Source organism: Ostrea edulis, chromosome 5, assembly GCF_947568905.1.
Source record: "Ostrea edulis chromosome 5, xbOstEdul1.1, whole genome shotgun sequence".
NCBI lineage: Eukaryota > Metazoa > Mollusca > Bivalvia > Ostreida > Ostreidae > Ostrea > Ostrea edulis.
In genome coordinates this window covers 21666324-21727271 of record NC_079168.1, presented here as the reverse complement: position 1 = coordinate 21727271, position 60948 = coordinate 21666324, and the positions used below count along the sequence as shown (strand labels likewise).

The 60948-nt window shown below is 35.8% G+C and overlaps 1 protein-coding gene across 1 annotated transcript; it reads right to left on the bottom strand.

The window, feature by feature from the left end:
- Nucleotides 1–1194: 1194 nt before the first annotated feature.
- On the bottom strand, nucleotides 1195–34880 carry LOC125652163 (neuroglobin-like). The gene is made up of 3 exons (XM_048881160.2): nucleotides 33958–34880; nucleotides 24014–24239; nucleotides 1195–1584 (listed from the first exon to the last, which is right to left on the bottom strand). Exons 1-3 carry the CDS (start codon nucleotides 34200–34202, stop codon nucleotides 1453–1455), a joined length of 603 nt encoding a protein of 200 aa, XP_048737117.1. The 5' UTR covers nucleotides 34203–34880; the 3' UTR covers nucleotides 1195–1452.
- Between the last annotated feature and the right edge of the window lie 26068 nt (nucleotides 34881–60948).

Here is a 60948-nt window from a genome sequence, read left to right as displayed (position 1 = left end):
AGTCTGTAGTCACATGGTAGTCACATGATCTTCACTTGTTTTGGTTATAGCTCTTTACATGTAATATATTCTCTACGAGCACCATAACCAGGTCTGCAAATGACCTCCTATCCAATGGAAAATACAACTTGTCAGGTAAGTGATGTGTCTCATGGTCCTCTGGTGGCAAGTATGCGTTAAGTGCAGGAATCCACTAATCTCACATTCAGCATGATCACTTAGAATGAATTCTTTTCAAACCAGAGATTTGCACTTATATATGCAACAAAGATGCGCGCATGTAGGACTATAGCCAATGAGGGAATGGAGTTGTCTCCTGATTTTTTGCAATGTTAATATTCCGTTAGTTCTACATGCAAAGTCAGTTATTTTCACCTGCAAAGTAAGATATATGCATGTACATGTATATTGCCTGATTGCGCCCCTTTTTATAGCAGTATTAAATGGTAAGAATGTAAACTTGAACTGATGAATTGAATCAATGTAATGTGTAGAACGATCCCCCCTACACACACTAGGACAAATGAACATCTTTAGGAATTTTGTTTTGCTTGTTAAGAATGTTAGACAATTATAGGGTCAATTGCTCGTCTCTGCCCCCAATTTGAAAACGAGTGCTACAATGTACGTGTCTGAGATGCTGTTGTTTTGTAATATGACGTAAAAATATTTTTTACTGACAACGTAGCAAGTATTGAAGTCAATTCTTACAAAACTTTAATTCAGCAAGGATATTGATTATTTCATTCTCATGCAACATCATTTCCCTGTCCAATGTGATGAAACACTGTGTTCTTAATGTGTTAGTTTTAAAATAGTAATTTGCTGTGTTAAACAAAGAATATTACACTTTTTAATCCATGTATTGTTAAAGTTGTTTGCAGTTTAAAAGCATATACCATTGTCACCAGTTTTGGCTAAAGTCCTTTAAATGATCTAAATGAGTATCTTAGACTTATACATACATGTATGAAGAGATAAAAATAAACTCTATACAGATTAGAAGCTCGCATATATTGGAGAAGTAGATGTCTAGTGATGTTCTGTGTAAGTTGACGCAATTGCAGGCAAAGACAGAACAGGAATTTTGAGTGTAGAGCCTCAAAGACGAAGTTGCTTGGTTTAGATCTAAAGTTTCTCACAGTGGAGGGATAGAGTTAATATGTAGATATTTAAATAAAAAAAACCACCTTCTAAACACATGTATATCTCGTTTATTATTCAGTATAAGAATATTCTTTAGAAAGGTGTACGTTTTTAACAAGTCAGAAACGACATTCATAGACATTTGGATGCAATTTGATTTACATGTATCCGTGACAAAACACGCGTTTTCATAATTCTGTTGGGTTACTTTCATTTGTCAGTAAAATTAAAACATCCCAGACGTCACAGTAACCCATTCTTTACTATTTAGATAGAGGCACTGTTATGTTATGTAGATCCTGGTGATTAAAACTGCATGGCATTCTTCATGACATGTGCAATCATTTTGAACAAATCAGACCAAGCCTCTTCCAACTCGGTGGTCCATTGGTCTTGCAGAGCAGGCTGCATCGCCCAAATAAACTGAGGACCAATCAACTACAAGAAAGAGAAAATGTGCAGGTTAAAAGCATGATACATTCCCAAAATCATAATGATTTTATTATTCAATTGTTTTTAAACCTCTTCATTCCGGCCCAAACAATTTGTTTCGACGACAATGACAACATGTGTGCTTAGCTGGAACTGATGTCATGGTCAACGGGTAATTTAGAAATTATGAAGTTGGTTGTACGTTTGGAGTGTGATAAGTGAATTGCCACAAAGTTAAACTTCCGACATGCACATAGGGCACCAATTAATAGTAATGTTTCGTTATCGTTGACACGATACATTGGCATTTAAGGTCTTATCTCTGACAACCTGCGACTTTCACTTACAGACAGTGAATAGTTAACGAGTGAAGTCTGTCGCAGTATGAGATGAATCCTAACCTGCCTCACAAGAAGTAATGATCGTGGTACTGCAATCGCCGTCAAATAATTGTATGGGTATATCATGATAGAAAGTGTCCCACTGGATAAGTATGGTATTTAATATATTTATTACTATGAAGCCCAGGAGCAAAATGTACGAGCAAATCAATAACTAAATCAAACAGAAAATCTGATACCCAAAGAAAGGCTTTGTCACAAGGAATACACATGTGAAATATGAAAGCCCTATCGCAATCGATTCAAAAGTTATGGCTAAGATTTAAGTCTTGACGAACAGACAGACAGGCCAAACATGATACGTGAGTGTGAACAGACAACAGACATATCTGTATACAATCTACATCCGAGTGAGTCGAATACATTTATCAGTTATGAGTTACTCAGCACATCTTATAATATGGTCGTAGATCCAACACGTAAAGTTTTCTGAACCAAGGCAAGAATCCAACAGAATACTTTATCTATAGCACATAATCAAGGGATGTGTGCTCTTAAATATTCCAGAAATGCGACAAAAAAATAGATTTGTTTATGCAGAGACGAGATATGTTTCAAATGATAGATTAATCCATATCATATGGCGATAATGAACAGAAAACATCGTTAATATCCGTAGAAAATGTGATAAGAAATGTCAAGTTTTTCACAATCCGTAAACATATTTGAGAAACCCTTCGTTTTACATGCAGCAACTCAAATAACTTTACTTTTGCTTTTACTGAAAGGGCATGTTTTGGTGGTTGTTTTGATTGTGTTGGTATTTTCTAACAGCTTAGAGTTAGCAGATGTACAAAGTCGCCAACGATCTCCATCTCACCGTGTTAACTTTTAAACAACAATATGTGGAACTCCATATTGGATATAAAGCATTGAATTTGATTTTTAGTTGCAACTGCACCAAATATCGACATTTTTGTTGGGGATTATCATTAAAAATTGGTAAATGCTGTCATGTACTGCATGAGGCCCTTGGGCCTTTACAGTCACCTGAGTAACATACAACAACTTTTCAATGGAAAACTCAATCACACAAAGTTTTTAAACCTCGGCTTTCCAGATTCAGTTTTTTCTTCAATATTGATGTACTGTATATTTATATATGATTGGTGCCCCTGAAGCCCTAGTAACTAGTGCAGGGGTAAAGCATTTTACAATTTTGGTAGAAGTATTCATGTTATTCATAAACTTACATATAGTGTTTTGCCACAGTGTACCAGGAAATAGAGGATAGTTTTACTAGATAACAGCATTGTCATTCTTTCACCTATTTACCTCTGTCGTAAAGCCTGAAGCCTTGATGCAGAGTTAGGGAATTTCACAATTTGGTAGAGGCCTACATGTTCTTCATAATCATGTATGAAGTATTTATTCACCAAACACAGAAGTAAAAAAAAAAATTACTTTAAAGATTAAAAGTATTTTCACTATATACCCCACCCTTAAGTAGAAACCCTTGCTCCAGGGGTAGGCGATTTCCAATATTTGATAGACAGCGACATACTTTTAAAACCATAAATACAGCATATCTTCACAAATACAGAAAGTAGTAAAAGTATTTGAATAAATGCAATTGGGCACCACCTTGGAGCCTAAACACCTGGCCCAGGGGTCGTGAATTTCATAACCTGGTAGGGAGCTCCTTGGTTTTCATAACCATTCGTATAACATTTTTCCTTCAAGTTTTGTTTGTAGGGATAAAGAAGATTTCTGTTAAAACACGAAGGACGACAACGAACAACTACCAATCGAAGTATGTCAGCGTAATGACCTAAACATTCACTTTTGATTAGTGCATGTTTTTATCAATCAAAAGCATGATACTAACCGAAGTGAGTGTAATAGTTTATTATATGACATTATGCTTACTTCTCCTAGGCACCTGATCCCACCTCTGGTATATCCAGGGGCTCGTGTTTGTCCAATTCTCTATTTAGTATTCCTTAAAGGAGTTATGAGATTGATCACTGTTTGTTATCTTTACCTTTCATTATTAGAATTCAAACAAGGTTTTCCTAGAAGCTCTAACTTCATTAAGTAAAGGTTCAGGCACCTTGGGGATAGTGCATATTGTAACTATCTCTTGATATCACAATGCCAAGAGGAATATTACGTTAATGCCGTTACGATTTTAATGTTGTCATTACATGTACAATGCCGTTACGATTTTAATGTTGTCATTACATGTACAATGCCGTTACGATTTTATAGGATCATGTGATGGCAAAAATATATATAAATGGGTACATGGAATGGATTTGTAACCGTTTGTCCTGTAGTATTATAATAAATGTTTTCACTTATGATGAAACCAGATAGGACAATAAAATATAACGATTAAACAGAATTCTTTGTAAAACAAATCTTTAATGGTGTAGATGAAGACTTTTCTTCACAGAGATTGCTTGGGCATTCTATATTGCCTTTAGAATCACACAAACTTAATTTCCTGTCGACATGGCTAAAGTGCTATCTGTTGGGAATTTTTCCTCCGTGGTGTGTTCACCAGATAAGCCCAGAGGAACGTCGTGGTATTTCTCGTCAATGGATTTCTCGTTTGAATGAACAATTACCAGTACATACAGTCAAATTTCCTTTAACAGGCATAAGGACCAAGAGGTCACCTTCTTTGTCATTGCCAACAGGGTCTGCTGTGTAAGGACTGGAGTAATCCTTGATATTTTTATTGAATTATAATGCTTAGCTTTAGGTTTTTAGATAATTTCATTAATGCATTTTCTAATTTCCCGCTCACTGTACAATAGCTATTGATCTTTTTATCACCATTATCGCTGCTCATTTAATCCAGAAAATAGATTCATTAACCGAGGAATCTCCACATGTAATTTCCTATTCGGCGTGAAATTTGGGCATCTTTAAGGAGGAACTCAATCGGAAGTGAAAGATAACCTCGTTTTGTCTGACTGTTTATGTACATGTATGATGTAGAGAGCATATATATTGGACACATTGGTACATGTGTAATGAGCATGGGGATATCTACTAAAATAGTGAAGTTCATGGCTGCAGGCTCCTTGGTGTGCATCAGTAGCATTGATTATTATTTTTTTTTTAGAATTAAAAATGTTTTTCATCTAGCATATCATCTGGGTGTAAATCTATGATGTGCTTGGAAATCTATACTAAAAGAGTAAAACCCATGGGTGAAAAAGTCAGACCCTCTGGATGGGCTATATTTATCACGTGATGAAAATTCAGTGTTACATATTATGAATGTACTGTAGTATCATAATAATCTTTATTCCTCAACATCTACTTGCCCTGATGCAAACAAAAGCAGCGCATGGTGAAAGTTCTTGTTAAATATATGCCTGTTCACCCTCTATCCTCCAATCCTACGTTTTGTCTTGGCCATATCATACATTAGAAGATTATACATGACACAAAATTTGTTCATGACCTGACATTGTTAAGACTTCGTCTGAAGAAGTTTGAATCAGATTTTAGCAAAACCATTCAGCCGTCACCCGCGTTAACCCGATCCCCCGTCTGAACCAGACCCAGGGGCTATGAAATCCAAAACTTGTCGGCAACTCTATACGTTTAGTGTACATAATCATTTTAATCCCCCCTTCCCTTCCAAAATTGACGCTGACTTCCAGTCCCAGGGTATTAAAATCTATTATAGTTGTTGGCAGCCTTTTTTTTTCTAACTGTATATTAAGTTTTATTTCAACATTAGAAGAAGTATAAAAGATTTTATAACGTAAATTATAGATATTCAACAGCAAGTTTAGCTTGGCATGCTTTTATACTTGGCACGTGTACTTGAGTTGAGTAACACGTGAATGATTATTGTTCTCAGAACAAAGTCTGTTACCTCGAGATATACATATAGTTCCACTTGATTACATTTGTGTACGGGGAATTTGTAATTTGCTTTCACTTCAATGCTTTTATATGAAGATTGACTAGGTTATCGAAGGAAGATATACACATTTTTATACAAAATATAAGAAAAAGTGTTAAAAAGTTGAAATTTGAAATGATGTAATAGCGGAGAGTGAGATGGATTAGAACCATGACAGAATCTCGTCATACAGTGTCAGCGGTTTAGCTTTCTTAACTAAAATAATTTCAAGAACTGATGGTATGAATAAAATCAGCTTGTCAAAAGACCCCAAGTTTCTTAAATTTTGTGTAAATTTCGACCCCAAATCAGGGATGTCCCGTAAAATCATATTGTATACTGTTCTTAAGATTGCAATTCAACCTACAAAAATAGCATAGTTGTATTTAGGGACAAGGTAGTGTTTAGGTCAACTTTGAAGAGCATTGCAAATTATAAAGTTTAGGTTTGTAAATTTACAAAAGTCAAACATAAAGTTGATGTGACAATAGATACCATTTTGTATTAGTTTTCGTGATATGTCACACATTTGATTGTATTTTCACCGTATGCCTTTAAAACTGCTGTATCACACCGAAAACAGTTATATTACACAGGAAACAGTTATAATGTCCTCCACAAATTGCTACATCATCCCTTGCACGCATTAATTCTGCAAATGAAAGGCAAAGACAACGAATAGTGATCAATCTCATAACTCCTATAAGCAATACAAAATAAAGAGCCTAGGAGGAGTAAGCATCCCCTGTTGACCGGTCACACCCGCTGTGAGCCCTATATCTTGATCAGGTAAACGGAGTTATCCGTAGTCAAAATCAGTGTGCCAAGAACGGCCTAACAATAGGCATGAAACACTTCAGACAGCATTTGACCCATTGATATCAATTGGCTCGGGTTCGAAATTCAAAACGCCGGTTGCTACATGTACGTAATGTTATTTATATCCACAACTATTTGAAAACTTGATCTATCTGACTTTGACGCAGCTTGTTTTTGCATCTTCCTATCCGATGAACTTCTATACAATAGACAACATGAAATTAGAGTGAGGTTTCTTCTTGAATAAATGACTTGAAAACAAAGTAAAGGCTGGGATAAAATTATGCAAGAACATGTAACATGACAAATTTTGCGTTACATAATTGAGCCGTGCGAAATTCAAACTCTTTGATTTCGAGGATTTGGATAATTTAATCGAGGAGAAAATTTTCAGCAAATACTGCGGGATTAATTGACTCAAGTATGGCCGTTTTAAAACAAAATCTGGCGAAACTGGACGTTTATACGTGTACTCGAACCCAAAGGCGAAACTGCAAGTGTAGAAACTAAAACATTGAATACCGTCAAGATTATTTATGTTAGATTTTTCATTGTGTCAGTGTCAAATCTTGTGAAGAACTTATCACATTGTTTGTAAATCAAATCATTCCTATAAGGGTTACATTCGGTTCTATTGCCATGTCTTGGATTTAAAAACTTTTCAAGATCGTTTTATAATATTTCTTTTTACATAACTCCTGAATGAATTCCATGCTCTTTTTACTTAATCCAGTGTAGCATTGTTTAGTGTGTATGTCTTCGCTGAACACATATTCAGTGCGCTCGGAAAAAAATCAACAAGGTGTACATACACACAAGTATAGCTTTAGGCAACCACACGCTACATGTATGTACCTATATTATATTCATTTATTTTAGGTTAAAATAATACAATTGAATCCAAATGTTAACACAGCGGTAAAATTGAATGAATATGGGTTGCTCTACAGGCAACCACATGCTACATGTATGTACCTATATTATATTCATTTAATTTAGATTAAAACAATACAATTGAATCCAAATGCTAACACAACGGTAAAATTGAATGAATATGGGTTGCTCTACAGTTCTTTTACAATTACACCAATCATCCTTCTAATTGTAGCATCCACCGCATTGAAACTTTCGGAAAAAGTCAACTAAACTTTTAAAATAAAAATCATAGTGCACATGTGTTTAATAAAACTTGAAACATATGGCGACATAAGATGGATTATTATGAGTTCATGATATAGCTTTCTTGTTCATGACGTCGCACAAAGTAACGTCAAAATGGCACAACGTTATCGTAAACTATACTGTATTTACATATGCATTATACGTAAGTAAAGCTTTTAACGAAAATATGATAACCATTTTATGGAAGCATATACCATATGAAAGAATTTTGTGGAATATCATTTAATTTGGACGCGGGGCCAAATTTGGCCCCAAACGTACCGTGTCCTTTCAGCCGGTCTGAATTCTAAATATCAAGAACAGCAGCGTTAACATACATTATCATTATTATTAAAACTATCTTTTTCACTATGGTCAAATTTTGCATTACATTAATTACACTTGCGTGTTAAAAAAATGTATGTGTCTTAATAAATTCCCCTCTTTGGTTTTGTTCTTTAAAACTGTTATAAAATTATATTATATGACATTTTTAAAGAACATGACTTCTCGGGCATGTCATCGGGTGACATAACACCCCAGGGCTTTCCTGTCACCTTGGGGCAGATATTCTAGTATGTTGCCCTCGAAGCCATGTAATACCAGTATATAAAGTATATGTATAATGATTTTTTTCCGGAAAATTGTTCTCCCCTATAGGTTTTTTTTTCTTATGTTACCCTGAATTGATCCTTTGAAAAGGATTAGTTAGGTAGTCACTCCGGTGACCTAAACAGTTGCCTCTTCGTCCAGTCGACGATGTATCGCGTGTGTTGATTACGAAGTTTAGCTTCTTCTCTGTCTACAAACTCTACATAAACAAAAGGAGAATGGTTAACCAAAATAAACTATACATAAGTATCAATTTATGGTTTAAGACAAACTGTTTTGATTATTATGAAACTATGGGGTGTTTTTAATGACTTTTAGTGTTTGTTAAGTGCCTGGGAGGTCTTAGAATATATGATAAATATTTGTGAAAACTTTCCTCTCAGCTGCTATGGTTTGTTATTTAATAGTTATACGTGCACTGTTGCTGGGGTAAAGTATATAAGTTTATATTTTCAATGTATGATATTCTGCTTTAACCTTGTCTACATGTACCAGTTTTTCCTTAATCATCATTCATTATTTGATGGCTTTCAACCACTGCCCCTTCCTTATCAATTCCACACATAGAGATAAAAACTAGCTGCGGAAATGACTATACAGTACAATAATTATCACGTGTCGCGATTTTCTCTTAAAAGTGAAAATTTCGTGGCATTTTAATCACCTGGGATGTTATTATGATTTGGTACAATCATGTACTTGCATGTAACAGAAGTTGATAATTACCAGTATCACTTCGATATGTGGAGATAATCATGATGTAAATGCTGAATACCTTACTGACTGTATAAACAGGAAGGAGAATCTGAAAATATCTTCAAAGAAAATGCCTATCAAACAGTTGATTGAATTATCCCCCTTTGCGGGGTTAGCCTAAGGTCAATTGGTGAAAAGTATTTACCCTACAAAATGTAAGCAGGTTGGTTGTATATTGTTTAACGTACCGCTCGAGAAATTTTTACTCATATGGAGACGTCACCATTGCCGGTGAAGGGCTGCAAAATTTAGGCCTATGCTCGTCGCTTATATGGCCTTTGAGCAGAGAGGGATCATTATCGTGCCACACCTGCTGCGACACAGGACCTCGTTTTTTGCGGTCTCATCCAAAGGACCTTCCCATTTAGTCGCCTCTTACGACAAGCAAGGGGTAAGTACTAAGGACTAAAATGTAATAGATTACAACTGAATTACCAGTCGCGGTAGCTGAGTAGTAGAGCGTTACCTTCGTAACCGTAACCTGGAGGTCGTAAGTTCGAGTCTCACTCGTGCCACTCAAACCTATATAGGTCCTTAAAAACAAGAGTCCCGTGTCATGATAGACGTTGGTGCGTTAAACAACCCTCACTGCTACGGCACTGAGCGCTTAGCATAGGTCTGAATTTGTGGTGACGTCACAGTATGAGTGAAAATTCTCAACGGGACGCAAAACAACCAAACAATCAAACTTCAGCCAGAGTTCGTTTGCTCACAAACCAATCTCTTCCAGTTAGGCATTATGGGATAGCGAATTCTTATACCGCGTATACTGTGTGACGTCACTGTAGAATGACGAAAAAACATAACGTCAAACGTAAACAACTTTCAAAACAAGAACGTAAACATCAAGTTCACTACTTTACACAATAATTTGAACAGAGTCTCCCTAATTTTTAATGATCTTTTGATCATTTTATGTTTAAAATAAAATCCACAATTTTATATTAATGCTATTAATATCAATATCTTCAAACTTTTAACTGCGAACTACTTCTTTAGTGTTATTTGCCTGCGTGATAATCGCGGACTCACAATATACAGATCTGTATATTGTGCTGCGTCACATAGGAGAGGTCTATTCGTACATGTAGGTGACGTAATGAGGCCTCGACGGGGAGTTTGCGTCAAACGTAAACAGTTCAAAACAAGAACGTAAACATTAAACACTATATATTTGAACAGAGTATCCCTACCTTTTGATGATCTTTTGATAATTTTATGTTTAAAATAAAATCCATACTTTTATAATAATGCTCTTAATGTCAATATTTTCAAGCTTTTAACTACAAACTACTTCTTTATTGTTATTTGCCCGCGTGATAATCGCGGACTCACAATATACACATCTGTATATTGTGCTGCGTCACATAGGAGAGGTCTATTCGTAGGTGACGTAATGAGGCCTCGACGGGGAGTTTGCCAAACAATAACAACCGTGAATTAAAGCGAATTATTAAGTTTTCAAACATGTTTATGAGTTGACCCATCCTGGGGGATTCTTGTAGTTAATTGCAATTGATGAAAGAATAGCAATGTCGCAGTTACAGATAAGAAAATTACAAAGGCCAACACAGCGAAATAAGTTTTTCCATCACAAGATGGCGGACAAGGGGCGTACTTTGCGGCGAATAGTTGATAGTGTATTGTCTACAGGGAATACGACGCATTTAAAATGCATGTTGCATACTTGCATATGGCTTTAGCATTGCTGCGAAATTTGGGAAGCATCCAGAGATCGGGGTGAGAGATGAGACTGTAATTGCCTGGGTGTGCTGCTTCTATAAAGGAAATTATCGCATCCGGAATCCATGCAAACAATGAAAACCCTGACCTTGCAGAAATAATGTGTTCGGCCATTTTCCTCGCTTTCAGCAATAATTAAAAAAGAAACTGTTATATTCAAGGTTAGGAAACACGTTCTTTTTTGTATTAATGATAATAAAACGCCGCTCAACGCGTAGTAACACTGTGGAATAATTAAACATCAAGAAGAGTCCTACTGCTGACATCGTTTACTGCAATGTCTCCAGGAACACGGAAAAGACGTACCATGTCGGTTTCAATATCAATGAAATAGTTTCAAAGGAGCAAATTGTCTAAACATTGATATTTATATTTCAAAGTTCGCTGATGATATGGTTCTGATGTCTGAAAGCACCAATTATTTATAGACTATGTGAAATACTTTATCTAATAACACGAACGAAGGGGTTTATTTTATAATTTACTTTAATATACATGATCAAAGGCATAAAAGGCTCAGGTGAGAATATGATCTCTGGGAGGAAAACGTTACCGCTACATTGCCCAAAATTACATTTCTCATCTCGATTTTAGATGTTATACTTTGTACATGTACATATACATGCATAAGGAGCTGGCTAACGGTAGTTTTAATGTACCCTATTTAGATGTTGAGCGTGTGGCAGTAATTTTGAAAATATAGTGAGAATTCAATGAAACTGGCCTATGATGTTAATATTTTCATATTGTTATTTCATAACTTAAAGAGGTTCGCGCCTGAGATTTGGAGTAATGTCAATTTTTGGGGGGAATGTATTTTTGATTTCTACATTGAAGGAGAATTAGTAAATTAAAAAGAAAATCTGGGGTCGCAATGCTTATTATTGAGCTACAGTGTTCTAAACATGACCTTTTTGCGCTTAATATGCATTCAATTAAATTTGTTTTATCTGTTGGTGTAAACACAACATAAGCAACACAAATCAATCACTATATAGAATAGATACATAATAATGTCTTCTAACAATACAGATTAAAAAAGAATAATACTAGTAATGGAAATAAATAATGACCTTTTTGCACTTGAGATACGAAAAATTCACGATATCAAATTTTAGAGTTTAGAGGGACATACATGTATTAGGAGTAATGTCAATTTCTAAAATTTCACATGATTTCTAAGGTCTTGTCTTAAAATTTAAAACGGAACTAAAAAAAAAAGTGGGGGTTGGAGATCAAATTTTTGAATTATTGGCGAAAATACTGAATTTTTATACAAAATTTCTAGTAAATAAAGGACCAGAGCCACAAACCCCATATTATGGCCCTTAAAATTTATAAAAATGAAAGTAAGTGTTGAATAGGAGTATTGGTGTTATAAATATGTATCAGAATCCGGGGCTTAAAAAACATGTTAGATTTTAAAAATAGGAGCACAACTAAAGCTGTATACATACTAGAACCGGATATGGCAGGGTTCGAAATTAACTTTTTCAAGCACTAGTCCAAACGGACTAGTCACTATTGATGTTCACTAGTCCTCAAAGCATTTCACTAGTCCGTCCAGTATATCATAAGATGATCTTCATTTTAATTAAACCAAACACATCACAGTTGCAAACAATTCAATTTCTGACACCTACAGAAGAAAAAGAGACCACCATATTTTATTTCGCATTCAAAATCTTCAGAAGCATACAATATTAACCTCAAAGTTAATCCTTTTATAAACGTCCATAAGTGCGTTCGAGATCGACGTTCCTGTTGTTTTGGTGCTCAGATCTTAGAGTCACAGGAGTTCGAAATTTTATCAGTAAAGTCAATAAAATTCACTCGATTGACCAAGTCATGAGCTATAGTGTTATGAACTACTGTGTTAGAGTTGCGAATGACGAGAACATATGCGACCAAACGTGCATGTTCTCAGACCACACAACTTGCAATTCTTGTACTTAGAACACGTTCTCGTGATGTGTACTCGGTGTTCGGAATCGGCAGGAATTTGACAATTTGTGCACGTTCGAAGAACGGCGGTCTCGAACGCACTCCATGTGTTTGGAAGATCAGACTGTCGTAGTCATGCAAACACTTGACCATGCAGGTAATCAGCCATAAGTTCAAACATCTAAGAGACTCAGACAAATATTGCTAGAAATATTTTCACTAGTCCGTACGGACTAGTGCTATAGAGAGTTCACTAGTCCGACACGTTTTTTACTAGTCTCGGACTTACGGACATGAGTTAATTTCGAACCCTGTATGGTACCGTATTTCTGTCATTTTCCACCAAAAACTGGTTATTTTGTAAAGGTTTTGTCATACTGGTTTCATCTCGCCCAAAATATTTAAAGTATTTTTATAATATACACCTTTTCAATTGACCATAAATGCAAAAATATTTTAGGGCGAGCTATGAGCACTATTTTTATTTTTTAAAAAAACGATATTCCGGATTGCTGAAAAATATTACGGTTATAATGCGCTAGTGGTGGTAAACTTGAATTTTACAGAAAATATGGCTGGTTTAAGTATCTTATGGAGAAGGAAACTACGTTTTTTATTTCGTGTCATGTATATGTACATAGGTCATTTTAGTTCGGTGTTTATTTTTAAAGCAAGGGAAATTCCCTCACCTAATAATAGTTTTCGGTTGCAGCTTGTTTTGCCCTTTTACTATAGATGTTCATTTTCAATACCTAGTTGTTTTCATCTTTTAAAGTCGTTCACAATACATCTTCATTGCATCGTTGCTTAAAAACTGTGTACAATTTTGGTAGTTTTACATTATTATCATAAACATTATCATTGAACGAAACGACAGTTACCGAAACTGTTAGGCCTAGTGACTGAAATGAACATGGCGCGGCGTCTTCTTTCACTTTGGGATATCGGAAAATATTCAGGCTTCACGCAAGTATTCTTGTATGGTACTGATATCATATCGAATAATTTTTGCTCTATTTATTTTACAAAAGTGTTACTACGCAGCTTTAGACTGTCAACATTCGAAATAACTGTTTTATTTAACCTAACTTTACGTACATTGGGAGCAAGTCCTTCTTTGATTTACAGTACATCCAAGTTTCGGGCTGAATATTAGCATGACCTGGTCAGGCAAAAAGGAATTCAAAATAACAGATTTAAACTACAACATGACTTACCATAGCATGCAGCATTGCCGCCAGTTAAATCCGACAGTAAATCATGTAAGCAATTCATAGATAGCGATCCACATGTTATCGATGAGACATGACGTCATCTGTTGTAAGATATTCATGACGCATTTTATGCTTCGATAGGCGGATCAAGTAACCCCCATATGAAAATACTCGATATACTGGTTTTGTTTTGTTTTGATTTCACATATGATATCGTTGTACACGTCATGAGTTTTTTTATTTTCTATTTTTATGTAACTTTACTTGAAAACAAAGACTGTGCGTTTTGTTTTTTGTTTGTTTGGGGGGGGGGGGGGGGGGGTAAGACAGTACAGTATTTATAAATTGTGCATGTTTGATTCCGTTGATTTTCAATTTCATGGCCTAGTTCGAAGGCCTATCAACGTATCAGTGTTTCATTGTCCAATATAAAATTAGAAAAGGAAAAATAGTGTCGTCTTGGTTGTCAAGGAGGTGTGTCCCAATGCCAAGTTACATTTAAACAATATAAACAACTATTTTTTCAGCGTGCTCAACAAATCAAATTGCGTGATACAAGTAAAATTAAATTATGACAGACGGACTGAATGCTATATTATATATGTTTTGCCAATTAATAAACTGGACATGTGTTGTGCCAATAAATATATTTTAATTTAATAATCCAGCCTACAATAGCAACAGGAAATTGTGCTTAAATTGTCCAATCTTCAAAACCTTAAATTGTGTACATGTGTGTGGTGGCGGTGGTGGTTTTCATCCACTCAAACTGTCCCAATCCCCCTCCCAAATTCAATTTCTTTAAGTGTGCAGTGGATAGATCGCCACATGGACCCATCCAAGTCTACTGTAAGGGTGTTTTAAAATATCGGTTTCAAATGCAATTAGTTCACACACAAATATATATAGACAACATTATTTGACGATTTGCATTTTAGTTGCTTCTATTCATACACGCTATACAACAGTACTGAATCTATAACTGAGAGAGAGAGAGAGAGAGAGAGAGAGAGAGAGCACCAGTAATTGTATACAGGTACGGGAAGTTTAATCAAATCTTAAATGTACAATATTATTCTTATTAATTAACCATTCCACTTCATTCTGATATATTTAATTTCTCTTTTTTCCATGTTAAATTATTCGGCTGGCGCGAGTTAGGACTGCCCCCCCCCCCCTCCCCATCCCTTTTTTAAACCGATGTTACGTGCCTAGCTATCTAACGCCCTCTCAGTCAAAAATGAAATAAATATAAAATCTATATTACTACAACTTCATTGGATTTACTAGACTTTTTTTTACCACCGTAATACATGTTTATGCAAGCGGACAATCTAGGCATTTTAAAGAAAATTTCCATCTTCGATAGCAAAATGTGTTCAGCCCACGAAGAGCAGAATCGACCCAAAACCCATGGCAAGCGAAGATGATTTTTGCCCCCGTTTTCGGGTGTTATAACTGATATAAAAAAAAAATAGTATGTTCTATAACTTTCATTCAGAAGACGGGTAAGTTCGTGAGTCACTGAATAAACAAAAAATTGTCCGCATTCTTATTTCAATCGCGTTGTCAACTGTACACTTTTTGATATTTCTACACTACCTGTAAACATGTAGACAGCGGATCTAAATCATCTAATATTCTTAATTACAATGAAAATTATACATTAAAATACATGTGGTGCACTAATATAAATGTCAATCTTTTAAAATAATCGCACAAATAAACCAATGCTTTTACTTGTCATTTTATGGTCCACATTTCTTTGAGCTGATATAATTCATGCTATTTAACAAATTGAAATCAATGCCAATGTATACCATGTGATATTCGTTTGTTCATTTTCAAAGTCAAATGATCCCGCTCTTGGTGAACTCGTGCTGCTCGTGCTGTGAAACAATGTGCGACTAACACGTACAGGTGTTTGTGTACGGGATGTCGAGAATTTGGGCGTTTCATAAAGGTGTGAACGTCTGCGGGGAAGTCTGCATACGGATATATATCAATATCTTGATATATCTATATACAAGAAACAATCTCGATTTACAAACATGTTGAGGTTTCTACTTAGAGATAATTAAAATCCATTTAGCGACACTGTCCACTCTATATCTGCTTCAAACATATAAACGTGGAAAGTTAATACAGAACGGACGTCATAAGTTAAGGGTAATTAAGATGAATTGTTTCGAATAGCAAACTCCAACATGTAAACAATTTAAGTAAGTTATCAAATCAGTATGGTAATTCTTTAAAGATAGACAGTGAAGGTACATTTTTAAAAATTAAATTACTATTTTAAATTTACAATAATATATATCATTAAATGATATGAATATATACAAGTCGCCGTTTTATACGTTTGAATTTTCACCCACTAATATTTCGCTTAGTATTTTTTTTTTTTTATCACACGAAGGTGCACGATGGCACAAAGGAGGCACAGATGTCAGATCTCCGTGGACTTAAATGTCTACCTCGCTCAGAAAATTAAGACTTCAGAGGTGCCGACAATTTTCAAGGTCCACCGTGTTTTATTTTTTAAAAAAATAGTTTGAAAACTCCATTTTTGTAATTAGTTACTATAATAACTCAAGTTTAATCAAAATTATACAGTTGTCTCTCTCTCTTTTTTTTTTATCCTCAATTATATCAATTTTAATGGAAGTTGATACAAATAGATATATGCAACTTGAAAATATAAACTCGTCTTTGAGATAGACGGTAAAACAATACTGTTTGCTGTGGTCCTTTCACTGCAAGGAATTTTAATTTTTGATCACGATTTTTCAATTACATGTATGTCCAATACAGCGGGGAAAAAATTGTAGTGTTATGTTGTGGGAAGGGGGGGGGGGCAATATATCACAAATTTAAACATCGTGATAGAAAATATACAAGTTCCTAGTATTTTAACAGTTGTGATTTACAATCAGAATAAGCCCACAAAATATATATTGACCTATGCGTCCATTATTTGTGTATTACACTGTGATTCTCATAACGTCAACATCATGACGTTATATAGTTTTTCTGTTGAAAAACAACACAAAGTTTAAACGACTGTAAAACGAAAACTAGAAAAGATATTGTTATAAAATAAATTGTTCTATGACCTATAAATCCTAGAGCATCAACTGTGAAAGTCTCATTTATTTTGGTGAAAGGGCCAATTTTAGTACTTTGTGGCTCTGGTCCTTTAAACGTTTTTAAGAATCGCTGTTCTGTTTGAAAAAAAAAAAACATATCAACCAAATTAATAAATTACAACATTTGAACTAGTTCCAAATCTCAACTACTTTAAATCATAAATTATAAGACTGAAATACACATATATCAGTATAAAAATAGAAGATATATTGGATGAAACAGAAACTGTATTATCATGCAGATTTAGAACTTTTTGATTAATGAATCCTTCCTCAACAAAACAAAACTGCCGAACTCTTTCAAAATTTGAATTGACACACAATTTTTCAACTGAATAGGGTTCAGTAATTGATGTGTAATATGTTGGCGCCAATGAGATCAGTATTGAACCAGTAAATACTTATTTGTAGCATCCTGCGCAATTGTGCTCAAAAACTCAGATGCTAACTTCCTTAATAAAGAATTTATAAATTCTAAACTTAATTAATAGTAAATTATTTATATTAGAAAAGGAGTTGTGGGACGAAGATAAGTCCCTACTGCCACGTCAAATATATTCTTGTTGCACATGACACAATGCACTGAGCACCAGCTTTGTGCTCGTCATTTTCCCACCCTATTTGCTCCTCAAGATAAGAACAAAATTCAAAAACTTATTGCACATCTAAAGGACATCACCAATCATCTCCCAAAACATAATTTGACGAATACATAAAATGTAAGAAAAGTTCTGGAACCAGGGTTTTCTATAGAAAAACGTAATTTTTCAACCGCCAATTGGCCTTCATGGTGAAAATGAAACTTCTGAAACCTTACTCATGCACATCTACCGGTATTACCTAACAAAAGATGATTTGACTATTGCTTAAAGTGTAAAAGGAGTTATGGAAACCAGGTTCTTGTACAAAAACGTCGTTTTGGACCCCCATTTGCCGCCCTCCCGGGATGAAAATGAAAATTCCGAAACCTTATTACACGTCCACAAGACACAACCAATTTGAAAGATGATTTCGCTCTTGTGTAAAATGAATAAGGTTCTAGGAACCAGGTTTTTGAGGGAGGTAGAGAAAACATCGGGGTTTTTTTACCCCCAGGGTAAAATTGGAAATTTTTGAAACCTTATTATCTACAGGACATAACCTATCATATTCCAAAAGATTAATTTCTTGAAATAAAAGAGGAGTTTGAGAAAGAAGAAAGTCTGACAGATGGACGGACCAGGGTAACAACAATATACTTGAACTGTCGTTAGAACGTGTGAGATAATAATACATGTACATAGAAATGAATTCAGTTATTTAGGAACGTTTTTTGGTATAACGGAAAATTTTTGATAACGCAAAGATATGTTGCAGATAGACGTCCTTCTGTCCATCCATCCTTTCGGGGTTTTCTGTTTCTATTTTAATTTCTCTGTCACTTATCAAGCTGACACTTCCTACGTAGCCTCTTTGTGGGTCTTTCTAGATCATTTTACAATTTCGATCCATTTCGATTTTTCTTGCAAGTGTTATGCCCCTTTATATGAAAATTAATGTTATATGGAGGATTCATAATTTGTCAGGCTAACTCCTTCCACAGCTGCCAAGTGGTCCTAGGACCTTCTTATTTTTACAGAGTGTTTGTATAGGTATTGAAGATGTGCATGTAGTAAGGATTTCGATTTTCTTCAATTATTTAGAAAAGTACACATATTTAGTCAGTTTTGAGGACATAAAGAGTACATAATCTGTCTGTCTGACTCCTCCCACAATTTTCAAATAAGAACCTTCTTATTTTATACAGTACTTATGTTTACATGAGTAGTGAAGATGTGCATATGGCAGGGATTTTTGAATTTCTTCAATTTAGGAGAAAATTACACGTTGTTGAACTTCGTCAGTTTTGAGGAAAGTACATGCTTTGTCCGTCTAACAAGTGAGGACATTCTTATTACATGTTAAACTTAAGTCAGGTTGAGGATATATTACATAGAGAGTACATAATTTGTCTTAACTCCTCCCACGGGTTTCGAGTGAGGACATTCTTATTTTACAGAGTGTTTGTTTGGGTCTTGAAGATGTATATATGTGGCAAGGATATTGATGTTCTTCAATGTTTTGAGAAAATTACACTTTGTTGAACTAAGTCAATTTTGAGGAAGTACCATAAAGTAAGTGTGCATAGTTTGTGCCTTTAACTCCTCTTCAGCTTGTATGGGTACTGAAGATGTGCATGTAGGAAAGATTTTTATATTCTTCTTTTTTTTTTTTAAAAAATACACGTTGTTGAGCTTGGTCAGATTTGAGGAAATATTATACATCATAAAGAGAGTGCATGGTGTGCCCTTTTAACCCCTCTCACAGTTTTAATGCTAGGAACTATGTAAAAAAAACTGATGATATGCGTATTGCAAGGATTTTTCTTATGAACATATGGATGTCTTGTTGAGAAAGGTTTAAGGATGTATGAAAACCCAAGAAATTCATGATAAGAGGAAAATGTTTTATTGATATAATATTGAGCTGATGTAATAGATTTGCATAAACTCTTGAAAAAGTACAATTCATTGTTACATGAAAAAATTCAAATTCTTCGAGATCCAAACCTATTATCCACAGATGTATAGGTTAATCCACATTTCGAATAAGGTAGTTGTACCCTGAATAGATATGAACATTTACAAGACAAGCTAATATATTGCTAACCTTCCTATACTCATATCTCGTGGGGATCCGGGTTAGAATAGGTCCTCAGTACCCCTTGCTTGTTGTAGAAGGCGACTAAATGGGGCGGTCCTTCGGATGAGACCGCAAAAACCGAGGCCCCGTGTCACAGCAGGTGTGGCACGATAAATATCCCTCCCTACTCAAAGGCCATAAGCGCTGAGCATAGGCCTAAATTTTTGCAGCCCTTCACCGGCAATGGTTACCTCTCCATATGAGTGAAATATTCTCATTCAATCAATCAATCCTATACTCATATGATAAAAAACAGTATTTCACAGCTTGATGATGGCTAATACTACCTTCTGTAAAGTTCTATAACTCCTGGCTTTTTTTTTTTTTTTTTTTTTTTTTTTTTTTTTTGGTCATGCTTGCTGATCAATGTTACAAAACGAACACTTTATAATTAAACATCTATGTAACCTTCTCACGGGCGTATTACGTACCGTGTACAGTGCTCTTGTCTGCAATTAACAACAGTCTCAAAATCATTGTTTTAATGTACAAATGTAGAAATAAATGTTCGCTTTCTGACATATATGTTAGCAGAGTATTGTCCTATGGCTCGGAAATATGGGGATTCCAAAAAACCCGGATGTTTAGAAAATACATATCAAATTTTGTAATACTATCTTACATGTATGTGTAAAAAGAAAGGCATGTAACAATATGGTTTGTTCCGAATTTGGAAGATAATTGTTCGAATGAATAAAAAGAAAATCTAAAAGAATAAAGTACTGAAGAAAACTGAAGAACACAAAGAAATTGTATTTAAAAGACTTTTTATGAAGGTGTGACTATTCACAATGACTACTGGGTATCTATGTAGAAGAATAACTGTCAAAAATTGGGTTATAATTATCTGTGAAACCACAACAAGAATGAAAACGTTTTAAAAATTATTGAATACAAAATGACGTATATATTTATATATACAGACAATTTGAAAATTGATGGAGGTGTATTGGAATGTTATATCGACACCCTGTCGACGAGTTTCGTCTTCAGTGTTATTTAACAAAGCCAATTAACTCGAGTAGTAAGCAGCTTATTGCCCGTTATAGAACCTCATCACATCCACTGTAGTAGACGTACTAAGAATCACAGATATAACAGGGAGTGTAAACATTGATATCAACGACGAGCTCCACTTTATTCTAAGATGTCCTCTGTATTACGAATTTAGAAATAAAAATATGTTAGTAAAATTATATCAAACCACGTGTTTTCAAATTGATAGTTACTGCGTACAAAAAATGTTTGAGAATGGGTAATTTAGGAAAATATGAGTTAATTAAATGGACCTTCAAACTACTTACATGTAGCGATATTGTTAATAATTAGTACTACATATTGTATTGCATATAATAGTTAGTTATCTGTGTACAGTGTATGAATACATGAATGACACCTATGAGTGTATCGTTATGTAATGATGTAATCATACAGCATATCAGAAGTTGATGTGTGGTGCACGGAAACAGCGTATTAATCAGAATGTATGTGGAAATCATAAATATTTGACCACTGAAACTCCAAGAATATTAACATCACAATCATCACATCGTCATATACTTAGATGTACTCTAAGATTTGACTACAATCTGTCTTTAAGCAGGTGGTTAAGAACAATCAGAGACGGATCGTGTATAACTGTATAGGACATGGTCTCTTATATGAAATAAAAGATTTATTTTTTTCTTTCAAGCTTTAAAGTTTAGTTTTAGGGGGTGGCAAGACAGGCTGTCATCTACAAAAGGCGGACTTATTTTTGAGAAAGTATTAGAAAATTAACTCGTTATGATGAGTAAGTATCCCGTTCGTTATACCTGTAATGAGTTTTTGTAGTTTCTCCATGATAATACATTAGTAACGCGTTATAACGCGTTTGTATCTCGTTACACGTATTCCGAGTTAGCATCTTGTTATAACGAATACCTTGTCTATTTTCAACGAGTTAGTATCTCGTCATGACGAGTTAGTTACCTCATTATAACGAGTTTATCTATATATAATGAGTTCCCTGTCTCGGTATAACGAGATAACTAATCGTTATGACAAACTTATTTCATTTGCGATGAGAGGAACAGGTCGAAAATTTTTAGTTCATTCTTGACATAATGTATGTATTGCGCGCGCCTTCTGTACACGTGATCGAAAAGTAAACAATGGCACCGGTAAGTTTTAACATCGAGTTCATCGATTGTAGATATTGAAATAATGACATATCAGATTAATTCATTTATATGCTTTACCACGTGTAGAACACTAAAAGGTAGTTAGATATATGCAAAAACCCAAGAATTGCTGGGAAAATAGCACGTGGTATGCTACTAACACAGTCATGTGGTCAGCACCCGGCTCGTTTCGGAACGAACGTGTTCAAAAAGACCGACCGTCGTTTAAAACTATTTTCATTGATATCTCTAGAACCGTAAATTTTTGTTTGCATATTTAATAGAATTTGTTCGTTCATTTCATTCATAGAATACTATGATATGATATCGTTATTAAATCTAACATGAAAATTGGAGCATGTTTACATTTAACTCGTTATTTCGATAGACCAACTCGTTATAAACAGATAACTACACACTAGTTGCGTTATAGTGAGTTACTTTTTTTTTTACTTTATCAAAAAATGAGCCGATCCGGTTTTCAAAGTTCTCATACATTGTCATCAAGTAAAATTTACGCCAATAGGCATTATCTTTAAATAGAGCTATAGTCATGCATCAAGTCCATGTAAAAAAAAAAACCACTAACAAATCAAATTTGATTAACGATGACCTCGTGCTCAGCGGATGAACCAGGGAAAATGCAGTTTATAACCGTTAATAATTTCACGATATGTCTGAACAATATGAATATAACGCGATTTGTCGGAAAGACAATGCCGCTAAAAATAATAATGGCAGTGTAATTGCAAAACCATCTCATTAGAGTCCCCATTTTAGATGTTTAACATGCGATGACGGAAGACTATGACAGGATTTTCATTTAGACCGCTCAAGCTGCAAAACAAATATTGATAGGTTATGCGTGACTTCAGCGGAAACCCACATCTATCATTGATTCTGCGGAATTCCTTTAGGTGGCGATCCCGCTCCAAATAGTGGGTAAATTGTCGTCTCTAGCGGTGCACGCCATGTTCTATTGTTTTACATCACTGGTATCGAGTCTAACAAATCATAGGGAATCCACGATAAATGGACAGAATCTTGTCACATTAAGCTATCATAGCTGATCTATACTAATAACCGAATTCTTTTTAAAGGATTCTTGGTGATACAGAATTGTTACCACACATTGTCTAAAGGGTCTCTTGTACCGTTGTTTATTACTGAAGAATTCAGTTATCAGAATACTTGTACTGTTGTTTATTACTGAAGAACTCAGTTATCAGAACACGGTTGACATTTGTAAAGTACAGTTTTAACGGAAAGCACTGACTGTGAAATAGCCTTAGATAGAAATAAGAACTAAGCATCTTGAAAACGCGGCTAATCTAATATTCAGGTTAATTATGTGGTAACCTAAATTGTAGGGAATAAAGAAAATGTCTTATTTTAGTAAGAGGTTTACTACTCGTGCACATTATTTTCAAAGAGGATTGTCTCTGGTCGCGTTAGCTCAGTGGTAGAGTGTTCGCTTCGTAACCGGAAGGTCGTTAGTTCGAGTCCTGCTCGAGTGGCCGCGTCAAACCTAAGACGTAAATATAGGTAGTGATTACTCCTTCGCCAAACGATTGGCAGTGAGAAGTGAGAATCACGGGTCTTTTGGATAAGACCTTAAAGAACCCGACCTTCACTGCTTCAGTGAGCGCTAAGCATAGGTCTAAAGTGGTATTTCAACTACAGCTGATGACGTCTCAATATGAGTGAAAAATTCTCGACAGGATGTTAAACAAACAAACAAACAACCAATGGAAAGGATTGTTAAATGTAACATCGTGTTCCGTAAATATTTCGACAAATATATAATGAGATTCTTCAAATATGAAACGGTGCAGATCATCCTACAAATCAGATCTTTTTATACGTAATGGGTAACACTCACGTCCACGTAATCGACTTTTGCGCTGTACATGACGTGTCTTGTACCCAAGTCATGCAACATTTCTTCCATCTTTTTCGGTTCATTGATTCTTGCTAGACATTTTTCAACTGTTCCCATAACCCTTAGTGCATGCTCTCGAAGCTGTGAGCTGTGTCTGAGATCATCTTGCGATAAACCTTTGAAAGGCATGAACACGTCTTGAACATCTGGGTGCGTTTCAAACAATCTGCAATAGATATACATGTACGTAAAAATGATGTTTTTAAACCTGATAACAATACCATTGTTAGTACAAAAGATTCATGAGATCACAACGTCTGCCAAATTTCCGAAATTTCTTTATGTATGCAGTTGTTGTTCATTCACAGGTGACTGCCAAAATTTAAACAGACCTTGTCAGTCATCAGGTCTATACTATATTAAATTCTAATGAACATCAAGCTGTAGTTTTATGTTATCTTGCACAGAGAGAATAACCACATACACACAGGCAAACACACGCACACATACAAACACACGCACACATACAAACACACGCACACATAGGACTGAAATGACGGCCTCCTTCTATACACACATGCAAACACACACACACATATGACTGAAATGACGGCCTCCTTCTACATACACACATGCAAACACACGCACACATAGGACTGAAATGACGGCCTCCTTCTACATACACACATTCAAACACACGCACACATAGGACTGAAATGACGGCCTCCTTCTACATACACACATGCAAACACACGCACACATAGGACTGAAATGACGGCCTCCTTCTACATACACACATGCACACATAGGACTGAAATGACGGCCTCCTTATATACACACATGCAAACACACGCACACATAGGACTGAAATGACGGCCTCCTTCTACATACACACATACAAACACACGCACACATCATAGGACTGAAATGACGGCCTCCTTCTACATACACATATGCAAACACACGCACACATAGGACTGAAATGACGGTCTCCTTCTATACACACACGCAAACACACGCACACATAGGACTGAAATGACGGCCTCCTTCTACATACACACATGCAAACACACGCACACATAGGACTGAAATGACAGCCTCCTTCTCGGGGAATGAAAGGATCATCCGTGTTACATAAGCATGTTCAGTGTACTTTCAGTACTTTGATGCATACTGGGGGTTGGAAGAATACAAGGCGATTTCAAAGATGTCTAAAACTACTTCTCCATAGCATAATTCAGTACTTTAGGTCGTTCAATCGATAGTTACTACATATTATGTTTCATTAGCAATGCAATAATTATGTCTTCGGTAATTTCAGTATACGAGAAAATTGCCCATATTTCAAGGCGAATGCGAAAGTTTCGGATTTATTTTTCTTACGAATATCTATTACCTTGACAATTACTTTCGAAAAAGGAAACTTATTAGACAGGATTGTGACGTAAATCACTCCCTAAACACGACCGAGTCTCCACACAGCGATTAGCAGTGAAATATTAGAAGTTTTCTTAATGTTCAAAGTAAACAACCTCATATAATAATTTTCAGACAGTACACCAAATTGTGGAGCGAAGTCTAAAAAACACCTCGTTGTGATCTTTATATGACGGGAAAAACTAAACTATTGCACTCTCATTCTGGGAAGGAAATAGCGATGGAATCCCTAGCAATGCAATATTAAGAATAAATGGTTTGATATTTGATTTTCTTCGGGTTTCTCTATAAGACCTGTCTACATCCGATACAATGTAAAGATGCTCTATTACTCCGTGCCAAAGGATCAGATTTGTCGTCAATACGTGGACGTCAATTTGGTGTTAAATGATACCACTTTTGTTCGCCTCCTAGGCGTAGATTTTGATTGAAGTTACAAAAACATTTTCTCAAAGTCCGTCGTGTTTCCTTGAGGGAATACGCTAAAATGCTACTTGCGGTCTGAATACAGAGAAATGTTAGTTTAATTTCCACGCCTTCTATTAAAATACTGAAAGAAATGTTTGTAATGTACGGCAATTTATTCTGAAACTTCTATTTTCAAGACATATTAGGAAATATCGTTTTTATTTTTTCATTTATTTTGCGATTCAATATTTATTACTTATTTTATATTCATTGGCTTTTGCGATATATTAATTCTCGATCAAAATAATCTTGGTCTATACCTTCCAATCAACAGATTGTTCGTGCTCCCGTGATCAAAACCAAACCAATATATGAATCCACTATTTCTGTGAATTATCTGTTATAAAGATGCTAACTACTTGATGTATAAAATAATCAACCTGGATTATGATGACATACAGTGATTTATATTCATCATGGTCCGTCACGAGGACATCCGATACAAATTCAGGGGTTTGTTGAAAAATTAATTATGATATTAGTACAAACTGCTTTAGATAATGGGGTATCCCTTGATTTCTTATCAGAAACCTGTCATTATTGTCTGGAGAATGATGATACACACCCACTACTCGCAGACAAGATTGACGTCAGTAATGAAGTATGTGGGTAGGCATAATGATCCTGAATCATTAAGTTGTTTCTAATTAGGATAATATTCAAGTTCAGGTAAGACTTTTACCCGCCCTGAATAAAGTTTAAAACTTCCTTTTGACCGTTCAGTTCACTAAATATGAGGTATCAAATTTGTATAGTTCAAAGGTTATAAGGATATCAGTGTTGCAGGGACATGAAATGTACATAATTTCATAAGATTATATATGACTAGTAGTAACAGCAGATTTCTACGATTCAAAGATAGAATGAAGAACGAGGAAATACACAATGACATTTACCTCTCGTGGCCATTCTCTAGAATTTGTGAAACTTAAGTATACTTTTGTAATTAAAAAAAAACCCCAAGAACACGCAAAAGAAGATACACAAATGACTCTCATGAGGTTGGAATATAAAATATTGATTTTGAATGGACTCGAGGAAGTCGTTTAGATTTCTGTGAAAGAATGGCATTTCAATTATCAGAAAACAATCGGACTGGAAAAATATTGAATGGATCCACGTAATTTTTTTTGCCATCAACATAGCGGAAGCTTATACATTTTACTTGATTGTATTCACAAATCGTAAATAATTAATTATTAGCGATGTCACAAATACAACATTTTCGTTAACGTGCGTGAAAACACAGGATGTTAAAGGAACTGAGGGTGTTTTTTTATTACACGGATTTCCTCCCTTTGTTGTAGATGTTGGATGTTAAAAGTGCATAATTGCTAAGAATATTCCCGAAAGCGCAATGATATCAAAGCAATCAGTTTTTTTATAGACACTTCAATCAAAATGTGTTTATTCTTTCAAAGAAAAACCTTTTATCTTAACGCAACTAAGCGTATGAAAAAGCGAAGTGACTGTTACTTAAACCCACATCTAACAAATGCCTGTCCTACTCAAATATCAAATGAACATGTATTTCACATTAGAGTTTCAACAATTCTAAAGTTTTGGCAATTGAAAAGTATGAGGCATCAAATCGCAGAATCAAAATAACTTGTACAAAAGCGCACGTTTTTAATTTAAATGCTTTAATTGCAAGTTCGTTTTGTGTTCTTTTAAGTTTACTATTAGTCTGACATTTGAGTGAGTTTTAAATGCCTGCGTTGTTTTGGGTTCGTATGTCTCTCTGTTTTGATAAACTATTATCATTTTTTTTTCATACGAATGCGATACACTCGGATCAAGACATGAGAGAAGACAGAATATTTGTCAGTATTGCTTGTAACCAGGCAATCAAAGGACGCCATGCAACCATCAAGGTGTCACCAGTGTGGACGTAATTCGACAGCTGGGAATATATAGAAGACTAAACTGAATATTTCGACTGATGAGTCAATGTTTTTTGCCATTATACACTGTCTCTAGCTATGACTTTTAAAACGTTTCATGAGCTTAAGGTGCGTGGAAGATGTCTCTTATGGCACTTATTTATTTTTCTATTTTCAATTACTTGAATTCTGACGAAAAGCGTTTGAACAAAATTACAAACTGTATGGTACATTGTATAAGTGACGTACATTGTATAAGTGACGTACACTGTATAAGTGACGTACACTGTATAAGTGACGTACACTGTATAAGTGACGTACACTGTATAAGTGACGGACATTGTATAAGTGACGTACATTGTATAAGTGAGGTACATTGTATAAGTGACGTACATTGTATAAGTGACGTACATTGTATAAGTGACGTACACTGTATAAGTGACGTACATTGTATAAGTGACGTACATTGTATAAGTGACGTACAGTGACGTACATTGTATAAGTGACGTACATTGTATAAGTGACGTACATTGTATAAGTGACGTACATTGTATAAGTGACGTACATTGTATAAGTGACGTACACAGTATAAGTGACGTACACTGTATAAGTGACGTGCATTGTATAAGTGACGTACATTGTATAAGTGAGGTACATTGTATAAGTGACGTACATTGTATAAGTGACGTACATTGTATAAGTGACGTACACTGTATAAGTGACGTACATTGTATAAGTGACGTACATTGCCTTGAATTTCATGAGACGGGCGTAATTTCGAAAATATGATTCTGAAGATTAAAACGTGGGGACGGGGTATTTGTGAGAACAGAATTTTCATTTTTCAAATACCTATTTCCTATGAATTTAGCCAAGGACAGAAAATTCTTCTTCTTTTTTTTTTTTTTTTTTTTTTTGGTGAATAATACCAAAACATACAATTGATAGTTTCTCTTGTGTGTTGTTTGAATGTATCCCTCAGTGGTGTTATAAAATGTTTTAAGAAGCTAGAATCCTACTTACATTGCTGTGGTGGGTGGGTGTGTAGGTGAATTCAAACTCTTAACACTGACACCACATTCAATCTGGACGGTATTTTTCACATTTATTTATTATCTAAAAGATAGATAAATTTTTATATTATATCTGTGATTATTCTAATGAACCACTAACTTACTACACCTTATCAAAAACAATGCCCTGAAATACTTTCTGTAATTATTCTCGAGATGTTAGACTCCTAATAGTGGAAAAGAGGCCATATCATTTATTTTCAAAATATCCAAGGATCGACTATAGCCAGTGAGTGTCACCTACCACCCCACTTCAGAGTCTATTGGTCGTCTCAGCCCCTTAATATTTTGGTTTTCAATATTACTTCCATTCATGTGTGCATCGTAACTATATTAATATCCAAGAAGAATTACTGAATTGTTTTCAGGAGAAAACGTGATACATATCTGCATTTACTAAATACAATTGTTTGTAGAGATGTAAAGTTTGTAAATTGAAACATAACAGGTTGAAAAGAGCATTGCATTAGCCTAATATTAGGACTATATACACTGTACATGTACGACAAGAGCCATTTTTGGTCCACTTTCGGAAAATGCCTATATTTAAGACGGTAAATGTTTAGGTACCCAGTTACTAAAAATATATATATTTGAGATTGGTCAAGCTTCGCGTTGCCATGGAAACGGGCTTTTTAGGAATCGAGATTTACGTTACTGTTGCCGAACAATGTGTAATATTTTGATTTCGAAAACCACATAAAGTCCCATTAATTAAAAGCCCACGCTTAGTGATTTGTACATATGTAACATGTACACGACGACTTTTCTACAAAAAAGCTCAGTTAACAAGTTATACAAGGTCATAGTTAAAAACATTTCGATTGAATTGGTGCAAGTATGGAAGGCGAAGATAACGAACAGTGATTAATCTCATAACTCCAACGAGCAATACAGAACAGAGAGTTGGGTAGGTGTGATCAGGGTGCACAGGAGGAGTTAGTATCCCCTGTCGACTGGTCACATCCGCCGTGAGCCCTATATCTTTATTAAATGAACTTGATTAAAGACACATGGGGCTTCTCTTTTTTATATTTCCGCTACGTGATCATGAAACGTTATATAATTGTCATCAGGCTTACATGTACGTGTACACATGAATTGATACAGCCTACACATGTACATGTACACATGAATTGATATAGCCTACACATGTACGTGTACACATGAATTGATATAGCCTACACATGTACGTGTACACATGAATTGATATAGCCTACACATGTACGTGTACACATGAATTGATACAACCTACACATGTACGTGTACACATGGATTGATATAGCCTACACATGTACGTGTACACATGAATTGATACAGCCTACACATGTACGTGTACACATGAATTGATATAGCCTCTACATGTACGTGTACACATGAATTGATATAGCCTACACATGTACTGTACATAGGTCAAGTGGTTCAAAGACCAAGACCCTGAGTTCTGTATAAAATAATAATACCGTTATATCTAATAAAATTTTCGTTATATTCCTCTCATAGGGACCGCCGGGGTGGCTGAGAGGTTAGAGCGTTCGTTCCGCATGCGGAAGGCCGGGGTTCGAGTCCCGGCCGCGACAGACCTTAATCGTTAAAACAGGTAGTGACAGTTCCATCGCCAAATGCTCGGCATAAGGTGTGAATGTCACGGGTACTCGCAGATGACCTTAAAAACGGATGGCCTATGTCACAGTAGATGTGGCACACTAAGAACCTCACTGCTCAATGGCCGTAAGCGCCGAGGATAGGCCTAAACACCGGTCTTGGTGACGTCTCCATATGAGTGAAAAATTCTCGAGCGAGACGTTAAGCAAGATACAATCAATCAATCAATCCTCTCATAGGGTAAAACATATCACCTCGTAATAAGAGTGAATTCGTTATAAGTGAATTTGTTACAAGTGTGTTTTACTGTATTGATACCTTAGAAATATTTAAACATACGAACCATTTAAAGGTCATTTCATTGAATACATGCATCTTTGTGGATGTTGACTCATAAGATTTGATTTATTATATTTCTATGCTAAATCAATGCAAATGATTTAATGAGGATACCCTTTGTTAACATGAAATTATCAAAGCATTAACTCGCTAACATTTATTTATAAATGATATCAGTCAATTGATCTTTATAAACATGAATTACTGTACCGATTTAATTGAATTTAATTGAATTACTGTTACTATGATATTTGCAAATATTTGTCTAATGACCTGTAAGATATCGGCGCGGAATAGGCATGGTTTCCGTCATGTTGTTGATGAATTATAGACGAAAAAATATTTTAGATTTTGTTTCATCTCAATGATAAATATTTATTGTTTGTTACTTTATCATTTTAAAAAATTAATTTACTGCAATAATATGTCTTCAAATAAAAACTATAATAGTAAAGTATGGATCTTGTTGTCTAATCTTCCTTAAATAGTTACCACTTTACTGATCATGATATGTAATATTTAAAAAGAATAATTGATTGAACAGTAACTTTACGGACTATATTTCTACAGGACCAGTGTTCTATTCCAGGAGAGTGAACGACGTGACGTCACATAGAGTTGAAAGACTCTGATACTTTTTATCTGCTGTATTTGTAATTGACTTTGCTTTCAATTAAAAGTAATTGAATGTATTTAAATACATTCCAAAAACGTTAAGTATTTTCAAATATATTTCAATCGCATTCTTTGGTGTTTATGCAATAATTAGATGTCTCATTATGTATAAGTTTTACACTATAAGCAAGAATATTTTTTTAAAAAAAACCTCAAATGAATTAAAGTAAGGCATTATAAGTTGTGATAATGAACTCAAATAAATTTCATCACATTTTATTAAGGATTAAATTTTAGCTGTGGTGCCTTCAAGCAAGCTTACCGTATATAGTCCTTTGCAATAGATTTCACAAAAATACTTTGAAGTTATTAAATTCAAAGTGAGAGTCAGTGGGAGGTTGAAGTAATGGACTTAGACAGTAGTAATTAATTGCAGCCCTCTAACGGCTGTTGTTTTCTAATAACCCTTCACATCTATCTAGGAAAAGTTCTTTGTTGCAATCAAATCATGTCTAGCCAGTTTCTTTATTTTCTGGTTCAGTAGATAGTTTTGGCAACATTAAAAAGAGGCTGCAGGAACAGTTTTGCATCAAACCAAAGTTATTCTGGACCATAGGTTCTCGTAGAGAAAGCTTGTCTATTTCTAGTGTGTAGCAATATATCAAAGAACAAACGCCATGTTATTAGAATTGTATTTAGGGTAAAATGATTTTTCGTTACTTGTTTGTTTCATGGTTTGGGCTTGGTGACCACATAGTGCGCGAAGGTGTTGCCCCTAAAAACTGTTTTATATACAATTTCCTCAGAGCTACTCTGCTTTTCTCTACATCAAAGAGGTTTCATTTAAGAATTAGCACTTTAATTCGAACAGCGTTCGAGGCAATACACAGTGTTGAGAAGCATTTAAGAGAAATCCCCAAATCGACGATGCCTTCAATATAATCAATCTCGGCGTTCCCAAGATGTGCATCTACTGATACCAATTTCTTCTGTTTGCTTAAAAACTGAATCTGATTTCATTAAATAAATGAGATAATGTCAACTGCAGTCTCGTGTAATGGACTTACTCGCCATCAGAAGTGACGTAATTTCTCGATCTTACTCATATCTATAAATGAACAACGAATTTTTCAATCACTTTCGTATAGTGGAAAGATGAAATTCATGGTATAAATATAAAGGGTATCCAAGCCTGCGTTCAATGTTTTCTGGAAGAAATGCCGGAATTCTCAAAATGCCAGGAAAATGTCGTCATTCTGGATGTTTGAGAAGTAGAAATGACTGCGTTGCAATGACTCTCACTTCTTTACACAGCGAGGATTATAATGTTGATAAAACTTTGAAGATTGTAATATTGATCAAACCTTGTAGCTCGCACATGTACACAATGTCGCGAATTCGATCGAGTTACATCAAGACTTCAGACTTAATCAGTCTTATTTTTACTTTATGATCACGGACTTGAGCTTCGTGCACAAAATACTCATGTTTTAGCGCGATTGTTGGCCAAATAGAGCCCCTATACGTGTATCGTTCTTTACAGAACTACTATAACGACGTCAAATTAGATTTTCTGCATATTGTGTCAGTGGGAATATTCATACATTGAAACATAAATGAATTATAATTTTAGACTTGGTTGCGAAAGTAATTATAATTACGGAAGCTACAGAGTAACAGAGGCTTATATAAAACAGGGTTTACGAGTGTTTGCTAATTCGTCCAACAGTTAATTAATTAAATCGGTACACGCTTTATAGGTGAACATAAAGAAAAGCCAATATCAGGCCGATCTGATGGGTGATCATCGGTTTCTTCTGACTCCTTATTTTTGCAGCATGCTATTTTAAACAAAAACCGTGGAACTAAAAGACAGATCTTAGTATACAATGACGACGACCTACATCATGCGATAAATAATCACAGAAACCTTGAAATAAACGATTTACCTCATAGTATAAAAATGAAAAAAATATATATTTGTAATGAGATATAATTTGTTTTGAATTATCCACGGCGCTGAATAGTGTCTAATCTCCGTCACTTTAAATCCTTTACTCGGTAGAGTAGTAATCAATATCTATTTAATTCAAACAACACTTGTAACCATCCTAAACCCTTTGATAATTGGTATAATAATAAAACTGGTATCTATGAGAATAGGTTTATAAAACAAATCTGGAAAAAATCTTATTTCTATGCAAGGGAAAGTAAAATACAATGCTGGTTAAACCTTGTAGCTGACAGTGGAAAACTAAGTCGCTAATAATATATTTGAGCAGATGTAAAAATCTAGGAAATGATGACAGCGTCACGGATAATAAATTTTGATATTACATTGTATATGCATAATAGCAGTCTAATTTAGAATTGCAAGATTTAATACTAAGTATAAGTATAGTTTATATCAGATAGCCATTAGATTATAATGCTTATTCTGTAAAATTAAACATATCGTAAACTTTGTAAAATTGAATATATCGTACCTCTATTTTTAAAAGATATTTTGGTAAATCAGCATTACCTCATAAACATGACCACGCCTACTTTTGACATGTCTTCCTGAATTTTTTGCCAGGATTGCATAACCAGCTCTTTTTGTTGCTCCGTGAGATTGGGCAAGGGGGGGGAGGGCTCCCGGTTGAGGGAAGTTGACCCGTTCGCCGATTCTTCGTTGGTCTTCAGATAAGTTTTTCTTCTCGATGACGATACATCAAGTCCTTGTCGCAAAGCCTCCTTCCTCCTCTTTTTGGCATTTATACAACCCATAGTTTTTTTCCTCAAAACATTTAAAACCCAACGTAAAAGTTCAGCATGTGCACATACTTTCGATCAGTTAAAACATAGTCCATCAACCATTATGACTGTAGTCTCGGACGTTTGTTAATACACCAAACACTTTCCGAAGTACCAATTGTCAGAACCCTTGTTAACATATGACCATCAATTTATATTACGAACTCACAATAATTTCACGCTTTTGGTATATTAATACTCCTAGAAACCAATTATGATGGTAAATCAGCGAGCAGCCGCATTAAATCACTGTGGTGCCATGATCAATACGCTGGTACGACGCCTTCCTATATTTGACGCAGCCAGGGAAACTCTCTATGTTCAGCAGGTACCGAGGGCAATATCTATTGGTATAGGTGTATACAAAGTAGATTCGGCGGGTCAGGTGGTTCTTAGACCAGAATTATGCACTGCAACAATCCAATCGCTTCTAATTTCTTTGCCTTATACTTAATATAAACAAGTTGGAAGTGATCTACAGTTTGGGTGAATGGTGTAGATGTTCCCTGCTTTTAATGATTTTCGACTGGAATTGCAAGACAGATGCTAACGAGGATCAAAGATAAGATTGACAGATCTATCTAACTCCTTCCAATCACGTGTCGAGAAACATACAGTAAATTTTCAATATTGTAACTTAGGTCATTAAATATATGCGAGAATTCCTCATTTTCTGCAACACTTCCGAGCACGCATTCTAAGCATTATCTGTCTCGTCTTGGAAGATAATGGTCTGTTTTGACAAGAACAAATCTGTTGGTAACTTTAACGGTTTCAAGAATATCTGTTTTATGCTGATATGGTTGATTAATCTTTCCCAATTGTCATCACATTATCTAACCATCCACTCAACAAAACTGTTCTCTTTTCTCTTACATGACGCTAAGGAAGTAAATTCGTGTTCTTCATTCATTTGATGACGTGACCGATATACGTGTCCGAGCTCTCGTTGTATCTCCTCGCAACAAAGTTTCTACGTATATTATAGGATTAAACATTATTTTTGAAGAATTCATCGATGTGTAAACTCCGGACATTTTACTCACAAACTGAATAAAAGTGCGAAGCACTTTTATGTTAAGTTTGTGAGTAAAATGTCCGGAGTTTACACATCGATAAATTCTTCAAAAAGAATGTTTGATTCTTATAATTCCAATTCATTAACTTTATTGACAATTGCAAAAGTTTGAATAGTTTCCCCGTACTATGTTATTTGTTTTCAGGTGTGTATGAATACATCGCGTTTTCGGATTTATTGATGTGTAAACTCTTGTTCAGCTTTATTTTTGTCCAATCAAAACAATTGTACTAAATAACATTGGAATTATAATAAGTTGAATGTGCTTGAGTGCGTCCGGAGAAAATGTCATAAGCACCACATGTATCGCACTGTTTCAGTCGAATACCTACATGTACTGCAGAAATGACAGGTGGACAGAAGAAACTCCTACTACAGTATTTATTTCTGGGTCAAAAGTCAAGGTCATTGACAGTAATCTTGGACACCATATAAGGTGTACCGTTTCTGGTATCAGTTTCACAATGCCTATAGAATTACATGTACTACTTATATGTCAGAGGTTTTGTTTCTTTTAACTTCGGGGGTTGGGTTTTTTTGTTTTTTTTTTGGTTTTTTTTTTTCGTGATTAAATCTGTTTTTTGTGGCCTGTTTATGCACCAACTTTTTGCATATTTATGTAAATATTGTGACATATATACAATAATTGTGTCATTGGCTGGGATAAGACTTCAATTCTAGTCGTCTCTATTTTACAATTATGTAACACAAATTTTGTCATATTACATGTTCTTGCATAATCTTATCCCAGCCTTTACTTTGTTTTCAAGTCATTTGTTCAAGAATAAATGACCAAACCTCACACTAATTTCATGTTGTCTATTGTGTAGACGTTCATCTGATAGGAAGATGCAAAAACAAGCTGCGTCAAAGTCAGATTGCTCAAGTTTTCAAATAGTTGTGGATATAAATTTTTAAGATGGTGAAGGCTACTGCTAAAATCATTGTGGAATTAATTACCCCTGGTCTAAATACTGAGGCTTCAGGGAGTGTGAAGGTAAATGAAGTCGTCCTACACATATTGTCGTCGGCGTCGATATGCACACATCCTTATGGTAATATTGTCGTCCATCGGAACATATTGTCGCTGACAACTCAAGTTTGAGTTTTCCTTTATTTGAGCAGTAAACATTTGAGTAAAATCTCATACTTGAGTCCATTTTATTTCAGGAAATCCAGGCCTGATGTTAGAAATGCTCACAGTCTCCTAAGATAAATGTATGACAATTTTAACACAAACGTGTGATAATAATTCTAAAGTCAAACTAAAACTAAAGTCAAACTTCAAACCTGCAGTTGATATACACTGCGATGTTCTCAAATAATATATAGGTTCTGGGGAGAAGAAAAAAGCAAGTAGAACAGCAGGTGAATTGAATAACATCGTATGAAATGTGTTTGTACAATAGTCGCTGTTATCTATTAGATATCTATTAGATAAATAGGTAAAAACAAACATTTGTGTTTATATTGGTATGTGATATATTGTATTTAAAAATACGGATGTATATTTAATTGCTGTTATAAAATTTAGAAATTCATTTCAAAATTAAGGATTATCTCTCTCATGCATAGCTCTTATCCTTGGACGAATTTGGTTCCACTTTTTTGGCATGCTGTTTTTGGCTATATTTAGCTCCAAAACTTCATAGTTATTTCGGATTTCAAACATTTCGGTTGAGCATTATTTGTCGAAATGCGCACCTGGTGCATCAAAATTGGTACCGTATAAGTTTTACATTTACAACTATCTTTGTAATTTCAGATTTCCCGGGACTCCCCTAGTTTGTCCGTTAACAGGATGTACAAGTCGAGGAATAGCAATGGTCGTATGTCGTGACGTCAGGAATAGCAATGGTCTCTGTAGTGACGTCAGGAATAACATTGGTCGTACTGTTGTGACGTTAGAAATAGCAATAATCGTCTGTAGTGAAGTTAGAAATAGCAATAATCGTCTGTAGTGAAGTTAGAAATAGCAATAATCGTCTGTAGTGAAATTAGGAATAGCGCAAACTCCCCGTCGAGGCATCATTACGTCACCTACGTATAGACCTCTCCTATGTGACGCAGTACAATATACAGATTTGTATATTGTGAGTCCGCTATTATCACGCGGGCATATGACACTAAAGAAGTAGTTCGTATTGACATTAAGAGCATCAATATAAAAGTATGGATTTTATTCTAAACATAAAATGATCAAAAGATCATTAAAAAGTAGGGAGACTTGTTAAAATTATAGCGTAACGTAATGAACTTTATGTTTACGTTCTTGTTTTGAACTGTTTACGTTAGACGTTATGTTGTTTCGTCATTCTACAGTGACGTCACACAATATACGCGCCTAAGAAATCGCTATCCCATAATGCCTAACTGGAAGACTTTGGTTTGTGAGCATACGAACTCTGGCGCAAGTTTGGGAATAGCAATGGTCGTCTATAGTGAGGTCAGGAATAGCAATGGTAGTCTGTAGTGACGTCAGGAATAACATTGGTCGTCTATAGTGACGTCAGGAATAACATTGGTCGTCTATAGTAGTGACGTCAGGAATAACAATGGTCGTCTGTAATGACATTAAGAATAGCAATGGTCGTCTGTAGTGACGTCAGGAATAACATTGGTCGTCTATAGTAGTGACGTCAGGAATAACAATGGTCGTCTGTAATGACATTAAGAATAGCAATGGTCGTCTGTCGTGACGTCAGGAATAGCAAAGGTCGTTTGTAGTGACGTTAGGAATAGCAATGGTCGTCTGTACAAACTTCCGCGAGAATTCGTTTTATCACAAACCAAACTCTCAATTCGAGAACATTCGAGGAGTTCCGATTGACCAAAGTCTTCCAGTTAGGCATTATGGGATAGGGATTTCCTAGAACTACAAAACAACGCGACTGCGTACACCATGTGACGTCACTATAGAATGGCGCAAAAAACATAACGTCAAACGTAAACAGTTCAAAACAAGATCGTAAACATCAAGTTCATTACTTTACACTATAATTTGAACAGAGTTTCCCTACTTTTTAGTGATCATTAATATTTTGATCATTTCATGTTTAAAATAAAATTCATACTTTTATATTAATGTATTTAATGTCAATATTTTTTAAAGTTCTCCGAACTACTTCTTTAGTGTTATCTGCCCGTGTGAGAATCGCGGACTCACAATATACAAATCTGTTTCTGTACTGCGTCAGCCGGGAGAGATATATACATGCACGTAGATGAGGTCTCGACGGGGAGTTTGGTCGTTTGTAGTGGCGTCAGGAATAGCAATGGTCGTCTGTCGTGACGTCAGGAATAGCAATGGTCGTCTGTAGTGACGTTCAATCGTAACTACTCGGCTATTTCCGTAACCGCAGATGAACCTCGTATGCAGATCAATGCCATCAAAGCCAGTTGCTATGTGTACACAAATGTAACTATGACGTCACAGTCGTACGTTACAATACGAAACGCAAGCTTTCAAATTCATCTAAGATATTATACATATCTAAAGTATTCTACCGCTACCAATTTCCACTTATTTGCTTATTTTTTATAATGAACAAGACGTGATTGATACCAAAACTGAATTTGTGGTGAAAAGATAAATAACACATTATACAGGGATTCGGTTCTGGCCTTTTAACCTCATCCACAGGCGCGCTTCCGGCGAAGAAATGCATCGATTTGATGCAATTCTTGCGCCGATCCCCGTCCGAGTCTTCTTACCGGTTACGGTTACGGAAAAGGACGAGCGCGTGATCCGATTGTAGTGACGTTAGGAATAGCAATGGTCGTCTGTAGTGACATCAGGAATAACAATGGTCGTCTGTCGTGACGTCAGGAATAGCAATGGTCGTCTGTAATGACGTTGACATACTATTAATTGTTTAATGTCGACTATTTTTTTCATCTAAAGTTTAAGCCAAAGCGGCGACATTTCAGCCATAGGTCGGTTTTGCAGTTCGATCAGTGTCCTAAACTTGTCGTTGTGATGTCTACGCGATGGTGATTTCTGTATGTGACATCAAGCTGATTTTATTGTCCATCAATAATCAACATTAAAACTTTTCGGTTGTACAACGGAAAAACCCGAATGTAGTTTGACATTGCAATAGCAAAATATGAATAGATATATATTTACTTGGCATTTTATCTGATGAATTCACACCAGAAGATACATTATATCTCAGTAACTAACTTGTTCTTTCGTTAAGCGTCGTTGTATTTTGTATGTAAATATTCACATACAATATATTCAACACGATATTGTGGTATCAAAATGAACTGGCGCTCTAATTCACCCTCGCTTATAGTGATTTTTATTGCAATATACCTCATTTGTCCATGGAGAGTTCAGCTTTTTCGCAGTCATGGCGCGAATCGTATAATTTGTAATATTTGAAATGTTAAATTGATGTACAGATCTACTCTGAAGATTTCTAATTATATCTTTCTCTGGTGATCGTGATCAATTATTTCCCACACAATGATAAAGGATCACAGCATACATGTACATTCAATGTCTTTTGGGAAGCCCATTTGTTGAATAAAGAATGTTGTCAAGATGCGTTCATAGATGCATGAATACTTTGTAATTTTCATGTTCACTCGATTAAGGTTGGGGGTTTCATATACATGTATGTATTATAGTTTTACCCTTGTCCGTTCTCGTCACACATACGATACAAAGTTTGTCCAGCTAACAATTTTTACATTTTTCAAGCTAGAACGTTTATATAGAGCGTGTCAATACAGATACTACGGTAGTTTATGTCGTCATTATACGATACTTTTCACAATCAACATGCTGCATGCTCAAATGTGAAATTAAGTACAGGCAAGGTAATTTTGTCTCCCCGACTAAATCAGCCTACAGTTTCAATAAATAAACTGAGTTTTAGTGCATATAGTACCTAGGTTGTATATACATGTAGTGTCAATATGTTTGATCGTCTGAAGTTTGCCATGCATTGATTATATTATATAGCCTGGGTATATGGTTTGTCTGTTTAAACCCTCCTGCAGATTTCAAGACAGAACTTTCTCTATCGTAAACGGTTTTTCTTGAAAATTTTTGGTGTCAAACTTTTCCATTTTTCAGGTTAAAATTAATATCTTGTAATTTTTAATTTTTTTTTACCTCCTTTTAACTTTATAAAGAAAATAAGTTTTGAAGACCCCTCCCCCATAAATTGTCCTACCTCTTGAAATATGGGGATGTCATGTGTACATTCTTTGTCCAGTTTAGTCATTCATTATTGATAAATAAAAGGAAAGGACATAATGATTTATTTTTGGCGAGTGTAAAGACAAATGGACAAATGTGTACCAAAAAATCGAATATTCATTCACAGCGTTTTTGACGAGGGAAGTGGTCCTCTCAAGGACCTGCATACCTACTAATTTACAAGGATAGGACACAAGCAAGAAAATTAGCAAATGAACATATCTCCAACCATATTTCGCCACTTAATTTTGCCATTGCATTATTCATAAGGAAGTCGAGTACTGTTTGGAAATGGGAATGAGTACAGAACTAGATAGCTGTATGGCATAAAATGAAACAGAAAAGGTTAAGCTATTCATCGGCTGCCTTGTATCATGGTCCTTGTACATCTGTCTACATGGATTATGGTCCTCTGCCATGATTATTGGTGGCTGAAGCGCAAAACTATCACTCGGAATCCATCCCGGAATGAACCTTTCTCGTCTTTTCCGGAAATAGATGTCGATATTTGCATATTTACGCTAGACGAGTAATCACAAGTTAACAACAATACGCATGGAGCGGATGGCGTTTTTCATCGCTGAGGTTTTTTTTTAATTACTATAAATTATCGTAAAACAAGATCTATTTTTAAAGTCAGGCCAAATACTAAACATAATCAATATTTCTCGAACATTTTGTTTTCAATTTCTATAGAAATTTAAAAAAAAAAAAACACCAATTTTTAAGGAACTTTAATTAATCAAATTATCTAAAAACTTATGGAATGAAGTTAATTTTACCTATGTTATACAATATAATCTAACTTCGAGCAGTTTAATCTTTATATATCGAAGCGGAGTTTTAAAAAAAATTTCGCATACTATAATTAGGTATATTTCATGTATAGATCTATTTCTTATCATTTAGAGCTGAAAGACCAAACTGCAAGTCTTAGTTTATGAAAATGTGAACAAACATTGATGAAAAGCGAAGATAACGAACAGCGATCAATCTCATAATTCCCATTAAAATACAAAATTGAGAGTAGGGAAAACGGACCCAGGACACACCAAAGGTGTGATAAGGTGCCTAGGAGGAGTAATCATCCCCTATTGACCGGTCACACCCGTTGTGAGCCCTATATCCTGATCAGGTAAGCGGAGTAATTAGTAGTCAAAATTATTTTGTAAAGAACGGCTTAACAATTGGTATGAAACACGCCAGACAGCATTCGACCTAACGACAGGATGCAATTGCAAATAAGATTATTATAACGACCATAGAGTTTGCGATATGCTGACTTCAAACACGACTGTTGAAACCCCTGTAACAACTTGATAAATAGAAATCACTTGAATTCATTTAGCAACGTCGAGTTGTGAAGGCAGCCATCTTGGTTCTTCGTATAACCGGAGCATGCAGTTTATTATTTTTTTTTTTAAATCGTCTAGTTATCAAAGGTGGATTTTTACATCAATCTTCATAACTAACATATGTGTTACCTACACAAGTAATGTTCATTTAGCATCACCTTTAAGACACCATGGACCACCGTGACCATGGTGAAATGACCCAGTAACACAGGGGTTATAAATAAATTGGGAAAGTTTGAGCGCCCGTCCATTTATTTTTCTTAAAAACAACCAAATTGAGTTTTCTTTGTCTAAGACATATCGCACGGAAGGTACAGACATTTAAGAAACAGAATATTACCATCCTGCTTCCAATTGAAGCTGTTACTTTTTTCTCAAACACTTCAATAACAAATACCTAACAGAATTTGCACTGATGTTTGCTCTACGAGCTGAATTCAAGCTTTGAAATAATTTGAGAAAGAATCATGATAATGTGTCATAAGAATATAAATTGTGGTATATAATGCTCTTTATTTTGACGAAGTGATTGAAAATAACCTAGTATGAAAAGACGGAAGATGTAGCGTTATCAAAGGTGAAAAGATATCAAAGATTCCAAAATTGTTTATCATCATCTAGTATATGCACAATTTTGAGTTTTTCCATCATATGTTATGTTTTAATCTAAGGAATCAGTCTATTATAATTGGGGTTTTTTTTTTTACGTAGCGCGTGATATAAGTAATATTTCCATTACATTTTCGCAGTATACCTTCATCCCATCGCGTCATACCTTCATCCCATGAAAAACAATTAAATTCATTCTTATCATTTACTATTTACAAACAAGCTCTAGATTGTCTAAAAATCTATGCGTTACCTCTGCACTCCCCAACTTCTCATGAAGAAACTTTTGAATAAACTTTGCTTCATAAGAATATAAAGATAGGTCAGCTAACAAAGGAGCACCATTCGTGCCATGGGAATTCCAACAAACGAATCATATATCACACATATAAATGAAAGGCAAATTGCGTTCAGACATACAATGTAGGTTGCTCAGGGTTATTTTTTAATGGAAATGGTCACTCAGAAAACCTTGGCGGTGGTCTAAAGGTAGAGCATTTGCCCCGCATGCAGAAGATCGGGGTTCGAATCCCTGCCGTGACAGACCTAAGTCATTAAAACAGGTAGTGACAGTTCCATCACCAAACGCTCGGCATCCTGTGTGAATGTCCTTGGAGATTAGCTTAAAAACGGATGTCCCTTGTCGCAGTAGGTGTGGCACGCTAAAGAACCGACACTGCTCAATGGCCATAAACGCAAATCATAAGCCAAAATTTGAAGCCCTTCCCAGTATTGGTGACCTCTCCATATGAGTGAAAAATTCTCGAGAGAGACGTTAAACAAGATAAATTCAATCAATCAAAATGAATGTCTTACATATGAAAAAAACATTTTAACAGTTATTGATCGTTTGGACCAAGGTCTCTCAAGGTCGTTTTGAAAGGGTAAAGGTCACTCAGAACCTTTATGGGGAAAAAGTTCCTATTTCAAGTTTTTATTAATCAGTTATTGATCATATATCACACAAATAAGAAATAGGCAAATAGCTTTCAGACAAATGTCACTCAAGGTCAATATATAAAGGTCAACGTTATTCAACATATTCCTTATATTTATGACAAACAAAACTTAATTTCAACAGCTAAACCATTGTGCGAAGCATTCGTCTTATAAAGTAGTTCATTGGTTATATGCAGTTTAGGGAGTGTCCATCTGTTTTACTGACATTCTTGTTAAACCGAATCAAGCTATTGAATTATTTTACATAGTTTCGACAGTCTCGTTTTAAGTCACCATTCAGCAAATTCTATGCTCGGTAGAATGATCTTAATTGCAAATACAACCTGTCGTTAGGTCTGTCTGACGTGTTTCATATCAATTGTTATGCCGTTCTTTGCACACTGATTTTGACTACGGATTACTTCGTTTATCGTTCCAAGATATATGGCCCATGGCGGGGGCGACCGGTCGACAGGAGATGCTTATTCCTCCTAGGTACCTGATCCCACCTCTGGCGTGTCCAGCGATCCGTGTTTGCCCTACTCTTAATTTTGTTTTACGTTATGGAATTATTGTTCGTTATCTTCAATTTTTATTATATATATTTAATTCCTATTATGAAACACAAAAACCCCATAATACCTACATGTATTATGAATAAACGGATGTATTGCTGTGGTAAAATTCAAAATTAAGGATTATCTCCCTCATGCATAGCTCTTATCATTAGACGAATTTAACTCCAGTTTTTTGGCACTCTGTTTTCCCCTAAATAGCTCTTACAATTCATTGTTATTTCAGATTTCCAACATTTCGGTTGAGCATCAATGAAGAGACATTATTTGTCGAAATGCGCATCTGGTGCATCAAAATTGGTACCGTATAAGTTTTACATATCATAATATGTACTCTGTTGAGCCAGTTGACTTAAGAAATAAGTGAAATGAATCTCATTGTTCGTCGATAATTTACTTTTCTTGTACCCTTAAATAGTAGAAGCACATTTTGTTAGAGAGGAAACAAATCTACAGTTTGGGTTGCTTTGACGTGGAATTGGTGATCAATATTTTTGTTCAGAATAGGATAATCGAAATGGTTACGTAACAATGATAAATGTAACACAGATAAAAATGGAATTACAGCACAATTACACGTTATCATTATTTAACAGTTGCTAAAACCATGTATAATTACTAACTCATTAACGTTTCGTTTCAGCTCTTGGTATCAGTGGACGAGTTCCCTTTCTACGGTTGTCACAAAGACCCAATTAACTAGATCATTTTTGTCTCATTAACGAAAACTGAATATCAATGGATAGGGCCCCAGTTGTAATGGTTTCATATTCATCAGAATCAATTCCTTGGGCGTTATGTGTTGTACATTTTAAAGAAACATAATATACTGTGCGCTGAAGAATTCCTACATGTATATTTTCTTCAAAGTAATCAAGAGATACTGCTCTTTACGCAAGATTTAACCAACGCTTTGAGAATAAATAGCGTGCATTTATTCTTAGCAAATTGAAAAAAGGGGAGCGGCGACGCTGGAATTCTAATAAAAGAAAGATGGAATGTGGCTCATTTATTGTTTTGAGCCTATAGTGACAAGTTCTTAGGATAGTAGTTTAAATGAATTCAAAGGTTATTGTAGTGTTCATGTATGATGTCTATGAAATACAACACCAGTAAACAAAGATCTGCACTTTACTTAGGAGAGGGATATCTAAATTTTAAAAACTTTTGTTCAATCCTAAATTGTACTCTATTAACATGAAAAATGCAATGTACGTTCATTGCCCCCCACCCCTTTCCCAAAGGGAAAAAACCCAACTCTAATCATATAACATGGGTGGCTTTTTCTTCATAAAGGAAACGCTATTCTTATTGTCAAAAAATGTTTTGATCAGTGTATACTTGTAGATAATAAATTTGTTACATCTCGGGGAAATCTGTGAAATTACGAATTTTCTCGGGGTCTGTTGTTCATCGTTTATGTGAGGTTCACATAAGATGCCATACTTAAACCCAACAAACCTGTCAAATTTTGTTTTGGAAACCACGAAAAAATTTGACCCCACAAAGATAAGTGATATTTCAGTATAACACGAAAACGTCCTGTACAGATGAAAAAGAAAACTGTTTTGTCGTCCAATGTGATTTATCGCTGAAACGGATACAACATGTACCAAATGTAAACGTATGACTTACAGGAATGATTGTCTAGATTGTTTGCATTATGAAGAATTTATATACACTGGAATCTGGGGGGTAATTTTCAGAAATTACTCCCACGCTTGCAATGGTTAGTATAACCCCAGCATACGAATATCCAGACATTGAATCCTTATATATCTATAGTTTGTGAAGTAAAAGTTTTATGTCAATCTAAAAGGTCGGTGCTTTTATCGAAAAATGTAACACATGAAAAAAGGAAAGGTTTATTACTGGCAAAAAATTGATAAGAGTAGAAGGTTAGAGAGAGGATTTGTTTCCGTAGAATAAATCTCTGATCGTCTTTCAGCCTGACATAGGGATTCTGTTTTTCGTTAAAAAATCATATAAAGCCAATTTTTATATACGTTTCCCATTGTCGACGAAGTCTTTGTGATTAAATATTTATAGAACGGGAAAATGTGACAATCCTTTATATGATTATCGAGTTTTTAGTATCAAATGACACAGTTAATATCATATAAATGGTAGAATCATTCCATTACACAGAATAATTTGAGACATCAAATAAGAATTGGAAAGTGCTGGTATGCAGATGTATAAATATTCAAAAGTTATCCTATTTGTTACACAAAAGACTTCTATTCTACGAGTTTTTATTGACACATAGAGTACAAAAATTATGACAGAAAAATGTATGATGCACATAATTCTTCAGGTATATTACGCATCCTTTTATCATGTATTCTAATTTATATATCAAAATGTGAGATGTCATGCCTTTGATACCTTTACAAATTATAATAATAGCAAAATTCCCCATTAATGCGTTGCGGTTGTGAACAAATCGCGTATGAATCTTGATACATGTGAGTACAGTCTGTATATTTCAACGAATGGGAATTCCAACGACTAGAAATTCCGAGAAAAAAAAGTTAATTTATAAAAGTCGAATGCAAACCTAAAAATTTCATATTTGAAAATAAATAAGGGTGTGAACTACACTGTTTCACACCGGGGTGTTTTTCACAACGCGCTTCATGAAGCAAGCTGGCTTAACGCGTCACAGTTCATACCCTCATGAATTTTCAAAAATGAAGTTTGTTTCTTATCGAAAGTTAATTTGGCTCGTTGAAAACATCGACGAACACAGGAAGGAAGGGGCGGTCCTAACCCACCCATCCATCACCTTCATTTTTAGAATATAAAATCAAAGCAAGATTCCCATAAACCTAAATTTTAAAAAAGCCCACCAGATTACAAATGCGCAGATGTACCACACAATGAAAAGCTTAAAGGGATAATAGCTGCAATTTTAGGTCATTTTTCAACTAAGCGGATTATGACCGACAATCACTCTCTAGCGTTCTGCGTTAATCTTGACGGTGTTGTCCTGTCACTATCTTCGCGGAAGGAACAAATTAGCGATAACCTCGGTCATACATTACTATCATCAATCTTTGTGCCAAGTACATGTATGGTCTTCCGATTTCTTTCCATTACATTTTCAGGGTTCGAGGTCATTGACAATGCGATATATTATCAGCATTTTTCCTAGCTACATGAACATCTGTTCCTACATCACAAATATTCATCCCAAACCTTGTTCAGGGTCAACACACAATATCTGGTAGAAGCAGCTTTTGTGGCGAATATGTCTCCTTGCCTCTCGATTACAAAGTTATGACCCAGACGCGAAGTAGCGCGAATAAAAAGACGGAAAATAGATATAGATTCCTATGTGTATGCACCACGTTGCTTGCTAGGTGGTCAGTGGTGAAGAAGATTACTATAAAAAAAATTGTATTTTCATACAGCCTTGACATGATGAATTCTATGTAATGATGAAAGAATTACTAAGGTACTGAGAAATGGTCTGTCATAGAATATGCTTATACTTACTTTAAATGTTTCTTATCAAATACTTTACTGAAACATATATATCAAAATTGAAAAAAATTAACCCTGTTGCCATGGCAACAGAAAGTCATTTCTCACCGTATTTGTCCATTGGATAGCATTGAAAATCCCATTTTTTGTGAAATTTCAACATTTTATTGCATTTAACATATAAAATATATCATTAAAGTAACTTATTTAATTGAATCATATTTGTTTCTACATTCAAAACAATAAAAACCAGAATGATAGTCAGTATAGAAAGTATTTTGTCTAGCAGTCTAAGATAGGTGGTTTCTTCAATTTTCAAATTTGAAATTTTTGGGATTTTTTTATTTTTCAGGTCTTACTTCCTAAAAAATGCAGTATAGGAATTTTGAAATACTATGACCAAAAGTTTGAATAAATTTTATAGCACAAAATATAAAAAAAAAAAATTCAAAGCGCGTATTTTTTTTTTCGATACAAAGTAATGATTTCTCAAAGTCAAGCTATTTCTAGAATTAACCCAAAATACAATACAACTATATTCCATCAATGAAACAATTTTAAATCTGAAACAAATATTTTAACCATTCAGTATCATGAGGCATGTTATTCTTGTAAATCAAACACTAATATTTCATGAAATATTACTGAAAAATTGTCAAAAATATCACAATAAAGATTTTTTTCAAAGGGAGATAATTATCGTATAATGCACTGTAAAAAGTTAAAACCTCCTACCTAAGAGTCACAATTTTGATTGGGACCTCCAAGCTCATTAGTATTATAATTACTTTACACTAAATCTTATGTACAGAAGACATTTCAAAATTATATAACACATTTCCACTAAAAAAAGCCATAATCCCCGCACCAGAACACATTACACGGGATCGTGAATATCATGGAAGATGTCTTGGAGTATAAAACAAAAAAATTAAAGACTGCATATTTTAGTTGCGTCATTAAGTTCTCATTTTGTTGTCTTACTTCATAGATGGAATATACCAAAGTTGGTAATAATTGTATAGTATCTATGAAGATCAAATTTTCAAATGTTAACGCACGTCAGCACACAATACAATACGTCAAGGCTCGGCATTTAGAAGTGAGAATCACGGGTGTTGTTTTTTTTAAAATATGAGCTTAAAAACGGAGATTCGTTGACACGTTTAAGAGCTCTCAATGTCTAAATGGGTGGTACTTCACCTAAGGCTGGTTTGGTCTCACTATTAGTGAAACATTCACGACGGGACGTAAAACAATCAATCCATACATCACCACTGAGTGACCTATGCGGCCCACTGCAGATTTTTCTAAATTTAGTATGGATATCCATAGCTGCAATAATGTAGCCCTATCCAAATTTTTTTATTCTGACGTTTTCGGGATAGGGCTACAATTCCATAGGATCTCCGTAATGGTGCAAAATAATTTTATGAATAACCGATAATAAACTCTGTGTATTAGTCCCAAATGTTGTTTACACCAAAAGGAGTACCAACTTTGTGCTCGGGCATGTCTAATAAAGGTGTTTTTCATTAAATATAATGTACAGCATGCAAAATTCTTCGTCTGCTCCGCCATGCTTGTTATCGTGAGATCTCGTAGGTGGATCTAATGAAAAACCTAAACATTGACAATCAGCCCGAAAATGTAGTTACTCGAGCCACTTTGACAAAGAAAGGAAAATCATATTGTTGCAGAAAGAATTTACACTCTGCTGTTCGGTTTTTAACTTGATATTAAATTCAAACCTTTTCAATACCGATGAAATAGCTTTCGCCTCCATACTTGTCCATTGATATAAATACTACTGTAACGTGTTTAGGTTCGATGATTCGGACCAGTCTGGGGAAAGTATGATTATTGATGAATGAATATGTATTTAAAACAAATGAACAACTAAGATAACGAACGAGTCAATATATACAAATAGTTTCCAGGATTACCTATCCTAATCACACATAGTATTGAAACCTTTAAGTTATGGGTAAAAAAGGCTGGGACCTATGCTAGTCTGTATCCACTACCGGACAGATACTCGTGTAGTATGTACGTCCTACTACAACCGGACAAGTCTCGACACCAATAAGGCAATAACAGAGGAAATACTTTATTATTATCCTCTAGACCAGTATACTCGCCACCGTATACTGAATTACATTAATACACACCGTATTAAATGTTGTCCACCTTGTCTTCTGTCGAGCTCCGAAAAATGAACTGCGATCTATTGCCAGAACGCCCGTATTTATACTACTGAGCACCCGAACTACCCTCGGATGCTATCGTAATGCCCTACGATAAAGCCCGGTTGACGTAAGCGTTATATTTAGCCTCCAACAGGTTATGATAAATCCCGAACCCGATCTCAATTTGTCACATTACCCACGCCTCGATGCCTCATGTGTCCTCACATGATACAATATACATGATAATCTTTATTTAAAATAGATGAGTAAACAAACATGAAGAATGTACAAGATGAGTGATGAATTTTTCGCACCTTCCTGGTGATTGAAATTTGAACAAGCATAGCGTTGGATATGTCACAACAATGAAACAACTGTCTTTTAATGTTACAGTACGGCTGCCGATAATCTTTTACATATTAAAAAAAACCCTCTTCACTCTTTCTTATTCGCTTGACTTTTTGTCCGTTTTCATGATACTTAGTGATGACGACTTCTTTGACCCGTCGATGGTATCCATCTGTCTGAGTACCCTGTTCTTTCATATCTGCTGCCTCATTCACTCGGATGGGTTCATACGAGACTCTCTGAATACCAGTATCAATACCCTTCCTCTGTACTACTTCCTCTTCCCGACTAGTGACTTTTCTGGAGGTAAGGAATGGACTTGGAGATGTTCTTTTGCGAATAACACGGCCAGTAATCAGTTCTTCATTACCAGACAAGGACGGTCCAGCTTCCATCTCCTTCTCTGTGGCCTCGACTCCCTCTTCTCCAACCTGGACCTCAGGGTCTACATCCCAGTCACTGTCTTCATCCTCAGCTATTCCCTTTAATGATGTGGAAGAGGCACCGGGGTGTTTGTGTCGCATGTGTTTCTGTAAGTACTCTTTTTTCTTAAAGGATACATGACAAGCTTTACAAACTAGAACGCTGCTGGCACAACTAAGTACATGCTTTGACCAAGCTTCTTTGTCATTTAGCTCTGTAAAACACACAAGGCATATCTCTTTAGCCTTTCGGGGTGTTGTCTTAGTGTAAAGCTCTTGCAGATATGATGGCAGATCACTGTTTTCATCCAGACCCTGGAGTTTTCCTGGCACTAAACACAAAACTTCATCAATCGAAGTTAATTTTCCAACAGCCGTGCCTGGGTATATGGTTTTACTATCCTCCGAGATATTCATGATACGAAGCGGGACGGTGTTCTGTCTACGGACAAGTGTTTTAGCCAGCACACAAGAACCTGACTTCTGAAATTTTTCTGAAGGCTCTAACAGTCCAGCTTGAGTTGGCAGTCCTCCATCCGAACCGGTACGTATCTGTCCTTCTACCATCAGTTCTGATCTAGGTGGCACTGTGACTCTATGTACGATGGCTACTTTATATGAGCTTGCATACCCTTCCAGCTCGATAGGGTGTTCTGTACCAGAGATTGATATCTGATGCAAGCACATGTCAATGACCGCCTTATGCCTAACCAGGAAATCTAATCCAAGAATTCCATCTACTGTTATATCAGCTATGATCATTTCATGTTGTAACGCAGTTCCGTCCAGGTTAAAATCTACTGCAACCTTTCCCAGCACCTTTAGTGCTGATCCACTACCTGATAATACATCTCTGTCAACTTTAGTCAAAGATTGGCCTGTAGCTCTTGCAATGTTCTCATAACAAATAGTAGATAGCAAGGACACTGTAGCACCTGTATCAACTAGCAGGTATGTATCCATTCCATGAATACGAGCTGTGACATAAACCCCCTTTTCGTTTATTGAATGTACAACTCTAGAATATTGGTCACATGCGTTATTATCTTTCCCTAGACCTGCATCAGTCCTCTTGTGTTCAGTCTCTCTTGAATTACTACTGTGCTCCAGCTCTTTACTTAATTGCGGACAGTTTTTTTTTTTAAAGATGCTTATCGAATCCGCAGTTGTAACATTTTCTTACTTGATCCTTAATGGATGTATGCGGCATACGTTTTTGACCTTGTGACTGAAACTTCCATTGTTTCAAATCCCTAATATCACGCTGTAATGATAGCATGTTCTTTTCTACTGTCTCCATGAATTGATCAAGTTTGGATTCCTTGGACAAGTCTGCAGAACTTCCACTCATGACTCTGACAGCATCTATCCGGCGACTCTCTGCCCTGTTGTATGCTTCTAGTTCAACAGCTCGCTGTATCGCATCATTCAGGTTTACAGGTCTTGCCTGTTTTATCTTGAGACGCATCTCTGAACTATGTAATCCATCCAAGAACTGTTCTGTGGCCAGTATTTCCCTTACGTCATCAGGAGCAGTCGGGTAAGCTAAGTTAACAAGCCTCCGTACGTCTTGACCCATCTCCGGCAAACTTTCAGATGCCTTTTGTCTCCTTTCTCTCAGCTGTGCTCTGTAAAGCTCAGTCTGGTTTACTGGAGCAAATCTATCCTGGAGGGCTTTGACTAGCTTCTGATAGCTCTGTCTCTCATCCCTGGGCTGATTTCCTAAAACACCTTGTGCTTGTCCTCTAAGGGATGCCGCCAAGTATAAACCTTTCTCAATATCTGTCCACTCATTCAACAGGCATACAGACTCGAAATGAGACAGGTAATCATTCCAGAGACCTGTGGCATCATATGTTGATGGTTTTACAAAGTTTCGGGGCTTAGATCGGACCTGTCCATGCTGGTTTGCATCCATCCTAGGACGTATCTCGGGCATCACCCGTCTGTTGTTACATGCAGGACAAGTACATCTCTCATCATCTATGCATGCGTCATCACTGACATATCCACTTACACTCTCTCTCCGTCTTGCATACGGGGTACTGGTACTCATCCCTGGTACGAGTCTCGGGCTACCGGATGCATGCATCCTAGAAGAGTTCAGGACCCGTAACGAATCATGTATCTCTCTCTCGAGGCGATCTATCTCCCCCTCTAAATAATTTACATCTGATTGTAATCCTTGCACATTCATTCTTGAATACAAATATTTTTAATTTAATGACTGATCCAAATCCCGTTGCTGCCACCAAAATTTGTAACGTGTTTAGGTTCGATGATTCGGACCAGTCTGGGGAAAGTATGATTATTGATGAATGAATATGTATTTAAAACAAATGAACAACTAAGATAACGAACGAGTCAATATATACAAATAGTTTCCAGGATTACCTATCCTAATCACACATAGCATTGAAACCTTTAAGTTATGGGTAAAAAAGGCTGGGACCTATGCTAGTCTGTATCCACTACCGGACAGATACTCGTGTAGTATGTACGTCCTACTACAACCGGACAAGTCTCGACACCAATAAGGCAATAACAGAGGAAATACTTTATTATTATCCTCTAGACCAGTATACTCGCCACCGTATACTGAATTACATTAATACACACCGTATTAAATGTTGTCCACCTTGTCTTCTGTCGAGCTCCGAAAAATGAACTGCGATCTATTGCCAGAACGCCCGTATTTATACTACTGAGCACCCGAACTACCCTCGGATGCTATCGTAATGCCCTACGATAAAGCCCGGTTGACGTAAGCGTTATATTTAGCCTCCAACAGGTTATGATAAATCCCGAACCCGATCTCAATTTGTCACACTACCTTATATGGCATATGCAAATGACTTGACAATCGGAAGTTGAAACTTCAGTACATCAAACATGGCGCACAAATATGAATCGAGAAATTGGAATTGATCGAAATTGTTGAAAACGGTAGAATAGAGCCTCACAAATCTTAAGTTGCAGGTTGTAAATTTATATATTGACTAAGAAACATAGAATATCATTTTATTTACGTAAAGAAAGTCAGGAAATGTTTAGAATGAGCGCAAATGTTGTGGAAGTGAATCACTCCCGCATTTGCACCACTACGGAGATCCTAAGGAGTTGTAGCCCTCTCCCTTAAAAAAAAGAAGAAGAAAAAAAAGAGGGCTACATTATTGCAGCAGCTACAATATCCATAATACAAATCTCCTTTGTCTGCATTAGTTCTTCGTTGTTCAAGCGTAACTTAGTAAGCTGTTTCGTTGTATATTATTAAACTCATACGGAGACGTCACCATTCCCGGTGAAGGTCTGTAAAATTCGGGCCTTTTCTCGGCACTTACGGCCTTTGAGCAGGGAGTGATCTTTATCGTGCCACACCTCTTGTGACACGGGACCTCGGTTTCTTTTTAGTGTTTTTTTTTTTATGGTCTCATCTGAAAGACTGCCCCATTTAGTCACCTCTTACGACAAGCAAGGGGTACTGAGGACCTATTCTAACCCGGATCCCCACGGACTAGTACTAGTATTGAATAACAAGCATTCTCATAGTATTACATGGCAATACATAGTCCTCTACCGGTTGCAAAAATTACTGAATCACAACAATATTCAAGGTTCATTATGTAGGTTATGGTAAAAGGAAAAATTGGGGAACCAGGATAGAAATGGTTGAAATCAACTACTATTCGAGTAGAAACTAGACCAGGAAAAAAGACAAATTTATAATTAGGTTTAGGTCTTTAACCAAGTCAATAAACTGTGACATGTAGGTGATCATGAATAATTCAGCTACATTGATGTATTACTATGCTAGAAGTTTTAATGAGTGTAGCACTCTTATCTACAGAAATAAGAAACTTGGATGTAAACTAACAATTCATGCTTTTTTTTTTAAAGTCCAAGTACTATAACTTAATGAAAAACCAACGAACCGAGACGAAATTCGAACTTGATCTGTAACTTGTTATGGCAAAGCAATGTATCAAATATCGAATGAATATCTGCAAGCACAAAAAATGTCTGGAAAACTGATAATTCATGCTATTTTTCTAAGTCCAAGGGCCATAACTAAGTGACAAATCAAGGGACCGAGACGAAATTCGAACTTAATCTGTAACTTGTTATGGCAAAGCAACATATCAAATATCAAATAAATATCTGCAAGAACGGAGAAAAAAAGTGCGGAAAACTGAACTGACGGACAGACAGACATACGGACGGACAGACCGCAAACCTAAAGTCCCCTTTGACTTCGTCGGTAGGGGACTAAACAGAGCTATGTTTGTTGCTTGAATTTGAATTATTGTTTCTAAAGAATGGACAACTTGATATTTTTGTGAAAGTGTCATTACGTTCAAGTACTTAGACCTATATCAGACAGAATTTCGCAAATTCTATGGTCGTTATAACGATCTAGTTTACCAATATAACCCATCATTGGATCATATGCTGTATGAAATGTTTCATACCGATTGTTAGGCCGTTCTTGGTACACTGATTTTGGCTACGGATTACTCCGTTTACATGATCAAGACATAGGGCTCACTTCGGGTGTGACCGCTCGACAGGGGATGCTTACTCCTCGTAGGCACATTTTGTACTCCTTGTAGGAGTTATGAAATTGATCACTGTTCGTTTTCTTCACCTTTCATACAGACATCCAGCCTCTTTGTTCCACTGTACTAATAAAGTAATGACCAAGTGAAAATTGCGGACAGACAAAAACAATCCAAAAGTACAAAGAGACACACATGTCAAAACAATGTGCTCCCCAATATTCGATCTTGGGGTCGTATTTATTCTAAGAATTGCCTTATCTCAATTAACTTTTCGTGAGGGTTACATCCTTGGTCTCATTATTTATTTCCAAAGATTACGAACAACGCAGTTCAGAAGCCTTTCGAAACCTTCATTGACAACTATAGGAATCATTTAAAGTCCAACATAATGGCGTGATTAGGATCGAATTTGTGTCTCCCTTAACACGAGACTAAGTTAATTGTAATTTTTGTGGCATTGTCTCATTAAAAATCGGTCAACTGGGATAATTCAATGAAAATTAATTGTCTTCATTGATAATAGATGGTCATCTGCAGAATTTCACATGACACCTTTCAAACTTATTTCAGCCAAACTGCATACTACCAGCGTAGATGATAATACGCACGCATGTTATAAATTTCATTGAATGCAAACCAATCTAGTGGATGAGCAGCTTCGAAATGAAACCAAAATTGATATAAATAAGGATATATCCTCTAGGGAACGCATTTATTTGTCATATGGCTGTTCTTATTAGATCAGACATAACTGGATGCTCACAAGTATCTTGCGATGCTTGAATACTAGATAAGGTTGTCTCATTAGTATATCTATATCGATCCCAGGCTTCTGTCCTGGAGCAAATGTAGAGAAAATGGCACGATTAAAAGCAGTGAATGCCAGATATGTCACACTCTTTTGTCAATTGTGTATTCTATGAACATCTCGCATAGTTCATTTATCTTTTATACCATCGTCTAACTCAGTTACCTCCACCAAGGGAAAACGCGAATTCTCGTTTAAATGAGTATATCCAGATAGCACATGTAATCAATGGAAATGAAGCCGGTAAAAAGTCGACGTGATGTTCCGATAAACCAACAGTTTAGCGAATCCCCGGATTTACTCCAAGACAATTGTGATTTTCTTTATGGTTGTTTTACCATTACAAAATATCCTTCGGTGCTTGGTTTATGCTTCACAATGTATTCTTCGAGGACAAGAAAGAAAGCGAATGGGTGCTATCAAGTGAGTGTAAAAAAAGCATGTAAAGGGATTCGTTTTGCAGTTCTTGATATAGTGTCCGACTTTGGAAAATATAATGCATAAAGACTGACCTGGATTCCTCTGATTGACGAAAAGCAGCTGCAATGGTTATTACATCTAATTGAGCAATTCGACACTAGTGGAAAAATTGATCAGCACTATGTTTTTAACATTTTTAATTTCAACTATGACATTTGAGAACTCCCATTGCCAATAGGGAAGAAATGAGAGCTTAAAGTAATGAAGTTTTCAATTAAAGATAATGTTCTAAGGCTAAACTTTCGTTTGTTACTTAATCAGAATTTGACAATTACTACGTCAGAGGATGTGAATGGAGAAAATTGGCTGCACATTATAATGCTAACAGTAATGGGCTTTTTGTATAAAACTGACAATAGCAGCAAATCAAGACACCACGGAATCGGCCTTGTTCATTCATCCTTTAACGAAAGCGTTCGAAGAATGCAAACCTAAGTCACCTGTGAGTGACCTTTTGCGATCTGTTTTTGCACTTCGTCGTGTGTTAACTAGCTCTGTTAACATTCAAACGTTTTCAACATCGTACATACTACCTATAACCTTACACATGTACCATCAATGGGGGCAATTAATGTAACAAATGAAAAGTCCCGTGGACCGTGCGCTCCTGATCCCACCTCTGGTATATCCAGGGGTCCGTGTTTGCCAACTCTCTATTTTGTATTGCTTATAGGAGTTGTGAGATTGATCACTGTTCGTTATCTTCGACTTTCATAGGCTTGTAATGTATCAAATGCAGTTATGGTATCAACAAATATTCCTTACAAACTTGTCTTTCATTTACTCTGACCTTGGCTTATCATTTTCCGGTCATGTGTTACCTTTACACTCTGGGTGACCTAGTATTGTTCCATTTCTAAGTTGTAGCTTATAGAGAATGTAAGATGGGAAGCTCCACCCAAGCAGTAGAAACGCTGACCTATTGACCATAGGTTTCACAGTTTTGGAAGATTCTTGCTTGTCAGGATATACCTGACTAGACTTTCCAGGATATACCCAGGTAGGCGATTTTTAAATTTGTGGTTTAGGTCCCGACTCTTAGCTCAGCACACCTGCTGTGAACCCTATATAGTTTTTTGTGAAGAAACGAAGTCTCAAGGTCACTTATGGCACAAATGTTGTTAAGAAGGATATAATATTGCTGTTTATATAGCATAAAACATGTCTCTAATCTTGAGACATTTGAAGACTAACCTATGGAGCGTCATATGACCAATCTCTTTAAATCATTTCGCGAGAGTGGAGGGACATATAGAGCACCCTATACCAAATTCATTCTAAAGTACTTTACAATACAGCCGCTTTACCATAACCGAATCAGTTTGTTGTTTCGTTGAACATACGTCTTACATGGATAGAGCTATGATAAGGTGAATATAACGAACAGTGATCAATTTCATAATTCCAATAAAAATACAAAATTAAGAGTAGGGCAAACACGAATTCCTAGACACACCAGAAGTGGTAGCAGGTGCCTAGAAGGAGTTATCAGTCCCTGTCAACCGGTTAGACCCGCCGTGAGCCCTATATCCTGATCAGGTACACAGAGTAGTCCGTAGTCAAAATCAGTGTATATAGAATGGACTAACAATTGGTATGAAACACAGGTTAATTGTATTCGGCAGGCCCGCGCGTCAATTGTGGTACGTTTTTCCAGTAAAATTTTGTTGTGGTAATAAACACTCAAATAAGCTTGATTTTCTTAACTTTGTAGCTTCATCGTTCGGGGTTTTTTTTTCCAAAGGAAATAGCTTACGCGAATATCGAGCCCTAAAGTTCGAGGAATGTTTCAAGCACTAATACGCTTTTTTCAAAGTCAACAAACTAAATGAATGATAATAATTATTTGCTAAATAGATGAATTAAAAAACCCAGAGTTCCTTCCATTGGCTTATATTAATCAGCTGTCAGACTATTATTAATTAGTATGTACATGATATATACTCAGATTGTTAAAATAATTAATTTCAATTTACTTATCTAACTCTCGCCTAGACTCACTTGAAGCCAGAGCCCCCCCCCCCCCCCCCCTTCCCTTCAACATAATTATATTTGGAAGGATGTGATAAAATTTCAGATAAACTGGCCAGTATCTATACTTGATGAGAATGAATTTGAATTAAACATTGACGTACAGTTCGTTAGACTATATCTATGTTAATCTACCCCCTATTGTGACCCCACCACTTCAGGTGAAATATCAAGCGTAAAAATAAGGGTTAAAATTGATGATGTGCGGGCGCACCAAATACAGCTTGAAACATGTCCGACAGCATTGGACAGGTTGTATTTGTGAATAAGATTGAGACTCCTGTTTAAACAGCAATGTACTTGTTAATAGCCTGTCTCGATTTAAAACTGATCATACACAGAACATGCTCTTGTATATCGAATCAGTCACCATATGCGGTTGACAAAGATCCAATTTAATTATTCTACAAAATTTCAGAAATATTAATGGTCAAATTCAGAAATACCAATTTCAAATCCCCTTTTCAATTTTTCTAGTTTCCGGTATCGAATCAAGCGCCATCTATCGTTACTGACCCAATATAACACAGGGGTGGCAGTGTAACACAGGGTGGGTGAAATTATAGTCGGAATGTTATATATACACACACACACACAAAACCAGTAATAGTTAAAAACAAATTCATTTGAAGATTATTTTCTTTTTCTATATGACCCTTTACTCAAATACAATAATTATCTTACTAGGATGCACAAGGAATTTATTAAAAACAAACAACACATTCTTACACGAATCCCCGACTGGCTTACAGCAGATTACAATGTTTCCTTTACAAAAGTAGCTAAATTTGATGAAGTAGTCACATGTTAAAATGCACCCCACCTTTTTCTTGCAATTGAAGTCATGTGGAAAACTAGGAAATGACATCCCATTGTTTTCACGTTTCATATCAAACCCCATATCCAAAACTACTGACGAAAGGAGCCACTGCATACCAAAGGAATAAGTCGAATTGGTAATTCTGCTAGATCCGATGATTTTAAGAATCTCCTAGGATCTGTATACATTTCATGCAGATCATCAGGCATGTGTGATATACATGTAGGTGGTGTCCAAACCAAGCATTCACTCGGGAACTCGAATATTCTTTTTAACGAGAAACCTCAGTGACAGTGGAAATCATCATTTAAAAAAATCTGAGTTGTATTCAAAGTTTAAGGAAAGGCACTTTTTGATATTTTCCACTTTAGATCTTTCTGCTCTACATCTCTGTGCATTTAGTTATTCTTACAGATATGTGGTTGTCGAGATGTTTGAAAATTGGTCAACAATTTGCTGACAGATTTTGCTTAGTTGGTGTTCTTTGTACATTTACTTTTTAGAACTTATTTGTGAAATCACAAGCCGCGACATAGACTCTGGGATTACTGATTGGATCACAAGCCGCGACATAGACTCCGGGATTATTGATTGGATCACGAACCGCGACATAGACTCCGAAATTAGTGATTGGATTACAAGCCGCGACATAGACTCCGAAAGTAGTGATTGGATCACGAGCCGCGACATAGACTCCGAAAGTAGTGATTGGATCACGAGCCGCGACATAGACTCCGAAAGTAGTGATTGGATTACAAGCCGGTTCGATCGATTGATGGATTGATTGATGTTTTCCACCACACTCAACAATTTTTCATTTATCTGGTGTCGCCCAGTTTTTATTGGTGGAAGAGAGAACCCAGATACAATGTACCTGGGAAGAGACCACCGACCTTCCGAAAGTAAAATGGGAAACTTTCTCACTTACCGGCACGAACGGGGTTCGAACCCGAGCCGACAGAGGTGAGATGTCGTGTGATTTTGAGCACGATGCTCTACCCACTCGGCCACGGAGGCCCTACGCCGGTTCGAAGCAAGCACATAAATCACGAAAACATATGACAAGGGTTTAACACGAAAATGTATCAGTCGCTCAGAATGGACAATTTTTGCTTTAACAAATTCACGGAATCACAAAATAGTTAGACCTGCAATGTAATTGTTAAACACGATTCTGCACGTCAACGTCCCTAGCGAAATTATTCATCTTGTTCAATTTCAATTAATCCTTTTATTTCGTCTCAAATTCACATCTAGATAATACCACGCGCACGAAGTAATATTAATTTCAAAGTCATGAAATAGTATCTCTACATATTCAATAACATCTCACAATATTAATTAATCGAGAAACCCTCACTTTGTCTCTGCGTCACATTGCAGCGTCGATCGTTATGGTATACGGCGGGCAATTAGTATAACAGTATTAGAAAAAATACCTGTTCGTTTCAGGTGTGTACTGTAAATGTGGAAATATTTGCGAAGGTATATTTTGCGATTCATAAATTCCAAACCGTTTTCGTGGGGGTAATTTTTGCGGATATAAAAAAAGTGAAAAGGATATTAACGATTTCTGTGCAAGATAGATAAACTAATAGAGTCCGTCGATGTATCGTTTCCTATCTGCCAGTGCAATCAAATGGCTTTTCAAAGTACTTTGAAGTGAGCACTGATTTTCGATCTTTTGAAGAAATCGCGCATAGCAGTAGTGTTTGCCCTTAAAGGGGCATGGACACGATTTGAGATAAGTTTTTATATTTCCATTTTTATTGTTCACTATTGCTTAGTCAAAGTATTTATAA

Bases quoted from the DNA above. Each gene is read 5' to 3' on its own strand.
- LOC125652163 (XM_048881160.2), bottom strand. From the start codon at position 34,202: ATGGGTTGTATAAATGCCAAAAAGAGGAGGAAGGAGGCTTTGCGACAA. The intron at 24,240-33,957 runs GTAATGCTGATT...TATCTATTGCAG, and splicing joins GGCGTGGTCATGTTTATGAG to ATTGTTTGAAACGCACCCAG. The intron at 1,585-24,013 runs GTGAGTGTTACC...TCTTTCTTGTAG, and splicing joins CAAAAGTCGATTACGTGGAC to TTGATTGGTCCTCAGTTTAT.